Below are 68,952 nucleotides of genomic sequence, written 5' to 3' on the forward strand. Positions count from 1 at the left end.
GACAGCAGACTTGCACATCTGGCAGCCTGCCAGTGCAGCTGGAGGGGAGACACCCCAGACCTTCCTTCAACTGTGCACTGCCCCTTCCCTGCAGGTGTGACAGTGCCTGGAGCAGCACATCCCTGCGTGATGCCTGCTGCCCTTCCCATTGGCAGCATGGAAGGCTGGGAAGGAGAGTGCCTGGGATGGATACCAGCCTGCCCTGCCTTCTTCCTGCATCCCTGGTGGGGTCTGCGCTTTGCTGGGCAAAATTAAGCTGCCCTGCAAAGCTGATTAATTGGCTAATGTGGTGGTGCTGTTTTCCACATTGCAATCAGCCTGGTTGCATTGGTGTGGCATTACCCTGAAGTGAGGTGGGGACAGAGCCCTCCTGGGTTTAGGGTGGTGCTCAGGCTGTTTGCTCAGGGCTCAGTGCTGCGGTGAGACCCCTTTTCCCATCATGATATCTACACCACAGTCAGCCCCTTTCTGGGCTAATTCCAAGATCCTCTTTGAGTCCTGCAAACTCTGGCTCAGTTCAAATGAACCGCTAGTAGCAGGATGACAACAGACACATTGCTGCCTGCCTAGAAGCACTAGAGTCAAGCCCTGATCCCCTGAGCTGCCCGCATCCTCAGGATGCTGGAGGGCCTTGGCAGACCTTATACACCTCCCATGCCTCCAGTACGCTTTCTGCCCCTCTCCTTGGGGATGCTGAGATGGCCATGCATGCAGAGGGACCAGCCCTGCAATGCCAAGCCTTGGGGGGGACAGTCTTGCTTTACCACCCCAGTACACGTAGGGCTGCAGGACCCAGGCAGGCTGGGCTGGGATGCTCCCTTCCCAGGCAGCCCCACGTCCTGCTGTCCCCTCTTCTCTTCTTATCCCTGCCTGGGGAGGGCTGCTTACCCCTGAGACCTGCCGTGGAGGTGGGAGTTGTTGGGGGGCAGCAGCTCCTGGGGAACCCTGGGTGACTTCTGGCAGCCAGTCAGCAAGGGATGGGACAGGTAAGCATCGGTGTGGGGTTGTCACACCTCACAGGGCTGGGTGACACGTGGCAGCAGCTGATGCTGCTGTAGGGCTGGGGGGCAGCACTCTGGGCTGGCGGGACAGATGTGATGCTTTTGGGACAGAGGAAGAAGGTGATGGGAGAGAGGAGCATGGGAATGGATGGATGGATGGATGGATGGACAAACCATGGTACTATATAGGGTGACAGTGACCTGCAGTGGCTTCTGGCAGCTCAGCAGCTTCCCCCTGGGTGGGTGGCATCCTCAGTGCCCAGGCAACCCATCCCAGCACATGGGAGGGCCCAGTTGCCCATGCAGGAGGTGTCCAAAACCCTGACACTGCCCAGGGCGGGGAGCTCTGGTTCTGGGAAGGGTGCAGCCCTTGCTCCAAGCAAGGAATTATTAGCCAGGTCAGGGGCCAGGTGCCAGGAGCCTGTGATGACTGGTGTAATGCAGAGCAGGAGAGGAATAAATGTGAGGAAGTGGGGGAAAAAGATGGGGAATGAGTGGAGGAGGGGAGGGGGAAGTAGGAAAGGATGGTATTTAGTTCCCCACCACTGCCTTGAGGAGATAGCAGGGCAGGAGAGAACCATTGCCCCAGGGGAGCTGTGCCCCTCTCAGCAGACACACAGGAATGGGCACTGAGATGCTGTCAGATGTCAGCCCATGGCTACGGGAGGCTTGGGGCCAAAGACACCTACCACCTGACGTACAACCTGTTCCTATGGCAGTGGGAGAGCATGGAGAGGACCACAGACTGGAGCTGGGCGCGCTGGAGTAGGGATGAGATGGGAGGGACAGGGATGGCAGGGGCAGAGAGGAAAAGGAGAAGGAAAGTAACAAAAAAGGATGTCAGGAAGAAGGGGAGCTGAAGGGATGTCACAGACTTAAAATGTTCACCTTGATGGGCCATGACAGGTTTAATTTCCAGAGTACAACCATTAAAGTGATGAATGGCAGGCATTCGTCTCACACTTGGCACGCACAGGCTCACCGTGGCTGCAAGAGGGTTTGTGTTTCTTTTACTGTTATTTATGAGGTTGTTTCTGCAGGAGCCAGGCACTCATCCAGTACTGGGGGGACAGAGGAGGGGACACGATTGATGCCGGGGGAGTTGGGGTGCTGATTTATGGCTGCTTAGCTGGATGACTCATGTTGTAAACATCGACAAATGCCATTAAAGCTGCATCTCCTTGCCTCTGCCCTGGCACCCTCCCTGCACTGAGGGATGTGGCCAGCCTTGCTCCCCACCCTGCTGCTGCCTGCACACCATGGAGGGGCTGCCTAGTCCTCCCCAGCAGGGACACAAGGGTCCTCCCCTCCCCAAAGGACATTCAGGGCACTGGGAAGATGCAGGAGTGTCCTGTAGTGGTGGCGGTGTCCCGTGGGAATGATATCCAGGATACCTGATGGATTAACAGCCAGGGCTCCCCAGCCTCTGTCCCTCTGCCCCTTTGCCAGTCTTGGCCCCATAACTTCTTTTGGCAACAGCCGCAACTTATTATTTGTGTCACTGATGCTCCAAAGAGCTCAGGGTGACCTGGCCCTGTAAAGGTGTCACTCCACCCCTATGTCTGCAGTCTCCAGCCTGCTGCATCCCATGCCCCCTCTCTCCACCGGCTTCCCCACCTCTGAGCCCCGCAGCCTCCTCACCCACCCATCCCATGCACCCACGTACTTCATGGCACCACCTCTGCCCGCGCAGCCTTGTGCCTGTCTCCCTCCCCTGCACTCCTCCTCATCACCCCTCTTCCCTGAGCTCTCCCCTGCATCCCTCCATCTGCTACCTGCACCCCTGCATCTCGCTGCCCCTGAACTCTCCATCTCCCCCCGGTCCATATCTGCCCCTTCCTGCACTCCTTTCTCCCTCCCATCTGCCCCCTGCACACCTCCATCTGTCCCTGCACCCCTTAGAACTCCCCACCTGCCCCCTGTACCTGTCCACCTGCCCCGTGCCCCCCCATTCGCCCCGTGCACCCCTCCACCCGCCCCCCGGCCCCTCATCTGCCGCGTCTCCGAATTCCCCGCCCTGCGCGCCCGTCTGCTGCCCCCTGGCGGCCCGCACCGGCAGCCGTCGCCGCGCCCCGCGCGCGGATTGACCCGAGGCGGCCGCCGTCGTTGCTCCGGGAGATGCCGCGGGCGCCGCGTCCGGTCCCCATGGCAACACGGGCCGGGGCCTCGTGGCGCTGAGCGGCCGGGACGGGGCCGCGCTGGGGCCGGCCGGGACCCGAGGTGCGCCCCGTTGCTCGGGGGTCGGGCTGTGCTGTGCTATGGGGACCCGGGGGACCGGCAGCGGCGGCGGGCCCAGACCCTGCTCTGGAGCCCAGGCGGGGTTATAAAGAACTGGGCCCTGCCCCAGGGGGCTGGGTGGGCTCTTGCTGGAGGAAACAGGGCCGTGCCACAGTCATCTATACAGGGGTGTAGGGTGCCAGCCAAGGCTGTAGGGCAGGGCTTTGCTATACTGGGCTATAAAGGCCCAAGGAGAGCTCTGCCATCAGGGGCTTGAGTTGCAAGTGAGGTGGAGGTTGTGGCCTGTGCCAAGGGGACTAATGAGCACACAGCTGTGGCAGTCTGGGGACATCGTGGTCTGCAGAGAGGGCTGGACTCAGCTGGAAGATGGGGACGCTACTGGGGACCCTGGAGCCCCTGCAGGGACATGTGCCACCCTGAGCCTGAGGAGGGGCCGGTGGGTCTCTTGGGAGTGCTCAGGTCTCGGCAGCAAAGACAGTCTGAGTGCAGGAGCAGCGTGTGTGAAGGCTTTTTCCTCTTGTCTTTCAGATGCTTGCTCAGTTGCATGGCAAGCCCCAAAACTCTGGCTCTTTTCAGAAGCGGTGCTATGGCAGGAAGGTGAGTAGAGGAGCAAAGGGTGCTATTGGTGTGAGTGGATTTACTGGCAGGGAGAAGAGGAAACAAAAAATGCCTTTAGCCTTTGCTTCCCTCGTTCATAATATCCTCTAGTATCTGTTGTTTGGGCTGTGGCCAGGAGGTGTCCCCCCTGGACTCATGGAGCAGGGTTTTGGTGGCTCCTGAAGCTTTGCCGCAAGGTGGCTCCTCCCGTCCTTTGTCAGAGACTTTTAGCACAGAGAAACAGCTGTTTGAGTGATTTCTCCTCTCTCCCTCCCAAACTGCTAATGTCCTTGTTACAATTTCCTAAGCCGTCTGCAAGAAAGTCAAAGAAGAAGAAAGGTGTATTCTGGGGCATTGAGGTGACTGAAACACTCAGGTGGCATGGCTGGGAACTTGGAAAAGAGATGATCAAACATCTGATATTGAAAAATGTTCATGAGAAAACCCAGAGGCTGAGCTACAGGTGCGTGGGAAGTTTCTTTCTCCTCCATGCTCCTCGCATGTTCACTGCATCTTCATCCCTCCTGCTATATCAGTCACATTAGCACCTTTCCTCAGGTTCATCTGCGCCCTCTCTCCCTGGGCTGCGTGCTGGAGACAGCACATGTACACTTATGTAGCAGGACAGAAACCTGCTAATTCAGATATACAATCCTTGTTCCTGGCAGGAGTATTTAAAATGAAGTGCCTTTTTAAAATTCTGTTTTGCTGATACTTCTGTCTGTGAGGCATTTCCAGTCTAGTGAGATTTTAATTGTGGATGTATGCCAGCCAGTCACTAGTTCATCCTGAAACCATTGCTCCCGGGAGTCCCACTGAATGTTGAGCAACTCCAGCACTCCCTGTCACCCTCCCTGCTCTGAAACTCAAATGTTTCCACCCAGCGTGTTTAGCTCATGCCGCATGGCCTGGGAATATAAACTATTGTTCAAAGAAAGTGTATGTACTTACAGCTGGGAGTGGGTTTTCAGGACACCTGGGTTCTGCACCTGTTTCTGCTGATTTGCTACCAAGATACTCTTGGGGCCAGGTGTGTAAGGTGCTTCCAGTTGTGGGATCTAGAGGTTTTGATTCTTTATTCTCTCACCGTGTAACTTAACAACAGCTGTATGTACTCAGGCAAAAATCTCTTGTTTTGATTTCATTATCTAGATGTCCTTCCACGCGATTCTTCTTCACCATTTTTCCACAGCCGATCACTCTGAGCCCTGGTATGTCCTTAACTCTGCCCATCGTTTTCCGACCCACTGAAAAGGTAAAGTGGCAACATCAAAACTGTTCTCAGTGCTCAGGCTGGCTTCCAGGGGGGCAGAGAGCCTCTGCCTCTCTTGTCGTTTCTGATCTGTTTTCACTGGAATTAATCTGTCCTTAGGGAAGATTCTAGCATAGAAGCACTGGGCAGGTGACCTTTCCTGCCCTCCCTACTTCTTCAACAGCTGAGGGAGCCCCAGCCCCTGGCTTTGCAGAATTTGCCAGTAGTTGTGAGAGGGATGATCACAAAAAGTACTCCCAGTTTTTCACATGCCGCTTCTGGCCATGAAATCGGTAAGATAAGGTGCTCAAACTGTCCACACCTAGTGTGATCCCAGGGAGCCTCAGCTGAGTGGTTTTAGTGCAGAAACCTGGGTTGAGGAACTCACTTTCTGCTTTCTTACAGGAGATCCAAAAGCCTGTACATCGAAGGGCTACTGATTTTCTATAGGGGAAATGTCAAGGGCCTCCCTTCTTTTGGACGGGGTGGGTTTCTTTAAGCTTTATTTTTAACAGCAGTGATTCTTTTTAACCAGCCCCTTTTCTCGATTTTCAGCTTGTTCCTGTTGTCTGTCTTGGCAGTGAGTGTTGATCTCTGGCTCTTGTCCACAGCTATATGTCTTTGATGTGTATGTTGGCCCTAGCCATAGAGCATGAGCATTGGGCAGATTCTCAGTACCCTGCTCTCTTAGTATCATGATTTTCTAATGACTGTTTGGTGTTCCCTTTATGAAATAAGCCGCTGACCTTGTTCCATTTTCAGTGAATAGTTTGTCTGCACCACAACAATCACTAAAGCAGGAAGCTCCCTTTCTTAGAGAGAGCAAGGACTGTGTGTGCTGCAGTGTCCAAGGTCTCTCTGTACCTGTATAAGTGTTAATCAGGAGGGGTGACACCTGGGGAGTGTGGAAGACACGTATCTTGCAATTCCTTCTATCTTAGCTGGTTAGCAGTTGTCCTGGGACTATTTATACACAGTGCTGTCAACGCTGCATATTTAAGTTGCGTTATCCGCTTAGGCCTCTAGCTGACAAAGCATTTAATCAAAGACTAATATTTTTATGCTTGTGGAGCTCAAGGAGAGGCTGTACATGCTTCACTGGGATCTTGGAAACTCTGAAAAAAATCCATTTACGTAGAAATAAATCAGGTGGAACAAATGTTGTCTGCAACTGCTCTCTCTGAGGGTATTTCCTGACAGAGTCTGCCTGAGTACCTTACTCACTGCCTACCTTTTCTGAGTGCTTCGCATGTTCTCTGTCCTGCACAGAGGCCTTCCTTGGTGCCTCTGTCACTAATGGGTTTTTTTCCCAATGCTCTCACAGAGGTGAAGGTGATGGGTGTTCATGGGTCAAACTGTAGTACCTGCAAGATGGAGCCCACCTAACTGCTGTCTCCCCTTGCTTTTCTGTGCAGAGGGAGTATGAAGACAGCATCTGCTTTAAGAAAGCTGAAGGCGAGTTCTCTGTCACCCTGCGTGCTACACTGCCATGCTCTCATCTGTCCTTCCCAGCTGTTGTCCAATTGCCCATCTGTGCTGTCCACAATGTCACAGAGGCAACATTCCCTATGTGCAACATTGGGTGAGTGAGACATGGCTGTGCAGACCCTCTTTCTGTTTTGTCAGATATTTTGGCACCTTCTTGGACTCTCCAATGAATGCAGCTCATTTCAGTTGTTATTAGATCTGCTGGCTGCTTTCACAGGCAGCAGAACTCTGCCTCCTCTGAGGTCACAGCACCTTGGATTTGGTGGCAGGCAATACAGAAGTTGGAGAGTCTCTCCAGTGCCTACTCTTAGATTCATGGAGCTAACTAAATCAGTGGCAGGATTCTGTGGCTTAGATTCATCATTTAGGAACACAGATGCTCCCAGGTACCAAGGATTGTCTTATTTTAATAGGGGAAGGTCAGTAATTCAGGCAGTATTGTAAAAAGGAGTGCAGTGAAGAAGTCTCCAGGTAAGGAGGAGGTGTACTTCCAACTGTTGACAGTGAGAGCAAAATAGCCTTTACTAGTTGGAAAATGGCCTGTGCTCCCCAAATCAGTCAGCTGATGCAGTAGGAAGGTAGAAAGGACGGAGGGCACATATACCTTGAGCAGAGCATGGTGTCAGCCAGAAACCATTTAAAGTGATTCATTCTCCCCTTAGATAATCATTTGTACTGACTGAGAGGTCCAGGGCCGTGGAGGATATGGATGTTAAGTAACACACAGCTTGGAATCAATAAAATATAAAAAGCTGATCGTATGTCATGTTCTTTGCACAAATCAAACAAGTAAAGGGAGTTCTGGAGAGCTGAATGAGGTATTAGGAAAACAGCTCAGTCTTCTCCTCTCTCCTGGGCACATGACAGAGGAACAAGTGTTCATTTGGAATTAAGTAGCAGCAAATTTAGATACACAAAAAGCAAATTCTTCATTCTGGAGCTGATTTGTTTGCTGTCACATAATGAAGCCGGGAAATTTTATGGCCATTAATAAAATCCTTAGATGTAATAGCTAAGATTCATTAAAGTGTGAATAGAGCATTTGCAGGGACTAGAGACAAATTTCTTCCCAGCATTGCATATTTGGCCAGATGCATTAGGGATTCTGCCATTTGACATTGGTTGCTTCACATCCTAACTGAATAACCCCGTGGGCAAGGTCCATCCTATGCATGATTGCACAGGCAGCAAAGAATCAGTTTTTCTACTTAAAACGTATATCTGTTTTCTAGTGACCTCGTTACTGTGTTTGCCTGGGAGGTACCAAGCCCTTTCTACATGATTCCTGACTACGGCCTGCTGAGCCCAGGTGCTGAGTGCACGGTCAAGGTGGTCTTCCAAGCCAAGGTGGCTGCAGTATATGATGTGACAGCAACATGCTGGTTTGGAGGTGAAAATAAACAAAAGAGGACTATCCAGATAAAGGCCCTGGGTGAGTCTTTATTACATTTAACACTCAAAGAAATATGTGTCACCCCTAACTGTGGAACAGCATTCCACAGGAATACATGGAGGTGCTGTACTCTGAGCCACAGTTGGCTCAATGTACTGATGAGCAAGTGAAGCCCGTGGTTTGAAAGTGGCCCGTGAAATTTCATAATGTACTATTGTCAGTTTGGAAAGGTGATCTGAACAGACAGTAGAGACAGTAGGGTCTAACATGCCCTCGGGCATGGTTTGGCCAAACTGGCATCTCTGGAGCCTGCTTAAGTTGACAGAGAGGAAAAAATTAGATTAATTTGCACAATGCAAAAGACTCCAGAAACTCCTGGTCTTGTCTGCACTCAGTGTCTCATGTCTGCCACTGTTAGACCAAGAGCCAGAGGGGAATTTCTAAAGCTTTCTGGATGGAAGCTAGAATAAGCAATGATCTCATTAGCAAGTCCTTGCCTGAGGTGCCTTATATGGCCACTGACAAACAAAAGATGTGACTCTGAGTTTAGTAAACTAGGGCTGGAAGGGAGCTCATTTGGTCCAAAGCAGGGCTGACTTTGAAGGTAGATCCAACTTCAGAGGCTGTTCAGAGGCTTGTCCTGTTGGGCATTGAATATCCAAGGATGGAGATTCCACCTATCTTAACCCAGTATATTATTCCATTTAACAGCCAAATACCCCTACCTGCGGGTGAGTGTGACAGGGCAAGAGGATGAAGGTGTACAGCCTGGGAAGTTTCAGGATGTGCTGTGCTTTGGATCAGTGCCAGTGGGAACAACTGTGGAGCAATGCGTAGAAATCTTCAACTTGTCTGTGGTATGTGGAAAGAGAGTGTACATCTTGTGAGCAGCTGGCATGTTTCCCTGTGATCCCGAGTGCCTTAGTGCTGTGAAAATAACCCAAAAGAAAATCCCCGCACAAGGTGGAGCTATGGATGGAGGGAAATAAGTTATGTGCCTGCCTGTCCTCCTGATCACAACAGTCACTTAGGCTACTTTGGCCCTTGGGGTCACCTTGAACCATCCTCCCCATTGCCAGGAGGAGCTCCCCAACCCCAGAGATCAGCAGGACATTTTGCTGCAGCCTGCTGCCTTCTGAGCATATGGTGCCAGCAGTGCCTCAGCAGGACAGGGTTGTAGATGTTTGCACAGCATTTCTGTGCTGGTCTGCAGTAGCCTTGGTGTTCTTGGTGGTCAGCTCTGCTGAAAACTTCAGGTCTTTACTAATTAGTGTCCTGCATTCATGGCCATCCTGCATCCAGGACCTTCTGTCAGCTCCTTTGTTAACCTATTTATTTTCTGCTTGCAGGTTGATGCCCCATGTAGGATAGAAAGAGCAAAAGATCCTCTGCTTCGAGATCATGTTTTCTCCTGTGATGTGTCCCATGGTCTTGTCCCTGCCAAGGGGAAGCTGGTTTTGTGCGTACGATTTCAGCCTCAGATGGCTGGAGAGCACAGTACTGACTATTTCACTATCACATCTGCTGGCTGCCTCCTGCAAACTGTCCTGAAGGTGGTTGGCTTCTGTAAAGGTACCAGAGTGAAAGCCTTCCCTGTTTCTCTCTGTCGTCTTAGCACTGTAGGGGAAGGGCTAGTGCTTGGGCAAGGACTAAGGACTGTCACAGCCTTCAGTCATAACTTACCTTCTGCGGGGACCCAGACTGTTTCTGGTGCACTGTTTGGGGTATATACTTGCTTGATACAGATGTAAGGCTGTTGGAAGAGAATGTTCAGCTGTTTGCTAGGGCTGGTAAGTTTGCCAATGAGGTCATTCTGATTTGGTGAGATCAGTTAATTGCAGCAGTGACTTGTGACCTGTTGACAGAAACAGCTATGACAGGTCCAGGATCTGTCTTGCATGTTGTGCTAGGTCCCTTGGTATTCCTGCACCAACACTCTGTGGACTTTGACTGGATCAACCTTGGGGAAAGTTCGATGCAGACGCTGAAAATCAGCAACACCTCAGATGTCTCGGCCTATTACCAATTTGATATTGATGGCAGAGGGAGTGTCTTCTCCTTGGATCGCCCCTGTGGAGTCTTGGAGGGCGCAACAACACTAGTGCTGAAGGTGACCTTTCGACCTACTCACCCCATCAGCTATCACCGCAGAGTGGTGTGCCTTGTCCATCATCAGGTATGAGAGGCAAAGGGTGGTTTCATGGCTGTGACACCTCAGAGGGCTCTTCCAGTATAACCCACCAGGGCTGGCCTCTCTCATTTAGTAGCCTCCCAAATCTCTTCCCACTGCATTTCCATCGATACTTGTCCTGGGCCCTTGCTGAGCAGAATCACCGTGGTGCAGGTTCCTATCAGCAGTAGAGGGCTGATGTGGACAGACAGTCAGTAATGCCTATTGGTGGGGTGAGCTGCATCCTCAGTGGCTCCTGTCCATTTAGGTCTCTGAGTTAAATTTGTCTGCACAGCTGTGCATTGACTGCCTTCAACTTTCACTCCAGTTTCAATAAAGTTCTTGGGCCACATCAAGACATAAAGCAAATGGCATAACATTGCAGATAGTAAGCCTTTCCCAGGCATGGTTTTGGAAGTGAGGTACTAGGATGGTGTAACTCTCAAAGCAATCACATGAATGCGGTTTACTTATTTCTATCCTTTCTGGTGTTTTCCCAGGAACCTATGTATGTGGACTTTTTTGGTACCTGCCATTCAGACACAGCTAAGCCAGCCATCCTTCAGGCAAAACACCTCTCCTGGTACCGAACCAACATGGTGAGGGGACTGACCTTCTACCCCCCTGATATCCTGAGTGTGATGCTGAAGGATGGGAAGTTGCTGATGGATGAAAAGGGAGCCCTCATGCTGCTCCCTGAGGTATGAGCTGCCTTCCCTGGAGTTTAAGATACTCCTGAGCTGTTCTCTGCAGATGTTGAGATTCTGTTGCACAGGCCAGACAGATGTAGAAGGACTTGCAGGTGCCAGACTGACTACTTTAGCGTCTCTGTTAATGTTCCCAGCACACACCAAGCTCATCTACTAAGCCACTTCCTGGCTTTAACTCAACCACAGGGTCTTCTTTTGCTTCCTGTAGTTTCAGGTTGAGGACTGGCTTACAAACAGGAACCTCCGTGAAGCCGAGACTTTGAGCTGTCCTGAGAACTGTTACTGAAGTGCATCTTACGTGCCCTCTTGCTTGTGAAGGCAATCAGGACTGTAGTGCCTGATGTCTCCCACTTCCCCTGCTCACCCTGAGATGTTTTCATCCTGTAGATCCCTGAGGACAAGGCTCCCAAGGAATACTTTGAAGCCAGCCCCATGAATGAATATTTCTATGATGGTGTAAGCAGCGACCTGGCCTTGTTTCCTCCTCATGTTAGTGTCAACCCCAGGGAGTATGATTTTGGTTGCTGCGTGCCACTCCACAAGGTAGAACCACTTCCTCTCTGTGTGACCAACCACACCAAAGGAAAGATCACAGTTGCCTGGACTACAAGCCATGACAGTGCCTTCCAAGTGAGCCCCGAAATCTGTGACATACCACCTTTGAAGTCTTCAGCCTTCCGTGTCCTTTTCCAGCCCACTCGGCTCAACAGTCTCTATGCAGCAGAGCTGGAAGGTTTTGCCTTCTACAAGGTTAGTAGGAATTGCTAGGACCAGTTTCCAGAGAGGGCCTGACAAGAGACTGCAGGCTGAAGGCTTTGGGGAGAGTTAAAAGTCAAATGGAACCTTTCATTTTGAGTTTGGCAAACTGGCATCTTTACTAACTCCCTTAGCCATTGTTTTGATATGCTGGTGGGTTAAAATTTCTCCTTCACCTGTGTGCTCGCAAAGATAAATCAGCAAAGCAAGCCACAGCTCATGCATATGGACAGTTGCATGTGCTCTTACTCTCAGTAACTGTGAAGTAATGTACGCCTCACCGAAGAACGAACTACTGTGAGTTACTGCATTATTAGCACAGATGGGAACCTGCACAAGGATGGTTGTTGTGGCCTGGGTGATGGGCAGTAACTTGGGTTTTTTTTGTCTGGCCCTCCACAAGTAAAGTTGCTGAAGGTGCCATGTATCACTGCAGCCTCTCCTCCCATGTGGTATGGGATTCCTATCACACCAGGCTGCAATTGCAGGAGTTTTAGCACTCCGAAACTCCCTGGTAGATGAGAGAGATCTTCATTATGTTGTTGATTATTCTTGAATTTTTTTTCCCTCTAAGCCAGTGTGGAGGATACCTGGGAGTAACCTTAGAGTCAGGAGTTTCTTAGACTCAGGTAAAAAATGGAATATTATTTTCAGTGACTCTTTAAGTTCTAACTTTAGCATCTGCAAGTATCTCAAACAGCACTAGAGTGTCTGTAGATCCTTCTTCTCTAAGGCAACTCTTGTGGTATCACAGAATAGGGTGGATAGGTTCTTCTGCTTCAAAGTCACTCAGTGGTCTTTCGGGTCTGAAATGTAGCTATATGGGTAAGCGGGACTTATCTGTGTTCCTTATCTGGCACTGGTCTGTCCTTCTTCCCTGAAAAAGTCAATTCCTCAGCCGCAGAGATGCCGTTGAAACAAACTGCTGCTAGTGATGACCCATGCACTTGGAGGCACTCTGCCACATGGCCTTCCCCCATGAACTGTGTTCTGTCCCTTGTGTGCCTCCTGCAGGTGCTGAGACACTACAGCAACATTGAGGAGGATGCCACCATCTGTCCATCCTGGTGCCTGACTGTCAGGCTGAGAGCACACACGTATGAGGCAGGACGGGAGCATTTCATTCCACAGTACATACTGGATGTGCCCAAGGTGTGTAACTGGTTGAAGTTTGGATTTTTGCAGAGGCACTCAGTGTTTACCTCTGAAGTCTTTATCTGCTATTGCACCATCCTAAAATGTGGCTTAGGTGGTTTCTGATGGTGTGGAGACTCCTGCTTTGGTACAGAGGTAGAATGGTCTTTCTCCTGCATTAGCTTGCCAGCCTCCAGTGTGTCAGGTTGCACTGAGCATCTCCGTAGCTCTGAGAGGAAAACTGTTGGGACCTCCTTCCTTGGATGTAGGCAGTGACAGGAGTACTTAGTCCTCTCCTGGGAGCCTTGTACACTCTGTGTGCACTTAGGCAAATGGAGGGCAGCACACAGAATCCACACTTATAGAAATTAGGTGTTTGCAAGGTAGACTGGAAGGTTCCCTGACTGTCCCTGCTGTTTCTGTAGCACAAGAAAGTATTGTTCCTATGAGGTAAAGTGAAATCTGACCCTAGGAAGTAAGAATTGTCTTGAGAACCTCTTACAAAATCTCCTCAGTTAGTTCAGGACATGCAGCCTGTATGTGATATGCACAAACTGGAGCAAATTCCATCCTGCTGGAATTCTTAATCCAGGAGGTCACTGTCCATGCAGAGGCTACAGGTCCCAGCAAGCAGCTCACTTACTGGATGAACAGAAAGCACTGCATAAGTAAAGGCACTTCATTGGTCCCATGAGTCTACGAAAGGTGAGGGCCACCGTGGGAAGGTAAAAGAACACACTTTGTATACCCTGGGGTGATTTCCTTTCTTTCCTTGAAGAGATGCAGTTACAGAGTTCTCCATAGGCTCAGGATAGTTCTTGTTGGAATCTGGAATTCAACACAGTAAAAGCTTTTTCTTTGACCTGGTTTTCTTACACCCACTGCAACAACCCTTCTTGCTTGTCTCCACCAGACGTTTCCTCCTGTGGCTCCTGACACCGATACCTACTGCAGTATGCTGCTCTCGAATACAGGTGCCTCATTGATAACCTTCAGTGTGGATCAAGCTGCTTGTCCCTCTGTTTCAGTCAAGCCCCACTCAGGACACATCATTCCAGGAGGCCACCAGATTTTCTTTCTCTCCACTCACCCAGTTACCACAGTCTTGCAGCGGCATGTCCTGCCTTTGCAGCTGAACTCCTGTCCTGGATACACCCAGGTAGGGAGAGGCAATTAGAAGATGGTGGGAAAGGTTTGTTCCCTTGTAGTCTTCCATTTTTACAGTGACTTGCACTGTGACCCCTGTTATAACTCATAATGGTTAGTTTGGGTATTTCCCTTTGGAAATAAGAATTAAATAACATTTAAGATGGGGTCAACATTGTGGATAGAATGTGCATGTGGTGCCAGACATCCTGTATTCCTCGTTCCCTTGTGTTCCCATCTCCTGGAATGTACTATACTGTGCTCAGGGCCCTCCTTGACAGCACAACCTAGAGTCCTTCTCCTCCTCTTTCAGACCCAGTTTGTTCTTGCTTCTCTCTTGGAAGGAACAACATCTTTGTGAGGTCCCTCCAGAGGTAGCTGAGACTTATAGCTAATGTCTGTTATTTTTCCCTTAATTCCATAGGAAATTGATCTCCAGAGTTGTGGGGAGTCCCTTCTCTTGCTCTTAGAAGGTGATGGAAATCTGTACTTCAAGCCTGTCTACATAGGGACCTCCTCGACACGAACGTATACCATAAAAAACTGCACAAGGCTACCCATGGTTTTCACATGGAAGATCCGTCAGTCTGACAGCAAAATCCTGTCTGTCACCCCCACTGCAGGGATCCTCCATCCTTACGAAGCCATGGTAAGCTCAGGTTCTACCCAACTTGTATTTTGCTCTCTACAATACAGCTGTGGAGTGTTTAGAACAGAAATGTGAGGGCTGCCAGTCATTTGGTCATTAATGCCAAAGTTTCAGAATACCAGTCAGTGTCTTAGTATGGGTTGCTAGCCAGCATCTGCAGTCATGCTGGTTCCTACAATGTGGATTTGCCCAAACATGATCACATCTTTGGCTACAGGAACACAGGGGTCTTAAACAGGCAGTAGTTAATGATACCTGGTTGGGACCAGGCGTTAACACAGCAGCAACTTCGTTGTGCGCCAGGAGATGTTAGTAGATGGAGGTCAAATGGGAGTACAAGAGAGTTTACGATGATGTTCTTCTGTTCTTCCACATGTAAATTCAGGTTCTAAACTTCTACTGTATTCTCTGAGTGCTCTTCGAGAGCAGCAAGGACTAGCACACCTCTCTGGCTTTGAACATCCGAATGTGCATTCCCATGGTGAACCTTTGACACAGGCAGAGATGGTGGAGGCCTGAAGTGAGAGTGTCCCCAGAGCTGCCTGTAGAGGACTAGGTTAGCTGCAACGGAGGAGAGGACTGTGCATTTGCATGCAACTATTGTGGTTTATAGGTTTGGCTCTGGTCTGGAGCTCCTGTGAGCACTCTCCTTCCCTCTTGTGATTTCAGGCTCAGGCATGGACTTTCACTCCTGACAAGGAGACCAAGTATCTGCTGCAAGCTATGGTGTTTGTGAGGAGGAAAAGCCCAGACTCTGTGTCTCCCGAAAGTGTCCCTTATGCCTTACGGATTGTTGGAGAGGGGATGCTGAGCACTATCAGGGTAAGGAACTGGGGCCCACTGGATAGTAGGAGGGGTACTGCAGTGGGATGGGGGTCTTGGGCTTCTTTTTGCACAACGTGTACTGGAGACAACCAATAAGGATTTACAGTGAAATTCCCAGATGTTGTTTCAGTGGAGATGACAGAGCTGATTCTGGCAGCTTAATGACAACAGCATGAGGTAAATGTCCTGCCAGTTCAAATGTGACCTACCTGAATCCTCTGAGATCACTCTTGACTCCTCTGTTCCAGACTGAACTGAGCAAGCCATTTGGCTCCTTGGGACTCCCAGTTCTCTCCATTTGTTCTGTCTGCTCTCCTTCTCCATTTCTTCTGCTATCAGACTGATTGTCAGGTATAGTGGACCTAACAGTTAAAGTGGTGTGGCCAGCACACTTCCACTTGGCTTTCCTCCTATGAACTGCAGATCTGTGCATCCACCTTCCTTTTTCAGGCAGGTTTCCTAAGGAACCAGAGCTAAATAAAATAATACTTTTGTAAGTCATTGCCCAGTGTCAATCATGTTGGACGGATGGGTAGAAATGTCTTAGAGGTGTTTAGTCACTATTAATTGCATGCAAGTGGATGACTAGCCAAAAGAGAGGGGGACTTTTAATGCAGTCATGGAGAGACCAGCAGACTTGTCCCAGGTGCAGCTGGCCAGCTAGTGTCCTCACAGCCCCAAACGTGCTACATCCTACCCAGCCAACAGCCCAAATAACAGCAGGAGAGAGCCTTTGGAGGAGGGACTGAGTCCATTGCAGCCCTGTTCCAACATCTCTCAGGGAATGACAGGTCCTACGCAAAGTAGAGAGCCCTTTGCACTGCACTGTGTGTGCCAAGGGATCAGCACGTGGTGAGATAAGTGGTGGCTACGCTTGACTGCTACACTCAACGTGTGACAGTGATATTTGAACCATGGGTTTGAATTCCAGGCACAAAAGGAGCACCTGGACCTTGGGAATGTTCTGGTTGGTGACCTGCAAAGCTGCAGCCTTGCACTGCTAAATGATGGGAACTGTTCTCTGAAGTACATCCTAAGCGTGGAACAACAGATCACTGGGCCTTGTGACCCTGAGGAGGTCCGCAGGGATCCACTCGGTACTGTAAGGGAAATAGCATGGGATGGGGCCTTGACCTTCCCCTCTTTTCTGCAAAGTTGTTCTAGCATGAACTCAGAGGTTGGGCTGCTTGCTGGCTAGATTGCATTGATTCTCTTAAGTGCCTTAAGGTACCCATGGTTCATATGATAAAAGTATGCCTGAGAAGACATGAGACAATCTCCATGTGTTGGTACAGCAAAGTAGCTTGTTTTGTGCCATGCAAGTGGTAGAAACCTTTCATTGTCATGTTCATGATTAGGCACAGTGGAGAGGACAGTGGCTTGAGTGCAGGTAGGCTTGGGAAGCTGTGAGCTGAACATATGTGTGGTGTAAGAGAGATCAGTGATGCCAAGAGCTCATATCACCTCTTCTCTCCTACAGCTTTAGAACTGGAACACTCCAGAGGGACAATCCCTGCAAGGTCAAAAGCTCTTGTCCGAATAACAGTCAGGCCAGCCCGTCAGCTGCATTACACCTGGACAATCAAATATGCTATTCACAACCCTACAGGTGAGAGATGGGTATTTTGGGAAAATTATTCCCGCCCAGCAAAGTAGACTGTGCCTTTACAGGCTGAGCTGCACAGTTCCCAGTGTATGAGTCCTGCCTGAAGAAATCTCTGGGCTGAGCAATTCACCAGAGCTGGATCCTATGTGCTGTCTCCTTTTTGCTGCACCCTTTGGGATTAGATGTGATTAAGCCATGAGACAGTTGGTAAGAGCTCCAAGTTTTCTGCTGCTGTGGTCACAAGATTCCCTGCTCCTTTGCACGATCATGGCTTTCTACAATGTGTCCTGAAACATATTCTGAGAGCTTCATGCAACCAGTCCTATGCATGGGGTCCTTTTTGCAGATCTCGATTGGTGTCTGTATGAGAAAGAATGCAGTTGAACTAGAAAAGGCATGGAAAGGGGCAACAGGGATGATCAGAGGTGGGGAACAGCATTTTGTGACGGTGACACATTTGTACAAGAAAAGACTAGTTAGACAAGGAGTTTCCACCTTGAAAAGAAGAGAACAACAATGCCACATGAATGGTGTGGAAAAGACAAGATATGAACAACTGGTTATGATTTTTCAGTTTGAAAACTAGGGGCACTTCATAAAATGACAAGGCTGTAGGCTTAAATCAAAAAAGGGAGTTTTCACATAGTGCAGAACTGAACTGTGTAAATACACTGCTTAAAATCACATTCATAGTCTTTTGGTGATCTCCAAATACAGAAGTCATGGTACAACTAGAACTCAGTGGTTTAAAGGTTTTCAGAAGCTGCCAAAGAAGAGACTATGTACAAGTCCTGTTTGTTCTTTCTTTCTTTGGTCTGGGTAGAACATCTCTCCATTTAGCTGCCCCTTAATGGTGCCTGTTTTGGCAACTTTTTGGTGTTTCTTTCTCTCCCAATCTACAGATCTTGTGAGTACAAAAGAGGAGCAGCAGACCCTCTGCTGCATCGTAGCAACAGGCATCTACCCAACGTTCTGCATCACAGATGCCTGTTCAGCAGGGAGTGCCAGCGGTATCAGCAAGTCACACCTCTGGAGGCTCTTTTCCTTGGACACGCTGAATGAGTACTTGGAGCGAGACCCAGCTCCCAGTGAGCTCACCTACAGAGTTCCCACAAGGCACAGGTGAGACGAGGAGGTGGCTCAAAGAATCTTTCAGTACCTCGCACAAACCTGACAGATGCTGTGGCCATTGGCTTGCTTTGCAGCTCACTGCTGTGTGGCAGTGTTCTTCTATCCTAGCCTCTGCAGGCAGTTTCTCACCTCCGCTTCTCTGCTTACCCGCCCTAGAGAGGAGCCACAGAAACAAAGAATAATTTAATTGCAATGGACCTCTAAAAGTCTCTGGTCCAATCCCTTGCTCAAAGCGGGAATGACCAGATCAGGGCTCAGGTCCTTGTCCTGTTCAGTGCTGAATGTCTCCAAGGATGAAGAAACTGCAGCTTGTCTGGGCACCTGCTTACAGTGTTTGACCACTTCCATGGTAAAAACCTTTTTTTCTCATCGGAATGTCTTGTGTTGCAACTTATGCAGTTGCCTTCTTTGCTCCATAAGGCTGAACAAACACAGGTCTCTTAGTTGCTCCTTGTAAATAACATGCTTCAACCCTCAGTCACCTTGGTGGCCCTTCACTGGGTCTGCTTCAGTATGTCAGTGAGTTCCTTGTACTGGGAAGCTGAAAAGAGGCCTCAGCTAAGCAGGACTCTCAGAGCCTCCATGTGTGCCACTCACTCTCATTAGGCATATATAAAAAAATAGATGAAATCTGAGGATCTTCCTTACACCTGAAAGGGCCAAGAACATAACGTCAGAGAAGAATTATAAGGAAGAGAGCCAGCATAGAATGACCCTTTGTTCTGTTATGCCCTGCCAACCTTTCCTTCTGTCTCAATTTATCTCTTCTTTCTCTCGTGTGACCAGCACATGCTTGATCCCTCCAGTGTACACCCCTCTCCTGCTGGACTTCAACTTTGGGGCTGCCCCAATAGGCTCAGAGCCTGCCCTTGTGATGCTTCTGATGGTGAACAAGGGTGTGGTGCCTGTGGAGTGGTAAGTGGTGCTTGCTGGAGCCCAGCCTGCTTTCTGGAGTCTGCCTGGGGACATGGAAATGCTCACAGGGGCCAGGAGATGTTTGCAAATTAATAGGGTGGATTTTGTAGGTATGGCTTGCCTTGTGGAGCTGTGACTGTTGGTGGGTCTGAGTGGGGAGGCAAGCAAGGGATGCCAGACAGTTCTGCAGGTCAGGCCTGATGAAACATGATGTGTCCAGCAGCTGGGCAAAGCCTGGCTGAACTGAATATGCTGACCATAGCCCCGGGGAAGTTGTATGTCACTGCTGCTGACCAGCTGACTTGTTCCCCAGGGCCTTCTTGTTTCCTTCTGATCAGAAGATGGACATGGAGCACTGGGCAGAGGATGTTGAGTTTAGCCCCCATGAGCTGCACCAGATGAGAATTCAGGATAACCAGCTCTTCAGTGTTTCTCCAAAGTCAGGGAAACTTCTTCCAGGACAGGAGCAATCACTCCAGCTCTCACACAGGTGACAGCAACTCCCTGTACTTCAGGGCTTCATGCTGCATGCTGGGACGGCACCTGCCATCGGTCCCCCGTGTTTCCATGCCGGACACTTTCCCTTCACATGTCCGTTGCCCAGCAGGGATTGGACAACTAAAATGTCCCTGATTATGCCCAGTTTCTGGACTCCACAAAGCTTATCTTCCTCAGGGGTATGTTGTTAATGTGCTTTAACGCTGCAGTGCAAGAGGCATTTAGTGTGGCATGCTGGGGACACTGCTCTGCCTTGATCTGGCAGCTGGGGAGACAAACAAGATGCTGCACTTCCTGTGGTTTTGACCATACAGTGATATTCTTATTTTTGTCATCTACTGTAGTTGCTAGCCCTTGTGTGCCTGTGGAGCGTACAAAGAAAGCTGAACACCTCCCCTTTCACAGCAGACCTGGTATAACAAGTACTGGCATTTCAAATGGTGTTGGCCTAGGAACTTGGGTCCCTAAATTGGCGTTTAACTGAAAAATCAACATTGCATCACTTGTTCCCACCCAAACACAACTGTCCCCCTCCCTCTCTCAGTGGCCCTTATGCAACCATGACTCTTTAGCTGGGAAGTGGATTGTCTCTAATATACTGTGTGACCCTGATTCTACCAGCCTGGGCACAAGGTTGGTTTCTAATGTTTTTTCTCTCCTCCTGCACTGCTAGACATGATTTCATCGGCACTGATCACCTCCCTGTCTTGCTGAAGGTTTCCTATGGCCATGAGATTCTGGTAAGTTTGCAGGTAACTCTTCCTTTTGTTTGCAGAACAGCAGCAGGTAGGAAAGGAGTTACAAGGTGTTTTCCCCAGAAGCCGCATGGCATGCAGGGGGCTGTGGCCTTCCCGTGGAATCTGCACTGGCCAGGCAATAACACAGGGTCAAGCAGAGACATAAACCAAACATTCTGACAAACTTCGTGGTTCCAGCACAGTGTGATGTGGCAGTGCACTGGCTAAGTGGCCCTTGGATGCAGCCTCTGCTGGTTTCCCCACCAAGGGATTTTTTTTTTTAATGTTATTATTAACCTTTTGATTTTATTGGTGGTGTTAGTGTAGAATTGCTTCTTCCTCCAAGCCAACTGCAAGTCCAAAACAGCCCTCCTGGGTTTTACAGTCCCTGCATGCTTTCCACATCCAAGTATATCTCATGGTCAGGATTTCTGTGCTCGCTTCCCCACATTTCATCTGTCTCACCGTGAGTTCTTCCATGCAGTGACCCGGGAGTTCAGTTCTGCAGCCCATCTGACATCTTTCATATGCAGCTCTCCTGAATCTCTGCATCTCATCATCTCTCTACGCTCTTGAAAACCCCCTGGAATGTGCTTTTCTGCAGAAGTACCACCTGCACTGGCTGCAGTTTGGTGACATATATGCTGGCAAAGGGTTGGCAGAACATCCTCCAGGTATAGAGGCAGCTGCTTCCCCAGGCCCAGAATGTACTCTGTGCACTCCTGCTTGGCTGTTCCTGCTGCAGCCATCATGCCTTTGCCCACCCACTTATTTCTCCTTGCCAATGGTGGAGGAGCTTCCTACTTATTCTTCCTGCTTTGCTGCTTGCTAAAGCATCCCAGAGCAGATCTGTGGTGTGTTTTCCCTGAGCATTTCCTCAGGCCTGGAACTAATTTCTCTCTCTCTCTCCCTCCCTCAAACTGTCCGTTAGAGTCAAAGTCACCTTGTGCTCTGCCAGGCACAGCTCATGCCCGGCTGAGCCTTTCTGTCTCTGAAGTTTCCTATGAGACCATTGTGTTCACACATCTCTTTTATTTTTATTTTCTTTCAGGACTGTTGTCAGCTGAAAATCCAACCCTTTGACTAAGCTGTTCAAACAATGGCTTAACTGTGCCTTCCCCCAAAGCCCTTGGACAGGCTCCCTGTGCTCTGCCTGCCTGGCACAGTCCCGACAGTGGATGTGAGCATTTCACCAGCTGGCCAGTGAGGGAATAGGCTTTGGAGCACCAGCAGCCTGTAGGGCACACATCTTCTCTTGCTACATAGCCAGTGGCTTTGGTGGCTACTAGAGGCCACCACCCTCATGCTGTCATGTAGTAGGAGGCCAACCCAGAGACCTGGAGCAGTGCAGGTGGTCACAACCTGCAGGGATGCACAGTGCCAGTACTGAACTGCTAATATCAGAAAGCAGACACGGAAGAGGCTCCTCCTTCTGCAGAAGAGGGCAGCTGAGGGGCTGAACACAGTGTGTCTTCATTCCTTTCGGTCACAGCATGAAGAGCGCAGAGCCGCAAGCCCCCATAGCAGAGGCTGCTCTAAGTGCACTCACATGCCAGGGTTGAACAGATCCTCACCTGGGAATACGGTGAAATGTGCAGAATATATGTTACCCTTAAGGGAAGCAAAGGCCATAATGTCACCCCAAAAGTTAAGCTTTGGAAATTTGAGATAGCAACAATAAGCAGAGGTGGAAACCATAGAACTGGGGTATTGCTGGGTCGTTCTGTCAAATTCCAAATTGCCTGGCTTCAGAGTGGTAATGTTAGCCAGCTGCAAGCCAGTGCATGATTTTTTGGGGGGGTCCAAACTCACCTCTGTGATGGCTCTACCATTGTGGACAGATTTTGACCTCCTGCTCCTCTGCTTCCCCAACAGAGTCCATCTGCTTCATCTTGAGGATGAGCTCCCTCTCCTTTACTCCTTCCCCACTCAGTGGCCACCTTTCAGTCCTGACATGGCTGGATTTACAGGTCCTGAAGGTCCCAAACTGATGTCCTGCTGGCAATTTCTTCTGACCACAGGATAAAACTTCTGCAGACTTGGGGGAAATGGGGTCTCCTACTGCCTAATGCTCTCACAGGTTGTCCTTTGCCTCATTGCTGTAGCCTGCCTGTAAGAGTGCAGCTGTGACCTTGTTCTCAGAGCTCTGGGACAGTTTGGCCAGGCAGAATCTGCAGCCCTCAGCAGTTTTAGCAGGAACAGCCCAGCTGGCTGCAGGTGTTGCAGGATGAGGTAGGCTGCTTCCCAGAACTCGCTGGATAGAAGGGCTGGATCCCAGGGAGAATCCCTGAGCACACAGGTTCCATAAACTGGAAGTGTTTGCACTTTATTTCATAGCTGTTAATTAGGTATTGTGAGATGTTGTCACCTGCAGCTCTCCTCACTGGGGAATCTGGTGTCTCTGTCCCCTCATGCTCTAAGTCATTGCTGTGGAACGAAGTCTGTGCACTACGGAAGGAGAATGGATTGTAGCAGGTCTTCACTTTTCTCCGTTTTTCTCCTTTTAACTGATAGCCCTCTAACTGTCACATCCTGTTTCTATGAAAACTGATGACAGTTCTTCCTTGGCACTGGTGGAATTCAAGCTGGCTTTTAGACTCAAGTAATATAAATGGGTGTTTCACTCCCAAGGCTCAGGGAGGTTTCTGTCTCTTTTTCCCTTGCAGTTTGAAAGTGTCAGCTCATGTCCTTCTCCTATTTTGCATCACATCTGGCTTGCTGAGTCCCTCAGAAGGCTGAATGCTCATGTAGAGCTTTGAAAAGATCCCATGTGGGACTTTGTTAGTATTGTATTTCTAGTCTTCTCTCCATCCTCCCTTTCCTATGGAGCTGAACTGGAACCGGTTATTTTGGAGGAATCAGCATTCTCTGCTCTTGCTGAAGCAGCTGATACAGTGTCTCCTGCAGGTGTCTGTCCAAGGCATCCACCTGCCATGGCAAGCAAACTGTCTTCTCTTCAAACATCTTCTGCATATGCACTTGAAAGACAGGCATGCTTTGGGCTTAGCTTATTGTGAATTGGAGCACCTTAGCTCCCTTTGGCCCATACAGAGACATTACAAACTCTGCTTTACAGCCTCTGTCTCTAGGCAGACAGCTCAGGGGTGCTTTGGGGTTATCCTGCAGGAAATCGTGCATCATGACTCATTTCTAGCTTGAATGCAGTTTTCTCAAAATGCAGAATCCTGTGTCCCTACCTTCCATGAACTAGCTCTATAAATCTCTCCACTTTGCTTAAAGTGGCTGGTGGCTGCTTTGCTAACAGGATACTATTGGTCATTACTTGATCACTTAAAATTCAGCTGGGATCTTCTTGCAGCTTTTGCACTGTCAGACACATTCTTGGAGCAGGATGTCCTCCAGAATGAGAACATCCACATCATCCTTTCCAAGATGAAGCCATTACTCACGTAAAATCCTGTCTTTCCAAATGATTTGGCTGTCACAGCTGCACACTCTCCTATGTACAGTGCAGATACTTTCATTCATGGAGAATTTCTACCATATACTTGCAAAGAGAAGCACTGAGGCTGATGCTTGACACAGCAGGGAGAAAAGTACCTTCTCTCTGGACCAAGATGCAGACATTTCAGAGAAGAGCTAACAGATGAACAGGCTCTCCATCTCCTTACTTTTTTCTTAGGACACACTGTCCTGGTATTATCAACTTAAATCTATAACTGTGTTGTCCTCAGCTTGCGAAGTCTTTAAGAGTCCTTGTGCAGTTGTTAGTGATGTGGCCAAGGCCATGTGAGAAAGTGACTGTGTTTCTTTCTACTGTAGCTGAACTTCAGCGGCGTGACAGTGGAACAGGATCAACGGTACGTTCATTTTGCATCCACTAAGCACCTCTTCGAACCCATTGCCATTGGGACCTGCCACCCCCCGACACAGGTGAGCATCTTGGGGCCAAACCCAGCAGCAGCGGACGGAAGGAGCTAGTGGTACCATGTCTCAAGGACAGGCGGTGTCTGAGGCATTCGCCAGGAAACAGAATGGCTTCCACAGGAAAGCATCACAGCAGAAGTACGAGGCAGAGCCTGGAAATGGCTGCTGGGATGGCAGCAGGGACAGTACCTCTCACCAGCTCCAGTTTGACAAGATTTGGCATTTACTTTAGCCAGAATGCTTATGTGGTGTGCTGGGCTGTTCCGCTATTCTCTTGCATTGGATCCAAGTGGAGACTCGTGTGGCTGCTCCAGGCAGCCGGAAAATAAATCCTAATTAGAGTTTTAGTAAATTAATTAAACTTCCTGAAACACTTATTCAGCAAAAGGGGTGGCTTTGATTCTATTCTGCCTAATTTACTTGGGAAATGAAAAGGTTGAATTGAATTAACATCACTTTAATACAAGTGGGTTTGCATTTGAAGTAATCTGCTTTAGAGTGATTCCTTTAGCTAATTTGTATTAATTTGCTCCCACCGCTTGGAGAGGCACTCTAGTTATCAATGTACATATGTGGTGATAAACCCTCAGCACAGTCTCCTACCAAACCTCAGTGTTAAATCCTGACACTATGAGGTCTCCTCATTTGTAGGAGACAAGCTGACTAATTAATTATTAATGCTTATCAGACTTGTCTGGGGAAGTGTTAACTAGTTTAACTTGTGCATGGTATAATAAGCACTGCTCTCTCTGACTCACTTCAGATTTATGAACTCTACAATGGCGGCTCCATGCCTGTGATGTTTGAGGTTCAGCTGGACAACATTGTGAGGATCCAGGAGGAGAATTTTCGGCATCCTGTGTTTGTGTGCCTAACTCCTAGAGGAGAAATCCCCCCTGGCACCACAGGCCACATTGAGTGGATCTTCTCACCAGTGGAAGCCAGAATGTACTTGGTAAGACCCTCTCCTCATAACTGCCAGAAACAGGGCTTTTTTTCTGTTGTTGTGTGCCTAAAATTCTTTAGATCTCTTAATGATGGTTGATCCATGTAATGCTACAGCTGAATTGAGCTCTGTTCCTCCAGAAGCAGAGTCTTGAGAGCAAATGAGCGGCTGGTCTGGCCAGGAAATGGGGCAGATAAATTGTTATCTCATAAATTTATTCTTCCCAAAGAACACTTTTTTTTTTTTTTTCCCCCCACAACCAGAGTAATCCCAATATGTATTTCTCAAGAATCAGTGACCAGTGGTATAAACAGATTTTTTGATTCATTTTTGGCCTCCAATAACTCCCACCAGCAAGACTGAATTGTACACTGCTGTAGCCCTCTGGAAACAGCGTTCCCAAAGACCTCTGTCCTAGTCTGCAGCAGGCAGGGCCAGAGCTGGAGTACTGCTTATTGCCCCACTCTGTGGTAGGTGCACAGATAGATAAATAAATTGAATTGTAAAACTTAAACTTTTGTTCCAAAAGGGAGTCTCTGCCCATCTCATGCAGTAACTGGTTAATTGACTCCTTAACCAACTTTTCTGGGTTAGCAGGGAAAGTCAAAGCCTGGAAGAGCAAAAGAGACTGGATTTCTCCTCACTCGTGCATGTGGTGTATTTCCCAAATATAACTCTGGACTTAATACTATTATCTTGTCCAAGGCAGGTTGATGTTCCCATCCACATCCTTGGGGGTGAATCAGCCCTGATCACCTTCCAGGGAGTAGGCTACGATCCACATACCGTAGGAGATACTGTCACATCCAGCAAAGCTTTGTCTCCTTCAGTCTTTCCAGGCTCTACCAAGCTAACTGTGCCTGGGCAGGTAAGTCCAGATGTGCTGATATGAACAATATGTTTAGCCCAGAAACACATGAGAGACTAAAATACAGAAGTGGCCCCATCTGGCAGTAGCTGGTGTTGCAGGGGAGTTCATTGCCATGAGGTAGAGCAAAATATGTCCCTTCCAGCAGATCATCTGGAGCCCAACTCACAAAAGCAGTTGTTCTGAAAGGTGCCTTCCTTCCAGCTTGCTGTTTCCACTGCCATTAGAAACAAAAATGTTTTAGGGTTTGTTCATTTTCTGAATTTTCTGTTAAAAGGTACCCTCTATCCCAGATAAATTTATTATTTGCAGCTAAAACACCTTCTCTTTGGTAATTCATTCAGAAAAATTCTCCTGATATACCCTGTCAGGGCTTGGCTGCCTCCTTTTCACAGCCAAACTCAGGAGACACATAACCTGGCCTCAGACTGCAGAATGGTCACTAATTCAGGCACATCCCAAGAATTGCACTTGTTTGACCTGTCGCTGGCACAGCAGGAGCTAGTTTGGCCTGGCTAGAGCTGGACTGCCAGCCTGGACAGTCTGTTGTTAAACTTGGCCACAGATCCCAGTGTAGAGGGTCAGCATTAAGCAGCATCAGCAGAGGCATACTCCAGGCAGGTAAAGGATTCATCCTGTGTGACATTAGTATCCCTACCTTGGAGCTCAGCCACAGCTACATGTGCTCTTTAGCTTCCAGCTGGGCAATTGCATTCCTGGCTGAAGCAAAGAGAAGGTGATTAAAAATCTGTCTCAGGCTGCCAACCAACTTGCCATTCCACAAGGCTCTGTTGCCTGTAACTGAGAGTCATTAGCTTCTCTAATGATCAGTGTAATTCACTAGAGTTTGCACTGTGCCTAGAGAATGGGACAGATTGGTAGCATACCAGTACCAAGGTGCACTTTCCCCAAACTTGTATTCAGGTTAATGAGGATTTTGCACAAACATACACCTCACGTGTTTGCCACCTGAAGTAGGAAAAGGCCTGGATTGCAAGTGCTGCAGAGAATCTTGGTGCTACTGGTGCTCTGTTCTCCTGAGATCCTCTCCTGCCCCAGCAACCAGGATTACGTCCTAGTCATCTCTCACTCAATCCCACTGCAGCAGGGCTGTCTTCTTCCTGCTCATTGTAAGCAGAGCAAAAATTAGAGAAATATAACATTCCCTCAAGTTGTTATGGTAAAGGTAACTAGCTAATATTATCTGTGAATTGCTGGATAACCTGGGGGACTGTGCTTCTCCTATGGCCACATCCCATCATTCTTCACTGCTGTTCCTCCTGGTTTCACCTTGTTTCCGGCAGGCAGTTACCTTGTCACACCAGAAGATTTGCCTTGGAAATATCCCAGACTGCAGCAAAGCCAGTCGACTTGTCTTTCTCAACAGTATCTTGGAGAGTAAGGCTGTGGTGTTTGCCTGGCAGATAAGCACCTGTAAAGACAGGAGGGTGAGTCCTTCCTTCTCTTTACAGTCTTCTTGCCCATCTCTGTTGTGCCACAAAAGAACTTTCCACTCCATTTACAACCGGAGAATCAGAAACAATCCTAGGGACTTGGCTTTTGTAGTAGCTGATGAAAGAAAAGGGCAGAGAAAAGTGAAAGCAAAGGTTAGGATGGGGGGTGGGAAAGACAGGAATTCAGAAGGGGAATCTGAAGACTTCAGTGAGGATACATGAACCTGGAACTACAGGATGCAATAATGAACCTCAGGACACTGCCTACCAGCAAAGTCAGTGGTTGTTCTTTGAATATATCAGCTGCATCTCTCTCATGCCATATACCTCTGAGAAAGGGAGGGGAGGGAATTCCTGCAATCCTGTGTTTTCTGCAAAGAGAAGGCACATAGTAAGGTCCCAGGATGGCGAAACAGCTCCTCTGTGGCTTTTTCTTTCCCAGGTGTTGCAGATTACTCCAGAGTCGGGGATTGTGCCGCCTGGAGAGAGCATCCCCTGCTTCATCACCCTGCGACCTTCAGGGAGTGCTTCCTCCTACAGCATAGATGTGGTGTGTGAGGTGAGACCCAAGAGGTACCAGTGTATTGCCACCACCTGGGCATGTCCCTGCAGTTCCCAGATGGCTGGCCACAGTGGTCAGGTACCTGCCACTTCCAGCTGAAGAAATCCTTCTGTGCTCCATTATGCTGGCCAGCACTTCTCATTCCTGAGGACACTGAGCTTCACCTCTCCTGGTGCTTTAAGTGTCTGTCTGTGTGGCTCACTGGACAAGGTATAACTGTGCAACACATGGCTTCGTGAGTTGAACCCAGCTGCTAGAAGTCATGATTTGAATGGGAGTGGCTTTCAGTGGGTGTCAGAGACTTAAGTAGCTGTAAAAAGCAAGTCTTGCTTCTTTAATACTAGTCAGGACACAGACTTGCAGAAAATGTCCCTCTGGACATTTTCCAGGTGTCCTTTGGCAGGAGATTGTGTCTTCTCTCTATAAGTCATATACTAGCACTGTTCTCTCCCATTCCTGGCCCTGGAAGTTGTGGAGAGGGAGTGGACCCTGTGTTATTTGCAGCTCCTTTCTAGCCCTGCTCCCTCCAATCATGGTTTGCTTCATAGATATACATCCAGGAGTCCCTGGTGCAGTATGAGAGGGAACTGCAGGAGTGGGAAAGGGAGAAAGAACGGCAGGCTGTGGAATTCACCATCACAGAGAAGGACCTTGGGATTAAGAAAAAGCCAAAGTCACCCACAGTGGTAAGTGCTGCCAGAACTTTACACCAGCTTAGCTCAGAAAGAGCAGTAGGGTGTCAACAAAATATGTTCTTTAAGAAAATCTAGGCAAGTGATAAGAGGACATGAGCCTCTGATCTACTCAAGATCTCATAGCTGGTCTGTGGATAGTGGAAAATGAGATCTTGGTTTCTAGCCAAGAATCCTCTTGTACTGTCTTCAGTGCTGAGAAAGGGAATAGCAGGTGGGGAACATGGAATTAAAATTACTTTTCTGATCACCTTACAAACTGCGAATTTGCTAACAATCATCTGAAATTTGGAAGTGCTTGAGAAGCCTTATGAACAAAAAAAACACTGGCTCTGGAAACAGATGATTGTCTTTTTAACCATGAATAAACACTGGGGACAAATGTGTAACTAACATTAAGAATGTGGCTCAAGTGAAGAATGGGAGGATGAGATCATTGACTCTCAGCTAGGGCAAAGTGAAACAAAATCCTAGAGTCTTGTCCTGCTCTGTACTTTCCTACACTCTGTTTTCCTTCTTTTTAGACTTTTTTAGACTTTTTTCTCTTCCTTTTTTTTTTTTCCAGAGGTCATCAGTTTCTCCTGAGACAGAAAATCTCCTGGGATCCTCAGCTGTGATCAGGAAATACAAGGTAAGTCAAGCCTGTCTCACTCACAGTAGAATCAAACTGACTGCTTTAGAAGAGAGGCAGATGCTGGATATCACAGCGTGGGAGCCTGGACAGAGACCACAGCAGGATTTGTAGCTCCAAGGCTTTGGGAGACAGACTGTTTGGAGGAGCCAGAAGAATCAGACTGTCTGGCTGTGTCCCATGGGCAGTAACTTTCCAGAAGAGGTGAATGGGAAGCAAAATTTGAACCAAACATACACCCGTGACTGGGGAAAGGGGGAAAGGTTTTGAATAAGCAGAAAAGACGCATCTGGGCAGCGTAGTCGGTACCTGGACGGGTTTCATGCTGGGGCCACAATGGAACATGTGCCATGATGGAAAGTGGCAGGACCCTGGCGTGATGTGGTGCAGACTTCATCCTTCACAGAATCACAGAATGTTAGGGATTGGAAGGGACCTCAAAGGATCATCTAGTCCAATCCCCCTGCCGGAGCGGGAACACCTAGATGAGGCTACACAGGAATGTGTCCAGGCAGGTTTTGAATCTCTCCAGAGAAGGAGACTCCACAACCTCCTGGGCAGCCTGTTCCAGTGTTCTGTCACCCTCACTGAGAAGAAGTTTCTTCTCAGATTTAAGTGGAACCTCTTGTGTTCCAGCTTGAACCCATTACCGCTTGTCCTATCATTGGTTGTCACTGAGAAGAGCCTGGCTCCATCCTCATGACACTCACCCTTTACATATTTATAAACATTAATGAGGTCACCCCTCAGTCTCCTCTTCTCCAAGCTAAAGAGACCCAGCTCCCTCAGCCTTTCCTCATAAGGAAGATGCTCCACTCCCTTAATCATCTTCATTGCCCTACGCTGGACTCTCTCCAGCAGTTCCCTGTCCTTGAACTGAGGGGCCCAGAACTGGACACAATATTCCAGATGAGGTCTCACCAGGGCAGAGGGGAAGGAGAACCTCTCTCGACCTACTAACCACCCCCCTTCTAATACACCCCAGGATGCCATTGGCCTTCTTGGCCACAAGGGCACAGTGCTGGCTCACGGTCATCCTGCTGTCCACCAGGACCCCCAGGTCCCTTTCCCCTACACTGCTCTCTAATAGGTCATTCCCCAACTTATACTGGAACTTGGGGTTGTTCTTGCCCAGATGCAAGACTCTACATTCGCCCTTGTTATATTTCATTAAATTTTTCCCCGCCCAACTCTCCAGCCTGTCCAGATCTCGCTGGATGGCGGCACAGCCTTCTGGCGTGTCAGCCACCCCTCCCAGCTTGGTGTCATCAGCAAACTTGCTGATAGTACACTCAATTCCCTCATCCAAGTCACTGATGAATATATTGAACAATACTGGCCCCAGTACTGACCCCTGAGGCACTCCACTAGATACAGGCCTTGGCGCTAGAAGAGCTGTACTCTGTGCCTCAGCAGAAGCTGCAGGCAGTAACTGCCTTGATTTAAGCACACAGAAAGCTTTAAAGCTCAATTTGCTAGGTTAATCTCTGTTCCACCTCAAGTTTGGACATGTGCACTGCTGGAAAAGACAACTTTTCCACCAGTGGTGGCAAGTTGTGAGACAAGGTCCCAGCGAATGCTCTCCTGGGGAGACCCTGAAACCCTGCTGACACTTGGGACTGGCACATGAGTTAGTGTGGAGGGAGCAGACCCAATTTCCAGCATGGATGCTCATGCCTGATAGCAGCACTGCAGTGCCCAGATCATTTTGACGCTGTCTCCAGTCCAGGATCTGGTGGTTCTGGCTGCTGCATATTCCAGTTCTCATGCCTGTGCTCACACCTACACCAGCCAAAGGAGCGACTAAGTACCTGCCATTTCTTTCTCTCCAACAGACATTACCCCCTATTACAAACCACCCTATGCCCAATCTGCCAGCTGGACACCTTCAGAGGAGGCTGCTGTTGGATAAAGAAGCCAGCCGGGTGTGGATCAAACCAGAGGCTCCCAATCCCATCCTCTTACACCTTGGTGTGACAGCCAGGTCTTACTCCATTGAGGATTTCTTCAGCAACTTCACCTCAGAGTTCCCCAAATATTTCTTGTCCCGGTAAGAGATCTGGCTTTTTGGATTGGCATCTTCATCTGAGCCAGGACTGCCCACACTGTGATATGCGCTGAACTTGGAGCTTTGCTCTGTTCCTCTCCAGTGCCTCAGTCTTAGGCAAGAGATGCTTTGCTTTCCCCAGCATTAGCTGGCATGACCTGTTTCTCTTCCTCCCTCAAAAGGGGGATACTGTCAGAGCTCAGTGCTCCTCTCTTACAGTGTCCCTGCTGCTGTCACAAATGCAGCAGCTCCTACTCCTCTTCTGGTTCCCTGCACTGTTCCTGCTTCCCTGCAGTGCTGCTGCTCACCCAGGGGGATGCAGGTCTTTGGTAGTTCCATTCAGTAGTGCTGCCACTGATGGGACAACTTCTTTCCCAGCCCTTTCAGTGACCAGCCCTCGGAGAGCAGGTTTGTGGATGTGAGTTGGGACAGAGACAGGATGGACATGGACCCTGAATGGCTGTCCCTGGCTGCTGCTTCCAAACAGGAGCTGCAGATAGTGACTGACATACTCACAGGTGTCATCAGGTGCGTGTCCCTTCACTCTCACCCGGTTTGGAGCCCCTGTTCAGGGGAGTGTGTGCAGCATGGCCAGCCCTCTGCTCATCCCAGAGGAATCTGTACACTCCTGCTGCAACAGAATGTGGGATCCAGCCTGCTGAAGGCTGCCCTGGGGACTACGAGCTCAGGAGTCCCAGTGTGACAGTGAAAGGCAGGGTCTTGCTCCCCAGCTAGGGGCTGGGCCTGTCTGCATAGTGAATGGTGTCACTGCCCAGGGACCAGGGCACTCTGCCTGCCATCATATTGGGAACATGCTGCATTGGGATTCACCTATTTTATTTGTCAGCTGGAGAAATGTGAAGAAGGGGTGCTGGCGAGGCAAAGGTAGTTTCCTTAGCTCAAGCCATCTTGCTGCCTCCCTTAGGCCTAGAAAGCAAGAAGGGGCAGACTAAACACTGACATCAGTCAGAGTTTTCCTCTGATTCGTACTGTCTTGTAGAGATCCTCTGGGGTCAAACTGATATCTTATTTGCTGGGATTCATCCCTTATTTTCCTCCTTGCAGAGGCCTGTTGGAGAACACACAGTTCCATGATGCAGTGAGAAGAAGCCTGGATGAGCCCATTCCATATTTCTCCCAGTTCCGGTGTGCAGAATCAGCAGAGCTCCAGGACAGGAGGCAGTGCTCTATGGTCTTCTCCACGGCCTCTGCTTCACCAGATCTTTACCCTGACGAGGGTGGAGAGGGGAAACAAATGAGTCAGGAAGCCTCTCCCAGCAATGATTTGCTGGACTCTTGGGTCATTTTTCACCACGAGCAGTTGAGGGAGCAGAAGGAGCTGATGAGCAGGTAAGGAAGAGCTCACACATAAAAGGCAAGGGCTGCACAGGCAGGAGAGCCATAGCAGCACACTGCCTGGCCAGAAACTCATTTCTCCTTCAGCCCTGTGGCATTTCTGCTGGGGTGTTCTGTGTGCTGTAGGTGGAAATTGATGCTAGCCCACCTAGCCACCCTCTCCACAGCACAGTTTGTGAAGAGTTCAGGTTTGGTGTGTCTTAGGGTTGAACCATGGGCAGTGCCAGGATGCTGATAGTGAGTGAAGTTTGCTTTATGCTTGAGCATTCACGGCCATATTAGACATCAGAGTGCACGTGTGCTTACCTTACCTTTTATTTTCACTGCAGTATTTCATCACCTTGCACTTGCTGTGGCTACTCTGTTGTACACTGCTACAGGCCACAAGTGTATGCACAAACACTAACCACAGCACAGCTTGGAGGGAGAAACCAGTAACACCACAGTCACCCAGCTCTGTCCAAGGCCAGGGCCTGATGCCAGCTGGTGACAGTTCTGGGAGAAGGGTCAGCACCCCATTGCTCAAGTCTTTGGTTCATTGGCCTTGGTGTGTAGGAAACAATGTGTGCTCCACTGCTGTGCCTGATGTGTCCCAGGAGGAGTCACAGCAACCAGTCTGCTTTATCTGTGTTCTGATAGCTGTCCTCTGCCTGTACTTTTGCCCCTCCAGGCAGCCGGCCTTTGGGAACCTGGTGGAGTCGGTGCTGGAAAACACACTGCAGAATATCCTGATTGAAGCCAGCCATGGGGAGGTGGTGCTGACAGCCCGGCCCAGGGTCATTGCTCTACCCCACAGCCCTTCCCGAAGGTAGCAGAGTGTATCTGTGCTGTAGCGGGGGACAGGACCTGTCCTCAATATGTCAGGCTGAAGCACAGCCTGTTTTCTAAACTGTGTGGTTTAACTGGAACACTGCCTATCAATGCCGAGATTGCCTGTGCAATAGGGGAAACCTACTCCCAAAGCCTCTGCCCCTTCTTGGCTTGTCTTGAGCCACAGAGCACAGGTGGGAACACTACAGCCTTTCTGTGGACCCCAGACCACCACGCAGTGCTGGGGCAGGGCCCTGGGAGCGAGCAGCTGGTGAAGGGGCTGGCCTGAGGCACTGGAGAGCCCAGCACAGGGAGGGTCTCTTGGGAAAAGGGGTCAGGGAGCAGGCAGCACAGCCCCCGACAGCAGAAAGGAGGCAAACCTTTTATAGTCCAAGGCTAGTAGTGTGGGATCTAGTTAGATTGGGGAAATGGCCACTGGTGGGGAGGCAGATTTGGGACTGAGGGCAAAGCATGAGGATTTGCCCCAGCTTGGGCAGAAGTGCAGGGAGATGGGATTGAGGGAGGATGGGAGAAGGTTATTGTATAAAGATGTCATCTCCAGAGCTGCAGGAGTCTTGTCTAGGTAGACAATGGGTGCTCCTTGTGATCCCTCAGGAAGGGATGATTACCTGGAGGGAGGCGGCCACAGGCTGCACTCTCCCCACCCCAGAAGTAATCTCTTCTTCTTCAGAATCACCAGCCCAGCATGCCCACCCTCAAGACCATAGCTGCTGGGCACTGTGCTGCTTGAGCTCTTCAAGCACATAAACTCTCTCCACTTTTCATCACGTCCCTGTGATGTCCAGAGCAACTCTGATCCTCCCACACCATGATCTGAGCTCAGCATGCTGCCTGCCTCTGAGGGGATATGTCCTGATTATGTCTTCAGCTCCAATTTTAATCCTGTGGAAACTCCACAGCGGAGTCCATGAGATCTCTCTTCTCTGTGGCTGGTCACATCATCAGAGAACAACCTCCCTGTGCTACAGGGAGCACATGGACAACCTCTGTGGCTGTTTCCACTGCCCTCTGCCTGTACCAGCTGGGAGAGGAGTGGAATCTGCTTTGAAATGTAGCTGAGGAAGGACTGACAGCTGGGCACTGAGGTGCTGAGCCCCTGCTGACTGCAGTAGGACACAGGTACTGAACCCTCCTCCCCTCCTTGCTCTAGTGACCCAGCCGGAGAGCAGCTGCAGCGCTGTAGCACACTCAGCAGCCCAATAAAACCAGCTTGGCCTCTGGGCACACAGACAACCGCTGTGTAGTGTATGTAATCCATGCATGTGGGTTTGGGAGCACCCTGGACAGGCTCTCCTCTCTTCAAATAGCCCGGCTGTCACCCGGGGAAGGGGATGCCTTGGCCTGGCACAGGGGACCGGGAGGCTGTCACTGTGCAGGCGTGGGGTTTGTCACAGCCAGGAGGTGGCAGTGTCAGTTGTGAGAAGTGCCAGGTGCCAGCGCGGAGCTGTGGCTGGTGCTGGGCAGCAGCTGCCTGCGCCCTGGCAGAGCCTGCAGGCTGACCATGCCAGGAGCACGGCTGGCTTTGCAGCATCTCCCGTCTTCTGCAGCCCTGCCACAGGCTCTGCTATGCAGGAGTCACTCAGCCACCCTGCTCTGGTGGGAATGCGGCTGCTGTCCCCCTCCAAATCCTCTCGTCCTGTGTTCCCAGTGCCAGCTCCCAGCCAAGACCAGAGCTGCACCTTCTCCCCTTGCAGCCCCAGAGAAAACCATGCATGAGGAGCTGCAGAGGGCTTTTGTCCTGCTCAGCAAAGCGCAGATGCCTGCTGTGCCCGGGGGTGCTGCAGCTCAGCCAGCAACCCCCAGCACTCCACTCTGTGCAGGAGCCGTGCTTGTGTAACCATTACTAAGCCCCGGGGCTGAGCTGTTCTTGTTGTCAGAGATAGAGCAAAGGCACTGCCAGCTCCTGAGCTCAGCCTAGGTGCCTGGGGCCTTCATGTGTGTCCTGGATCCTTCTCATGAGAAGTACAGACCCTCTCCTCCCTCCCCAATGCTCCAAGTGCCAGGTCTCCTACATCACAGCAGCTTTTCTGTCTTTTTCTGGGCTTTGGCTGGTGCTGAACAGGCGATGGGGTACCACTGCCTTCCTGCTCAGCTCAAGGCAGCCGCAAGGCCTGGCTGTTCAGTCCAGTTGGGATGACTCTGCCTGGTCCTCACTAGGATTTTCTCACTACAGATGGTCTGTAGTCGTGTGACAGCCTTCCTGAATGGGTAACACAGGCAGGAGCAGGAGCCTCCACATTGTTCTAGAGCAAGTTGAATCCAGCTGCCTGCAAGAACTTGGGGCAGCTTGGAGCAGTAGAGACAGGGCCAGTGTGTTTGTCCATTCTCAGATCTGCTGCATGATTTGATGATCTCTGTACTGCATCACCTTGAACTCCTCTGCCTTATGGGACAGATGGGTCAACATGGGAACTGCTATATGTTGGTCTGGTGTGACACCCAAGAGCAAATGGATAGAGCCTGAGTGCAAACACATGTGCAGAGAATATTTTTGTTGCTAAAGCTCCTAACCTCCCCACTGTCCCATGCTGAACACAACCTGGATCTGGAGGAAATGGAGCTCACACTGTGCGTGCCTGTTGGAGCACTATCAGAGGTAAATTCAGTTTTCTGATTGACGTCTCTCTAGTAGGAGAAAGCCCTGAGACAGTGCCTCCAGCAATAGATAGGTCAGGAACAAGAGGTCTGAGAGCTACTTACACATCTGAAAGAGAAATCTTTCTTTCCTCACTTCTTTGTAAGGGGTGTGAGATGATGATGTCACCTCTGTTCTAGGTCTACGCTGGTGCCTGTCAACCAGAACCACTCAGCATGCACTAAGAAAAGCCACAAGCAGCTGTCACACACTTTTCTTCTTTTATCCTCATCCTAAGCCAAAAATATACCAGGGACAGCCCCTTTTCTATGTTGGGGAAATTCCTGCTTCCTCTTCTCAAACAGGAAATCAGACTCTGGCCCTGGTTTTGGAGAACGCTCGGATGTGTGACCAAGCCACGCTGCTGTCCCTTTGGCAAAGGGAGTGGGAGGCAGCAGCACCCCCAGGTACTGCTTGAAGTGAGCTCTGCAGAGCGGGGAGCCTACAGCAATGTACCCACAGGGGGTTCAGTGCTCCCCTGCTGCTACTCCCTGCACTCGGATCTTGGGGGCAAGAGTGAAGTGAAGGGTGGGCAGAGATGTGCAATGCTGACAGAGAGGACTTGTCCTTTAGCAAGAGACTTTGTTGCTACCTGCTGCCAAGGATGAAGGCAATGAACCATGGAACTATAGCAGAGCCAGACCCACAGCCCTGCTCCCAGAAGAGGGGAGAAGCCCTGTCACTGCTAACTGTGTTTGGAGCTCAAGCAGGAAGAAGTCTGAGGAGCTTTTTGTATTGGCCTCCAGGGCTGGATCTGGCCTCTGACCCAACACCAGCCACGTTTGTAATGCATACCTTTCTGATGGAGATATTGTAGATACAGGTCCTGCTCCTTCCCACTAGTGTTTGGGTGGTGAAGTGATGCTCCCATGGGGGTGGGCTTGGTGGCCAGGCCGGCCAGGACAGGTATACGGGCAACATGAGGATGACTGAGTGTGATCTTGGCAAGCGAATGGGGCTTCCCTCCTCCTTGTGCTGCTTATCACGACTGCTCAGTCATCAGGCAGTTAATGCAACACACAAGAGGCCTTCTCTTCTTGTCTGTTAGTCCTGCTCCTAGGGAAGGGTGAAATGGCCTTGGGGCTGGTGAGCAACAGAAGCTATCCTGAATCCCATTAAAACATTTAACACCTGCTGAATCGTGCCATTGTCTGGGAGATAAAGGGAAGGGAACAAAGCTGCTCTCGATCTTCGCTGCTGGGGTGTCTGCAAGGCTCTGCTGTACCATTGCATCTGGGGAACCTGCATCCCCTGCAGAGACCCATTGGTGTGGCCGTGTCCATATGGGAAGGTGACAGTGTTAGGGGACAGTCCCCTGGGTCCTCTGCTGCTGGTGTGCACAGTCCCTGGCTGGAATCAGCCCCTTCTTCTGCCCCCATATTAAGTATTAGGTAGGAACATAGAAAGGTCCTGCCCTGACTAGCCTGCAGTGTCTGCACAGGCAGGGCAAAGTCTGGAGAGCAAAAATGTGAAGGTGAACCTCCCCAAACCCTTGGCAGAGATGGGCAGAGACTTTTCACCCCTGGCCTCCCAGGTCTGAGATACCAGGCTTTGCTGGCTCAGCTATGTTGCTTTGGAATTTGGAATTTTTGGAATTTTTCAGTCCGTGCTCAGGTCAGGCCAGGGTACAAGGGTGGCTCCTGAGGGACAGGAGAGGTGCTCTGTTGTGAGGCAGCGCAACCCCTTGGCTGCTGCAAGAGGAGGCTGAGGCGGCCTCTGCCGGGGTCAGCCCTGTCGAGGGCATGTGCAGGGGCTTGGTCCCAGTGTGGCCTGCCTGCCAGGGAAGGGCAAACGCTGGTAGATGCTGCCCTGGAGATGCCATGGGCAGAACAGGTGGAAGATGTTCTTCAGGATGGCTGTCCGGTGCAGGGCACTCTGCAAGCTCAAAGGACCCGCTTTTCTCTTTGCTGTTGTTTGGTGCATGGTGGGGCCCTGCCCTTGCAGGTGAGAGGCTGGGATGAGGGAGCATTTCTGGCAGAGCACATAGTGCTGTCTTAGAGATGTCTACTACAGCTACAGCAGCAATGGTGTGGTGTCTGGGGGCTTTCTGGCTTCTCCAGGAAGGAGGGAGGCAGCCAGGCAGCCTATGCCAGGAGCTGCTGCTCCGCTCTGCTGGTGCGTGGCCTCACAGGGAGAGGTGAGAGTCCTGCCCAGCACAGTTCCCACACTGGGGAAGGAGAATTGGGCAAGCCCAAGCATCAGGGCCTGTGTAGTGCCAAAAGGAGAGCGAACATCACATGTCCTCTTAGCACCACCAACCCAGGGCACCAGTGGTTGTGCATTTCCTTTGTTGGCAAAACTGCTGGAGAAGAGGATCAGGGCAACTAAGGCCAGCAGTTTGCCATCACTCCAGCTCATTCCCGTGCCAGGCTGTGCCCCAGAGACAGCAGCAGGTAGGATGGATGGAGCCTGCCTTTCAAAATCCTGGCTCTGAGAGGGACAAGTCTCTGAGGAAGAATAATTGAGTGGCAATGGCGGACAAGTATCTGCAACTATCCACTTACATTTGGGAATCCACTGCAAGCACACTCCGGCTCTGGAAAGGACAACAGTGGCAGTTTCTAACGCACACCCAGGACCAGGATATCTGCAGGTGTCCGCTGTGGGGTTAAAGCAGCGTTACCCCCTTTCCCACCTGCAAACACACCCATCTACACAAACAAACACACCAGTGCACTTGCACAAAGGAGCTTCTCCTGTCACCACAGCTGCACTTCATGCTTTGTTATCCAGGGAGCTGTGGGTGCCAGAGTAACCCAGAGAGATAGCCCAGCTCCTGCTGGCTCGAGCTACAATCAGCTGAGGACTGTCAGGGCTGATTAGCATGGCTGGGTGCTACAGGAGTATGTCTCAATTTCTCCTGGCCCATATGGGCTCTGCACTCTGCCCCTCCAAGCCAGGATGGGGCTGTCTGCACCAGTTATCCTGCTGGAAAGTGACACAGCTGGGATGCGGGAGAGCGGTGTGACTCTGGGATGCAGTGACCCCACAGGGGGCACGTGCACATGGAGCGAAACACATCCTATTCTTACAGCTGCGTTGAGAGAGCTGACTCCTGGCCCATGCAGCCGTGCTGGAAATGCTCCCAAAGAGAGGGAGCAGAGGTGCTTTTGTGGACTTCTGCTTTGCTACCTGGCTCAGGTGTCTGTGCACTCCTGTCAATAAAGTGTGCGTTGGTCTGGTGTGCCCATGGGGTCTTCAGCATGAGGGGAGGGATTGGGTGGGGGCAAGGGGGTCCTTGCTATCACTGGCACTCAGTGTCAGGCTGCTCAGGATAGGCAGTAGCTTTGTTTTCCAGCCCTGGCACTTTACAGCTCCCTCATCTTTCAGCAGCACAAAGTGTTACAAGCAAGCAGCCCCCACCTCAGGGCTGCCCAGGTGGGCACCCCCACACCTGCCTCCCCTGGCCCCCCACTGTCCCCTCACCTCCGGCTGCAAAGTGAGCCAGGCAGGTGGGTGGAAAAGTGACAGCTGGTGTTGTTCCAGTGCAGGTTAATGAATGTCTCCTCCTCTCCCCCCACTCCCCCCCACCCCCCCGCCACCTCCTCCTCCACCCCACTGCCCGCCCTAGCACCCAGGCTCCTGGCTCCTATCAGCCCATCAGGCTCCCATTAACAAAGGCAGCCCTGGAGAGTTTGCATAGAGACCTGCTCTGCCTCTAATCTAGGTGGGCTAATCGCCTCCCTTGCCCAGCCTGCCTTCCCTGGGTCAATATTTGCTCTGAGCAAACACAGAGCTGTGACAGGTGTGCTGGGGAGAAGGCTCCCTGCCGCCAGCCCAGCCCTCTCGCCTGTCTCTGCTCAGTCACATCTCTCCGGCCCCCCGATCACCGGCCAGCCAGCGCTATTTTTATCAGAGCTATAAAAGCCCCATCCAGCCGGCGTCACCCTCATTTTCTGCTCGTGAGCCAGCGGGGGAAGGTAAAGCCGCTCACCTGCCAGCTGCCAGCGTGTCACCAGAGCCAGGTGAGGTGCCATAGCCCAGCACACCTGGGCTGGGGTCCTGCCCGCACCGGTGGGAGCTGGGTGCTGGGTGTGGGGGACACCCCAGGGGCTCCTGTGGGACAAGCACTTGGAGCCCGGTGGCACCTCCGGACTCCCGGGAGGGAAAGGGATGGGCTCAGGGGACACTGTCCTGTCTGTCCCCTTCCCTTAACTCTTCCTTTCTCTCTTACCTCCCTTTCTCACTTTTACAATCTTTTCTGTTCCCCTCCCCTTCTTCATTTACTTTCTTCCTTTCTTCCCCTTTCTTCCTTTCCTGTTTTCCCACTCTCCCTCCCCACCCTGCTGTGCCAGTTTAACCCGCCCCTGCTCTGTTTGGCTTTCCCAGGCAGCAGGTGTCAAGCATCCAGCCTTCCGGACTTTACCCCTGGAGGAGCTGGTTTGGAGCAGCGGGTGCAGGAAGGACATTGGCACCTGGCCTGAAGCGACCCAGCTGTGGAGGAAGGATGGGGAAGGGGCTGCCGGCAGCCCATGGCAGAGTAACCTTCCAGCCCACGCCATCCAAGCCTGGAGCAACTCTGCACTTGCCTGGCGTCGAGCCCCACGTGCAAGACCTGACCTGAACGTTTTGTTCGTTCGGCTCGCGTTAGGCAGGTCCAGCCCGTCTGCAAGCGTGCGGCTGGTGCACACACGTGCCACACCGCTCGCACACTGCTGCAGTGTGTCCCATGCGCCTGTGACCTGCAGCCGCACACGGAGTGTGCGCTTGCTTGCAACTCCCGCAGGACAGGCAAGCTGGTGTGCAGCAGGTGCGCCAGGATGAGCACACAGCCCGCGTGTGGAGCACACAAGGGATGCATGCACAACACACAGTCTTCACCCAAACACACACGTGCAGTGTATGACCCGTGCGTGGCACACACATGAAGCAATAGACAGGCAGTACGTACAGGCAATGCAATCCACACGCAGCATGCACCAACACCATGGGACCTGCACCCACACGGGACATTGGTACACATGTCATTTCTGACACTCAGCTTTGCAAGCTGTGACAGGCAGGACCCACGACTGTGTCCCCATGGCATGGCAGGCACATGTAACACACTAGGCACACACATCCCACCTGCATGGCTACCTGCAGCAGCCTGGTGGGGAAGGGCAACCCAGCTCTTGCACCCCAGCAGTGCTGCGGAACCAGGGCAGGCTGGCACAGTGCTGGCACAGCGCTGGCCCATGGTGGAGCTCACCAGCCTCTGCCAAACACCCAGGTAGGTCTCAATGCTCTGCTGGCACCAAGGGAGCTTTAGCTGCTGACACAGAGCAGGCAGTGGGGAGGACGGGCAGGAGCAGGCAGAGGGGAGCAGGGCAGAGGATGGGGAGATGTCGCATCTTTTTCCTCACATCTCTGCTCAGGTTCTCTCCCAGGAGCTGCACTTCCCAGCCCTTCCAGCGTCCATCTGCCTGTGCATTGGGCTGCCCAAGGCAGGTGTTGCCTGCTGCTCACCCTATGGGCCAGGTACCAGCACAGGCTGGAGGCAAACCCTCTGCCCATGCTTGCTGTGGAAGGGTTTGGGGTTAGGATCTGGAAAGCTGGGGGGACTCTTCCAGCTCAGACCTGCCCACTGCCTGCCCTGTTCTCAAAGTGCAGTGCAGTGCTTGACGTGGACTCTTGTCCTATTCTGTGTCCTGTCCCATCCCTGTCCCACTACAGCCAGTGCAGATACATTTAAAGCCCAGGGCTGCTCCTACTGCCATGGAGGCAACAGGGATTCCCAGAGAGCTGGGAGATGGGACAGTGATGGACCTGTTTTCCTCCCACCTCTGGGATGTTGTCTGTCTGAGTGCAAAATGCCCCACACCTCCGTGCCTGGCCACATCGGCAGTTTCTCTGACAGCCCTGAGCACACTCCTGTCCTGCCCTAGGGATGTCGCACCTGGGCACTCCCCAGCAGGCATGGGCACTGCAAGCACAAGATCCAGCTCCGGCTCTGCCGTGCTCGGGGATGTCCTGAGTTTGAAGGCGCGTCCAGAGCCCTGCCTGCAGCCTCCCTGCAAACACTGCAAAGGCTGAGTCCTGTCCCGCAGTGTGGATGGAGGAGAGGCTGGAGGCGAATGAGCCCAGGAGGGTGCCAAAGGACAGGGTGGTTCTTGCTGCTTTCCCTCACCCCCATCTGATCCATGTGCAGGACAAGGCTCAGCCACTCCTGCCTTAGATCAGGAGAGCCCTGCTCCCTCCCCGGGGTGCCCCTGCAAGGGATGGAGATAAGGCACCTCCTGGGCTCCCTGCCTGAGCAGAGGCTCAGGAAGTTTCCAAAACTTCCTGGTGTGGGAAAGCACCAAAATCTGGGAAAGCACCAAAATCAAAGACTATCTTCAGGGGTGCTGAGCTCCCTGCGTCTCTCCAGAGCCAAATGCCTGTCCTAGCCCGGGAACAGCCACCACACGGTGTGGTGACTGGCCATCATGGTGGCCACAGGCCCGTTTGGGTCATGTCTCTGGGCTCTGTCTCCTGCCACCAAGCCTGGCAAAGTCGAAAAGCCAACAAAGCACATCACCTCCCCCGATATGCATAACCCCCTGCAGCCGCTCTGCTCAGGCTGGGATCAGAGCGTGATCAATAATGCTGAGCAAAGCCAGACCCAGCTGCCCGTGCTGTTCCAGCTGCCGCACGTGCGTCCTCACAGGGGCAGAGCCCGGCGGAGATGGTATCTGGCAGAGCCGGGCTGTGGAGGTCCTGCCTGGCCGCTTTGCTCCCTCAGTGGCTCCATGCACTGCTAGGCTGCCTTGTGCCCTGGCATGACCCACATTGCACCCTGTAGATAGCCCAGATGCTCCAGAAAAGGCTTTTTTTGGTTTGTCAGGGTATCCAGGCAGTAGCTGGGGAGCCAGACCCTGCACTGGCATCAGCAGCAGGTCTGTGTGCAGGGCGGCATGTATGTCCCCAGCAGGAGATGGGGACAGCCACAAGTAGCAGCACTAGAAGTTGACACCCCTGCCATTTTCCCAGCCTGCTCTCCCTGTCCCAGCTCTGCCAGTCCAGTGGCACTGGGAAGCCGTGACACCTTTCAAAGCTGGGAGTGGCTCTGGGAAGCCACATGGCCCTATGGGCTGTGCTGGCTGGGGAATGGCCCTTTGGCAGGGTTAGCACCCAAGGGTGAGCTGATCCCCAAGCTGGGCAGAGCTGGGAACTTTAAACACCCATGTCAGAGGCAGCACCAGTGCCAGGGGCTGTGCCAGGCTGGCAGGGGATGAGGCACAGGGGATGCTGCTCCCTGTGCTCTGCAGCTCTGCCTCCCCACTCCAAGGCCCGGCGTGGCCACTTGCATGGTACTGGGGACCTGGGCTGGGGATTTGCATGGCGGAGCTCTGCAGGGGAAGGATTTGCACGGGGAGGGCAGGGTGGAGGAGGAGCTCTGGGGAGGCATCAGTGCCCGGGTCTGCATTTGCATATAGATGTAGTTGCATACAGATGTGTGTGAATATTTGTATGCTTGTGCATTTGCATATATGTGTTTATGTGTGTGAACCTGTGTGTGTGGCTGTGCACATGTGTATGTGCCCTCCTTGGGCTGGGCAGGCAGCGCAGAGCTGGTGCATCTTGCTGCTGCATTGGCTGCCCTGTGTGTGCATGTGTGCATGCATGCCTCTGTGTGTGCTCTTCTGAGCCAAACACGTGCGCTGGCCGTGTCGCTGCCATGCTTGCTGCTCCATGTCCTGGTGTGTGTGCACCGTATGAAGATGTGGGTGTGAGCAGAGGCGAGCACGGTTGCTGGCTGCCTGCAGGGTGTTGCCTGTGGGCCGCATGTCCTGCCCAGCCCGGACAGGGTGTGCTGTCCCAGGGCAGGCACAGCCTTGCCGCAGGACATGGCAAAGGGAGCTGGTTGCCCTCTGCACCCCAGCACCCAGAGGGAACCAGCCTAGGGAGCTGCTGCTGCACAGAGGGCTGTGTGGGCAGCCCAGGGGCTGAGCACCAGGGTTGTGTGGGCACCCCAAGACCCCAGCTGTCCCACACCCAGCCTGCTCGCCGTGGCTCTGTTGTGCCTGGAGGGGATGCCCAGGCTGAGCAGGGGCTCCCAGCACTGGTGCAGGTACCCAGCCAGCTTGCACAAGGAGACTGAGGCTGCTTGTATCCCTGGTGCTGCTGAGCACCCCTAGTTGTCTCCAGCCCCCCAGCCTGCTCCTGGCCAAGGCAAGAACCAGGGCAAGGAGCATAAGATACTGTCCCAGCTCTGTGCTGGCGTCCTGCATTCCCCATGCCAGGCTGTAGCTTCAGATATTGACCCCGGGTCCACCCCACACGTTCCCCCCAACTTGACACCATGGGGAGAAGCAGCCTTCAGCCTAGCTGGCTCTGGGACAAGCCTATTGCTATTTGGCAGGGTGGAGGGGAGAGGAGAGGTGGGTCCCAGGCATGGAGGTGCATCCTGCCATGGTGAAACAACCAGCAGCTCTGCCCACCCCTAGCCAATTCTTAGCTGTGGGGAGCATTGGACACAGGGTAGGTACAGCCTGGCACCCTCCCACCTGCACCCACAGGCCACTGGGGTGAGGGGATGGGTTTTCCCATTGCCCCAGGAAAGGCGTCTGAACCCCCATGAGTGAAGGGAATAAGGGAGGGGCACAGCTGAAGAACTCTAGGTGCTTGGGGGAAAAACCCAGAGCTCGCGTTAGTCCTGCATCTCAGAGTGTGTCAGCCCCATCATCCCATGTGGCCTCTGCGGAAGGGGTGGGTGATGGGGGTCCTTTCTCCTGGGCCAGCTGGTGGCCCTGGGAAGTGCGTAGGCAGCCTGCCCGTGGGATGGATGTTGAGCAGGGTGCCAGGGCCGTGGCTCCTGGCCCAGCTGTTGCTGGCTTCAGGAGCCCTGAGGCAGGATGTTCTGTTCTTGCTGCAGTGCCTGGCTCAGCCCCGACCTGTGCCGCCTCCCCAGAGCTGCAGGAGGAGGGGAGCTGCTGCTGCCAGGCTTTTCATGTGCCTGCTGGACAAGAGTCACCCTGGCTCAGGGCACTACAGATATTGCCAGCATGGGAGTGGGGGAGCAGTGGGATGGAGTGGGACCTTGGCAGCCCCTGGCTGAGGCTGAAGGAGCTGAGGAGGGGAGGTCCAAGGACCACCACTCCCCACCCCAGCCCTGTCCTTGCACCCTTCACCCCCCTGGCAACACCCTGGGTGCTCTAGGTAAAGCTGGGACCCGGGAAGCTGTGCTCACCCCATGGTGCCCCTCCAAACATGATATGACGTACTGAAGGAGATGCACCTGGAACTGCATCTAGGATGGGCTGGGTATGGGATTGGACACACTCCCCCTGTCTCCATCACCACTGCCCTTGGACTGGTATGCACCAGGCACTGTGAGGGGACCAGCATGTTTCTCCAGGACACTGTAGATATGGGGTGCCCTGAGGGTGCCAGCCTGGGGTCATCTGGGGCAACAAGCAGGAAGCCACAGTGTCTGACACCAGTGGGCTCCATTTCAGGTCAGGATCTGAACCCAAGATATTAGCTCTTCTGCCCTGGTGCCTGGCATCCCCATCTGGGCAGGGTATGACAGACAGGGGCAACAACCGAGGCTGTAAGGGACGTGTCACCCTGGCGTCCTTTTTGGAGCAGCCCGGCTGCGTTTTGTCCTGCTATCAGTCCCATCCCTGGGCTGAGCCAGCCTGGGGATACAGCAGTTGCCACCTGCTCACATGCAGGCTGTAATCCACAGGCAGGAGGTGAGCAGCTGGCAGAGCCTCCCTGACCTTCAGGTGGGATTAGTCCCCATGGGAACATTGGGGAACAGGCAGGGGAGGCCATGGTTCCCCTGGCAGCTCCTGGGGACGGAGCAAGTCTGGCGGAGCAAGCCTGGCAGAACCAGGGGGCTGAGCACACCTCCATACTGGGGACAGCCAGCGGACAGTGCCAGGCAGGGGCTGTGCGGGGCAGGTCTTGGAGGGGTGCCTGTGTCCCTGGGAGTATCCTTGTCTTTGTGGGTCTTTGTGGGTGCATCTCCAGAGCTGTGGGCATCACAGGGCCAAGTGGTGCATCCATGGTCCCACTAGGAGGGGGTGAGCAGCATGCCCGGGTCTGCCCAGTGTGGTGGGGGGCAGCGGGTGGGCAGGTCTGGAGAGCTGGTCCCAGTGGGGGTACTGGTGGCTGGCTGAGGGCCAGGGATGCGTGGGGAGAGCAGGGCTGGGGTGAGGGGTGCTGTGTGGAAGACCTCCTCAGCAGGCTGCTTGCAAGACCCAGCTGTGAGCGAGAACGTGTGGGTACCCCTCGCACTGCAAGTGGTTGTGCCCTCCACTATGTTCCTTCTTTTCTCCGGCCGTTGGTGACAGTACCCAGAGACCAGTCAGCATCTTGGTCCCCAGTTGCCATCGGGGTTTGTCTCCTGCTGCCTGCTCACCCTGAGGACCATCCTGTCCTGGATGCAGCAGGAGCTGGGGCAGGGACCAGCCAAGCTCTGCCCTGGGGGAGTCCGAGTGCCTGGGATGTCTGCGGGCACGGAAGGGCTGGCAGCTGCAGTGTGCGTGTGTGCCTGTGTGGGAGCTAATCCTGGCAACATCTGCCAGGCTGTTTGCGATCCCAGGAGGTTCCGGCTGCGGGGAGGGGACAGCTGGGTGTGCAGGGGACACGTGTGTGTGGGGTGGCTGATGTGTGCTGGGGCTCCCTGTGCAAGGCAGTGCCTGTGCAAGCAGGCTTGTGCAGCAGGTATGTGCCCGCACACGTGTGTCCTCTGTGGCCAGCATTGCCCCAGGAAGGGGCAAGTGGCACTGGGGACCTCAGTGAGTCTCTCAGCTCTGGGATTTGGGGACCCAGCAGGTGGAAGTGAAGGTTTTGGCTGAGGTTTACCAGTCCTGGTGTGGCCATGTTCAGAGCATCCCTGAAGGAGAGATGCTTGGGGAGGGAAGGGAGGTGTTTGCATCCTTGTGGAGGAGCATGATTTCCCAGGGAAATGAGGCTGGGGGAGAAAAAGGAGGAAAAATCAGCAGTGGGGCTGGGTGAGGGGAACAACACATTGCCCCTGATCTAATCAGCCAGACCCTGCAAATAAAAGCCACCTGTTTTGGCCCTAGCAGCAGGAAGCCATCCCCAGAACAAACAGAGCACCAGGCAACTGGGAGAAAGACAAACAGGGGCCGGCACCAGCTCCATCTGCTCCTGCTCAGCCCAGCCCAGCTCAGCCCCTGGATCTCCAGCCCCTTGGGGTGATGGTGCATCCCCCAGCAGGGTTGGAGGCAAGGAGAGAGGGGCTAGCAGAGCTCAAGGCTGGTCAGCTAGCCCAGACACTCATAACAGCAGTGGGAAAGACAGCATGCTGCCATGAGCCCCAGATGTGTTCCAGATGTGTCCCCAGCATCAGGATGCTGGGGCAGTACCTGCCTTTCAGCCTGCTCGACTGCCCAAGCCATGCACCGTCCCAGGCCCGGTGCCTGCACAAGGCACGGGGTATAACCCCATGGCCAGGGACTGCGGACAGCATGCTCTGAGCTTGGCATGGAGCACTTAGGTGACCCTGTCCTCCCACCGGGCCCCGGACTGCCTCTCGCCCTGCGCCCAGTGGCACGGAGAAACCTGATCTGTTTTGCTAGCGCAGAGAACAGGCTGAGCCCAGAGCGACGTGGGGCCCTTATTAAATTAGCCTATGCAGGAGGCCCTGGGCAAGCACTAAACAGCTCCCAGAGCCAATATTAGCAGCTGCCCTTGAGCAGAGTCCCTGCCTGCCCCCGCACCAGCCTCCTCCTGCCCATGTCCCCATCTGGACAAGTGTGGCTGCGGGCTGGCAGGTGACCCATCCACCAGGATGCTGGCTGGTGACAAGGACTGCTTGGAGGCACAGGGAGATGCCCCAGGGAGGCTACACCGCATCATCATCCTGGGGTGCAGTGGGGAAGGGCCCTTGACAGGACCCCTCATGGGTGACCCACTTGATCCGCTGTCCCTAGATATGGCTGTGGCTCCCATGTGACTGCCCCAAATGTGCCAAGCAGGGGGTGAGGCACATCCCAGTGTGTGGGACATGCTGAGAAGGAAGGAAGGGGCATAGCCTGTATCTGGGGGTGGGTTTCTCCTCTCTGCCCAGCACCTCCACAATGCTTTTATCCACAGGGTTGTGTGGAGGTGACTGAGCTGACTGCATGCCCCTCGGGACACACCACCAGTGCCCCACAGATCCTGTAGCACATTACACAGTGCCCCACACACCCCATAACAGCCCGCAGCATCCCACATATCCTGCAGTGCCCCACACCCTGGAGCTCTGTAATACACCCCACAGTGCCCTACACCCCATAACCCTAAACTGTCCTCATACCCCATAGCACTCCACGCTAACCAGTACCCCTATGCCCCTGCTCACACAGCCCTGGCGAGGGGCAGCAGCGGCAGGGGGGAACCCTGCAGTGCACTAACTCAGCATCTTGCACCACCTTCCCCAAGGTGTGCCCAAACCTGTCCCCCAGCTCTTTAAGGGATGTCCCCAGTCCACCGGGCTGCATCCTGGGAGTCTGCTTACCCCCATGTATCCCCTGCCCTGCCCGAGGAGCATCCCTTCCCTCCATCCTCTGCTACTCCAGGCATTTCCCAGCGGATCTCCCCCTCTACTATGAGCACCCAGGGCGTCGCAAGCTGAGGGTCGCCTCCCCACTGCCTGTCGCCGGCCAAGGGCCACAGACGCTCCGCTGCTGGAACCGGCTCCAACCGCTGCCGGGCTGCACCCTCTGCTGGGACCCGCAGGCATCGGCGCAGCCCCGCTCCGAGCCTCGGAGCCGAGCGCGGTGCTGCCCGGCGCCTTGTGGAGCAGCGGGGGAGACACGAAGAGGATCCATGAATCCCGATCCCAGCCCGCCCCTGCTGTCACCCCTCAGCCCCCAATTCTTGCTGAGAACTGGGCAGAGATGCCAGGTGTCCTAACACCACCCCCAGCTGCCAACACTGCACCCTCCATCACCGGCACTGCCGGGCTCTCTTGGGATGCTGACGCCATGCTCAGGACCCCCCAGGAGGGCAGGGGTTTTCCTGGGAAAATTTGGGGTGCTCTGGGCCAGCCCGTATGTGACTCCGGCCCAGCTAAATGTGGGGAGTGCCTGACCTCACCACAGGCTACACCGGGAGGCCAAAGAAAACACTGCTGCCAAGTGACCCGGAGTGTCACAACTCAGCAGGGCACTCTTCCTTTCCAGCCTGTGTTGGCCTCACCCAGCCCAGTCCCTGGTGGGAGGCACTGGGGATGTCTGCATGGCATGGTGCAGTCCTAGGCAAGGCTAGAACCACTGCCCAGGTGAACGACACAGCTTTGCCCCAAGCTGGTCCCCTCCCACTGCGCACAGTGTCCCCTGCCTGGGCAAGAGATGTGTGGGAAGCACAGGGAGCCCTTCACCAGGCCAAGGGACATGCCCAGAGCATTGCAAGGGAGGAGCAGGTAACTGGGTCCACCAGTGCCCAGTCTGGAGGCAACACAGGAACCTCTGCAGAGTGTTGCACATCCCCCAGAGCGTGGACAGACCAAGCTGTGCCTGTGCCAACCACTCTTCCACCCCTCTTGCTCACCCTAACCTTCTCTCACCCTACATGGAGCCCTGTCCGTGCAGACTGAGTCCCTGTTCTGCCAGCTCATGACATGCAAGGTAGAGCCTGGTCAGGGGAAGGACCCATGGTGGCAGAGGGGCAAATACAGCCCCAGGTGAGCCCCACATCCCAATCTCAGGACTTCAGTGTCCCGTAGCTCCCAGCTGGCAAATTTCTGCTTCCCCCTGGCACCTCCTTCCCACCAGCCTCAATCCTGGCAAAGGCTGTGGGTGTCCTGGGAAAGGCTGGCTCCCTAATCCCCAGGCCAAGCGGGGACATTGTCTGGGGGCAGAAAGGAAAGCGGTGTGTCAGGCCCTTTGCCCATTGTGCCCTGAGCCCCTGCACAAACACAGCCCAGCACTTTCATTGTCAGCCTCACAGGGTGCGGGGGGGCCGCTCTCGCCACACTGCCTAACTGGAATGGACAGCCGGAGTCTGGGGTGGGTGAGCACCCTGTACCCCCCCATGCCCTGCCTGCTGACACAGCACCCTGCCCGCTTGCACCATCGGCACTTCAGTGCCTGCCTATAAAGGGCGAGGGGAGAAGCCAGCGCCAGCACTGCTACCTTCGCTGCTGTGCCCTGCCGACCAAGTAAGTACCAGGCTGTGAGCCCCCAAGCCCTCCCACTGCACAGGCGCTGCCATGCTCCCTTCAGGCCCCGACACCAAGCCCCTGCACCCAACGCACACTCTGGGGAAGGGCAACCCATAGGGTGCTGCATGGAATGGCTGGGGTAACCTGCATGGGCAGGAGGGATGCTGGCACCCATCTTTGCAAGAGTTGGTCTGCTCTGCCCCAGGGCTGCACCCCACACCCATGTCTGAGTTGGGGCCGCTGTCACCCCCTTGCCCTGGGTACAGTGCCACCACACCTGGCTGACACCAGGAGTCATTGCAGGGGGCTTGGGAGGAGAGAAACTGAGGCAGCCCCGGGTACAACACATGGAGAGACGGGGCATTGCAAGTGCCCCCTGCAACTTGGGTGTCACCAGACAGAGATCCCACAGCACCGAGGGAAGGGCAATGGGAAGCATCCCCCATGCCAGCCTGTGAGGGCAAGAGGCCAGTGGCATGAGACTTGCAAAGGCAGCACTGCTGTCACCCCAGGCTCGGTGGCAGGCAGCGGGATGGCTGGGACTGATGGTGGGCACCTGCCTGGGGTGATGCGTGGGGCTCTGCCAGCAGCCGAGTGACCTGCATGACCAGCAGCGAAGCCATGGACACCCTGGGGCAGTACAAGATCACGGTGTGGGAGGAGGAGAGCTTCCAGGGCAAGCGCTGCGAGTTCCTCATGGAGTGCCCCAGCATCATGGAACGCAGCTTCCGCAAGATCCGCTCCATCAAGGTGGAGTCCGGCCCGTAAGTGCCCCACTGGCCCCACGAACCCGCTGCTCCCAGGGGACTATTGGGAGCTGCCCAGGAGACAGGACACTTGGGTCCTTCCTTGGCTCTGCCGCAGCCTTACCATGCCACCTCCCACCCTGTGCTCCTTGTGCGGTGACTCAGTTTCCCCATTTGCAAAGCAGGGAGACCCTGCCGAGCTGAGGTACGGGTCAGAGGCAATGGTGTGGCCTTGGGGAATGGGGTTCTGCTCTTGAAAGAGACATTTACTGCTATCAGGGATCCCGACCTCCGTGACAAACCCACACCCTACCAGGACGTCTCTGTCCCCTGCATGGAATGAGAAGCCAGCCCTGGGCTGAGCGCCGGGGCTGTGCTGCCCATCCCTGAGGGCTTTCCTCATTTCCCCTCCAGCTGGGTGGGCTTTGAGTACCCTGAGTACCAGGGGCAGCAGTTTATCCTGGAGAAGGGTGACTATCCCCGGTGGGAGGCCTGGAGTGGGAACAGCGGCTACCGGACCGAGCACCTTCTCTCCTTCCGGCCCATCAAGTGTGCGGTGAGTTATGGGGAACCTGCCTCGGTGTTCTCAGGGCGGGCAGAGCATCTCCCTGGCAGCCCAGCATGGAGGGAGATGAGGGGCAGACAGGAGGACAGGTTACGTGGGATGAGGGATGGAGGGGTGAGGTGCACACAGAGGTGCCATGGGGTGGAGAGGTGGCTGCACCCACTGGCTTGCTCCCGCCTCCCTGCAAAGATCCTGGGATGCTGTTTCAGGCTAAAATTTACCCCAAAATACCATCCTAGTTTCTTCTGCTTTGTGCCTTGGAGAGCCATCTCCCAGTCTGGCGTTCCCAGGTCTAGTCCCCCACCCCAGCCTGGCTGTCTGGAGATGGGGCGAGCAGAGATGAGCCGGCAGGACCACAGGGATGCTTGGGGTGCAGGGTCTGTCCCCCTCCTGCCTGGGGTACCCGAGCTGTGCCCAGGCAGATGCAGCCTCTATCGCTCCATCTGCAGAAACACTGGTCCTCGCAATAGCAGCACGTCTGTGCCTCCAAGCGGGGGGGTCCCCCCCAACTTTTAATAATCACCAGGCAGATATGCTTGAGCTTTAATAAAGGGAATGCGATAAGATCACTCCTTACTGGCAGGACTGCTCTTCGGTGCAGATAGATGCATATGGGGGCTGGGCACGAGAGGACAGTGCCTCATCTCTCAGTGTCCCAGCAATTAACCCCTCGGTGCCCAGCATCCAGAAAAGCCCCACGGAACTGGAGGGGACCGCTCTCAGCAGCCTGCCTTGTCCTGCAACCTTCCTGCAACCTCGGGGAGCACAAGAATGCTGAGGGCAGGAGCCCATGTGGGTGCAGAGGATGTGGCCACTGTCACCCTCCTTGCAGTTGTGCATGGAGATCACACGGACTTGGGAGCAGCATCCTCTGGGCAGCCCTGGGATGTGCCAGTGAGAGGCTGTCAGGCTGAATATCTCCATGCTTTGCACCAAAGCTGGGCATGGTCCCAGGCCACCCGCGGTGCCTTGGTGCCTGTCACCCTGATGACACATCCTCTATCCCTGCTGACACCCATCCCTCTCTTTCTGCAGAACCACAATGACAGCAAAGTCACCCTCTACGAGGCGGAGAACTTCCAGGGGCACAAGTTTGAGCTGAGCGATGACTACCCCTCCCTGCAGGCCATGGGTTGGGGCAACAAGGAGGTGGCATCCATCAAAGTGAACGCTGGAGCGTGAGTCCCACTGGCAGGGAGTGAGGCAGTGAGGGCTGAGAGCAGGAGCTCAGTGAGCACTTCCCTCCTGCATAGCCCCAGCGATGAGGAAAGGGAACCCTCAAAAGTAGGAGTGCCTTCCTGCTCCCCTTCCCTTGAAAATTTAAGCTGTGGAGTGTTTTCTGTCTCTCTCCTCCCAGGGCAAGCAGAGGGATGGGATGGGATGGGATGGGATGGGATGAGACGGGATGGGATGGGAGGGGAGGGGGGGATTTGGCTCAGGGCTCTGAGACAGGGGTCTACCTGCAGGTGGGTGGCCTACCAGTACCCAGGATACAGGGGCTACCAGTACGTGCTGGAGCGGGACAGACAGAACGGTGAGTTCAAGAAGTACAACGAATACAGCAGCCAGGCCCACACCAACCAGATCCAATCCATCCGCCGCGTCCAGCACTGAGCAGGGGCAGCGCCACACGCCCTGCAGCCTCCAGGCTGCTGTGCAATAGACCTCTATCTGGTAGCAAATAAAGGCATTTGTCAAAAAAAAAAAGGGTGTTCCTGCCTCTGATCTTCTCCTTCGGGGGGCTGACAGGTGCGGGAGACCCCCTATGGGGTGGAAGGCAGGTTGCCTGCCTAGCCCTGCTGCCCCCCAGGTCTCAGCAGCTGGAAAGGGTTTTGGACCCATGGCCACCTCCACCCTGAGCTGAGCTGTCTGCACCCCACCTCTGGTCCATGCACAGCAAGCAGAGGGGATGCAGAACAGTTCCCACTCCCATGATGCTCCTGATGGAGAAAGGAGAACTTACTGGGAACTTATTGGCTTTACTGGGCAAAAAAAGGGCTGCAGCTGGGACAGGGCATCCAGGGGGGTTGCGCCCTGGGTCCTTCTCCCAGGCCCCATGCCAGGGAAGGTGATTGCTACAAAGTCTATGAACATGAGGTCCTCTCTCTCTGCACCCCAATTTGGAGAGAGAGAGGCGTCCCTGCCTGCCTGCCTGCGGGGGGAGGAAGAGCATTGGGGTCCTCTGGGGACGGCACTTCCACAAATGGGATGGCCACAGTTGGAGGCACTGGCTTACAGAGGGGGTGTACAAGGGTTGTGTGGGGGTTCGGAGGACAGGCGCAGGGGTCCTCGGGGCAGCGTTCTGAAGCTGGCAGTGGGCTCAGCTCAGTTCTCCCTTAGGGTCCGGGTCCCCCCACCCCCAGCCTGGCCATGCCGCCACGCCAGCACATCCGTGCCAGCGTCCGGCTCCGGCTCTGCCCGGGCACACCAACAGCCCCACCCAGCCTCCTCCAGCACCCTTTCCCAGCCTCCTCCTCCTCTTCCATCCTGCTCTGGCACCCCAAGCCCTCCTGAGGCACAGGGCTCTGGTCCTGGGGTTCTCCTCATATCCAGGACATTCCCTGTAAAGCCACACGACAGTGGAACAGCACTGGGTGGCTGGGACATCTGCGTCCCTGGCTGCCCGCCCTGCTACAAGCACACGTGGCCTTGGAGCTATGGGTGCCCCAGAAGGGCGCTGGGACACTGGGAAGGACTGGGCTGGGGGTCGGTGTGAGCACAGCTGGCACCCAGGGCTGCACAGAGACCCCAGTCCTGGCATGCGTGTGAGTGTGTGCGCTGCACACATCAGTTTGCACACAAGGGTGCACACAAGCGTGCCCACGCACGCTTTGCAAATCCCCACTCCCTCGTCCTCTGCACCCCAACTTGTGCCATGAAAAAGCCCTCATACCTTGTGCATCCCTATCCTGCAGGGTGTCACTGCTGTGGGGTGCGCCCTCCAGCCCTGTCTCCTCCGTGTCCCAGCTGGCCCCACCCCGCCACAGCCCCACAGCAGCCGGCCTCTCCCCCTGCACAAACACATTCCTGCGCACCCGGCCGGGCTGCAGCCAGCACAAGGCCACGTCAGCTCAGCTCTGCTCCACACCACCGGCACACAGGTGAAGTTGTCCCGGGCACCTGCACATAGGCCTGCCATGGGGGGGCCAGGAGGGGTGGCTGTGGGGGTCACAGAAAAATGTGGGGTCCTTATTGCTCCATCCTGGGGCGGGGGGAGAGCACTGGGTTGGGAGTGGGGGGTCAAACTGCCTGCTTGGAACCAGAGGGACCTTCTGCTGCTGCCAGCTCACTGCTCCACATGTCCGGGCTCTGTCCCCTGGAGCCCCACAGACCTGAACTCTCATCTCCCAGATCCCCCAGGGATCCAAAGCCCCATCACCTGGCTCCCGCATGGACCTGGGCTCCTCTTCCCTGGATTCCTTGTGTACCCTGCCTCCCCCATCCTGTGGGTTTGCCCCAGCTCCCCCACGTCCCACCTCCCCCATGAAACTGGGGTCACATCACTCAGGTCTCCAAAGCTCCCCACTGGCACAGGGCTCCCCAGCCCGTGGGACCCTACACTCCCTGCCCCTCTGCATCCGTCAGCCCCCAGTCCCCTCACACCCCACTGTAAGCACCCCCTCAGAAGTCCCCATCCCTAGTGCCCCCCACAGACCCTCCATCTCCAGATCCCACAGCCCTAACCTGCTTCTCAAGCTGACCCCAAACTGCTCTCCCCACTCCCAGCCGATGCGGTGTCCCTCGGCCCAGACTGCCCCCCCATCCGTGCCTTTGACCATGCAGGTTTGTTGGAGAAGGATCCTGATCACCGGGACTGCCAGGGGGCCAGAGGGTCTCAGCGGGTCTGTCCCCCTCCACACCTAACCACGCTGTCTCCGGGGCTTGTTTTCCGTTGCCTGCGGTTTGTTTCAGTGACTCAGGCAGCGAAAGCAAGTCTGGGAGGCTGCGGAGCCGCTGCTGGAAGAGAGCGATGGGGGAAGCAGCAAGCGCTGTTGGGCTCTGCGGAGCAGGGACACCCCACTGTGGGGTTCAGGGGAGCTCAGGAGACAAGCTGGGGGAAGAGAAACTTTTTAAGGGCTGTTATGTTCAAACAGGATTGGTGAGGAATTGGTGGGGGAGTACTGTGGGCTCTGCTCATGTCTCCCCCTGCCAGCATCTGCTCTCAGTTCCTGATGGAGATGTGCGGCAGGGCTGGAGCACCCGCAGCCCAGCTCAGCACTCATGGGACCTTCCGTTTCCTAAAAACTTTGGACACCCCCACTTAGGAAGAGCCACCACCCCCGTCGGGATGTGGCACCCTGAGGCACCCTGGCTGAGTGTTGCTTCATGTGGGCTGTGGCTTCTTCTTATGCAGGGCACATTTTGTCTGCAGTATAAATAATATTGATGGGTTTGGCGTGATCGCATCCTGGTTTCCATTGGATTGACATCTCGGCGATGACTGCTTTCAAGAAATTCAGCTAAGTCCAGCATGAGAGGTCATCCTTTTATTAGACATCAATGAAACACTGCAGGAGAGGTTATGGACTAATGGGTGGCTTGTCTGTATGGCATTGGAATCATGGAACAGAGCTGGTGTCTGCTCCTGGCACACTGCCTGGCTGCCTCAAGCTGTGGGCTCCCGGCCGAGGGTTCACTCTTGGCCGAGGGGACAAAGCCATCAAAGATGAACCCTCTGTCGGCACTCCACAGCTGCATGTAGCAGCTGGAGCCATGGGTGATGGGGAAAAACCTGGCCAGATGTGTCTTTTGGGAGGTGAGATGACCTCAGACCCTTTCCCTATTACAAGTTTCTCCCTGAATTGCCCTCTTCACAACACCCAGGGCTGCCCAGGACAAGCTGGTGGAGATGGGGTTATGCAGGTTTGGGTGGGTGTTAGGGGTCACCCAGCTTCTACAGGTCTTAATAAAGATAGACAAGAGATCGGGACAGGGCTGTGGGCCCCAGGATGGTCACATGTGTAACCCTCCCCAAGGCAGGGACAGCCCAGAAGGGCATGGAGAGAACAGGGAGGCGGCAGAGTTGTGGTACATCCTGGTGCCACCAGTCACCGGAGGTGCACTTACCCAGCCCAGAGCTCTGGGTGCTGGAAAGGGACCTCAGCTTCAGGGTCCTGGAGCTGCAGGGATGTGGCAGGGACACAGCTGACCCACTCCAAGGATCTGGGAGATGTAAGGGGACCCCAGGACTGTGCTGAGGACCCTGGAGCTGGGAAGGGGCCGGCAGGGAGCCCCACAGGTGGCAACATGGGTGGCTCAGAAGGACGGAAGCAGGCAGGATGATGCCATGCAGTGAGATGCAGAGGGCTCAGGAGATGCAGGGACCACCGTGCCCACCGACCAGCCACGGAGCAGGATGCTGGTGGTAGTGATGGGAGGCCGGGCCGGGTGGTCTCCAGGCAGTGTCCAAGCCCTGCTCCCAGCTGGGATGGCAGAGCCATGTTTGCGAAGAGTTAAGGAGGCGGAAGAAGCAGGAAGCGGCCCGAGCTGCTCTCCATAGAAACCCGGCGGCCGTGATTAAAGTCTGATGCGGGCCGATAGCGGGGGGGGGGCAGCGCCCGCTTTAATTACAGCGGAGGAAATTGCTGGAGCAGGGGCCCGGAGCCCCTGCGAGTTGCCTGGAAACTACCCCCCCCCACCTCCCCCGGCCCCTGCCCGTCCCCTGCCCATCCCGCTGCCATTTATTCGCCATCAGCTGCTCCCTGATAAAGTGGAATAATAATAATAATAATAGGGGCAGGAATATTAAAACATGCAGCCCGCGGGCCGCCCCCACAGCTGCCATGAGACACGGCACCGGAGCGGTGCCACTGCTGCTCAACATGTACCTGCCAGGTACGGGCGGACCCTCCCGGCTGCTGCCCTACTGCAGCGCTGTGCACTGCACAGCACCCGACCCCCCCGCCCTGCACCGCCACTGCCCTGGGGGCCTTTCTCTGCCCCGTCTCCCTCCAGCACCCACCCTGCCTTTCCCTCTCCCTCTGTCCATCTTCTCTTCATGCCTTTCACCCCCACAACCATCCCTTCCTCCTTCCTTCCAGCTGCCTTTGCAGCCTTCCATGCCTGCACACCCATCCTCCCATCTTTCATCTGCCCACTGTCCCCTGTCCTTCCATCCGTCCATCCATCCATCCATCATCCATCCATCCATCCATCCTTCTGTCCTTCCAACCCATCCTTCCACCCACCCACCCTTCCTCTGTGCTTCCATCCATCCTTCCACCCCACCCACTTGTCCCTCCATCCCTCTTTCTGTCCCCACTACCAGCCATCCACTCCATTTACCCTCCATTCCTTCCAACAGCCTATTCTTCCACTGTCTTACCTGCCATTCCTTCCACCTGTTCACCTTTCACCCTTCGTTCTCTCCTTCTTCTTATCCTTCCCTCCATCTGTCCATCCATCCATCCTTTTGTCCTTCCATTCATCCACTCATCTCTTCTTCCTTCCACCCGCCTCTCCATCTATCTTTCCTTTCCTCAGCCTCCCGCTCCCCAAACACCGACACTTGCCCTTCCTTCCATCTGCTGCTTCTGCCACCCATCCTTCCACCCCACCCGCCTGCTCTCCCTCTCCACCTGCCCCGCAGCTCTCTCCCTCTCTCCCTCTCTCCTCTCTACCCCAGACTGTGGGATTTTCTATTCCTATTTAAAAGCTTCCCCGGCTCGGTCGGAAATCGGATTTCCTTTTTCCTGGACGCGTTTCCTGGCTTTGCCGCAGCGGCGGGGCAGGCAAGGGGGAGCGGCTGGGGGCTGCGGGGAGGCTGCCCGCGGGTGGGCGCCGAGGGGTTGCGGTCCTCATGGACCTGGCCTCCCTCCTCCACACCCATCCGCGCCCCTTTTTCCCTCCCAGATCCAGTCGGGGAAACTTTGTTCAAAGACGGGAAGAGCCAGGCGTGGGGGTCTCTCAGCCCCGGCGTGCAGAAAGGTAAGAGCACAGATGCCTCTTTCCCAGGACTGGCCCCGGTTCCCCCGGGACTCCCGGAGCGGAGACATCTCGGGGCACAGGCATCCTCTGCCGCCCCTCAGCCACCGGGGACCCCTTCCCGTCTGTGTGCCGGGCACTGCCCACGCAGGACACAGCCGCGGCGGAGCCCCGCTCCCTGCTGCTGCGGGCAGCTTGGGCTGGGAGCATCCCACCGCCAAAACCCACCGGGAAAGCAGCCGAGCCCCGACGGCCGGGAGCTGCCATCCCATTGCAGCAAAGGGCAGCACGGTGCTCAGAGCCCCTGGTTCCACCGGAGCCCTGCAGCGGGGCAGGGTGGGTGCCGTGTCCCGGCTCGGCTCCCTCTGGTGCTCCAGGGACATCCGACGAGGAGGGAGCTGCGAGCCCGCCCAGGAGCTGGGGGAGATAATCCGGGCTTGGGGAACCTGTGTCTGGGAGCGGGGGAGTGAGTGAGATACCAGCCAGGAGGGAGCTGCCGGTTCAGGGCTGGAGCTCAGGCAGGTCATGGGTCGGCTGGGAGATGCTGGAACCACGGGAGCCAGAGCCATCCGTCCGGGAAAAACCATCCAGGGGTGCTGGGGATTGGCCAAGGGCTGGCCAGGGAGCAGCCTGGAGCCTGCTGGGGAGCACAGCAGGGCTGGTCATCGGACAGCCATGGGGCCGGTATTGCGGTGTTTGGGCCGTTTAGCTTGGCTATCTCGCAAGGACACAGGGGCCAGTAGGTGCTCTGAGCAGGAAAAGGAGACCCCTGGTTTAAGGGTGGGAGGGGGGTCCTTTTGCCTCTGCACTGCGGACTCTGCCCTGCGGACTCTGCCCCAGCCATCCCCTGTGCACCGCATTGTGTTGAGTAGGACCTTTCTGGGTTCCTGGTGGTTTCCTCAGGGAGCTGCCGGGTCCTGCAGCACAGCATCCTGCAGCACACAGGGTTGAGCCTTGCCACTCCACCCAGCTGCACCCCCAAAACCTTCCTGCCCTCCTTGCATGGGTTGGGGCACCCTGTGGGTAGGGAATCGCAGGAGCCCAAGATGGGGGCTGAAGGGATGGAGAAGAGGTGAGGGCTGCGGATGTACTCTAGAGAGGAGAGATGGGGGATTTGGAAATACAATACCTTGGAAAGACAATACCTTGGAAAGACCTGGGCTCAACTGTCTGGATCGGGATATCTAAACAGGTTTTGATGGAATGGGGTTGGATGGGGAATGGCTGTTCCCTGTATCTTTCAGAGTGAGAATTGGAGGGCACCAGATTAAATAGGTGGGTGTGAAGCAAGCAGGACAAGGTGGCTCTTTGTGGCAAATGTGAGCTGTAGAACTGCCTGCTGCAAGGATTATGGATACTAAACTTCTACATGGGATCCAACCACCTTTAGATAAAATAGTGGCAGAAAAGCACAGGGAAGAGGATGAAATGCAAACACACTTCCTCTTCTGTGGGAAAAGCCTGTGCTGCAAGGGCTGGGCCTGGGAGCAGGGATGTGCAGTGGGTGCTGCTTGTTAGGGAGTGGGGGGTGAGGGGTCTGGGTAAGTGCAGGGCTGCTCTGCAAGGTGCCTGCGTCCCAGAGGTGGGACTGCTTGTCACCCTGAGCTCCAGGGACCCTCTGCTCTCCTGACCTCTGGCCAGACTCAGTGGAGCATGTCCTTGTGCCTCACAATGGGCATGTCCAGGTGTGCCAGGCTCCTGTGTGTGCACAGCCTGGCACAGGGGCATCTCGGGCACCCATCATTCTACTCAGTGCAACCTGAGAGTGCAATGGCCATAGCTCAGAGGGGAGAGTTTTCCCCTGGAAATAAGGAACATTGGTGCCTGATTCAAAGCCACAGCAGGTCCCTCCCTCTCCTGGTCTCTCCTTCCCCTATACCTGCCTGTGCTTGCCAGGGGTGCAGGTCAGAGCAGTGTTGCACCCCGACTTCAGCTCACGATGGAGACATCCTTGCAGGGCACAGCGCCCCTAGAGATGGGCAGGGGCAGTGCTGTGGCACCAGCCCAGTTTCAAGCAGAGGTGGCAGTGAAGAATATTGGTGCTGTGATAGATCTGGGTACTGCCAAGATACCTCCTTATTGGGGCTGCAGATGAAAGAACCAGGCCAGATCCTCACACCAAAGTAAATGAGCAGGTATTAATCTTCAGTGGGGTGTGAATGAGGGTGGGAGGGATGTGGGGGCCCTGGATCCAGACCCACTGTAGCCTGTGTTGATGTCTGAGCATTCCTACCCCTGTTCCGAGGTGCAGGGGTGTCCTTCTCTCCTCTTGCCTGTGGGGCAAGGTGGGGTAGGGAGGCTGCAAAGGAGACACAACCTCATTGCCATCTTCTGTGTCTCTAGAGCGAGGAAGATGCAATGAGGTGCATCCGAAACCTGGGTCTGGTGGGGGGCAACATAGCAGGGGGTCAAGGAGACTGGGGCACATCCTGCCCCTCTCCTGGTACCCTGAGAGGGAGCTTTAACGTGTCCGGGGCCTGGCCTTGCAGGCAGCGGGCAGATCCAGCTGTGGCAGTTCCTGCTGGAGCTGCTCTCGGACCGGGCCAACCTGAACTGCATCGCCTGGGAAGGCACAAATGGGGAGTTCAAGCTGATCGACCCCGACGAGGTGGCTCGGCGCTGGGGTGAACGGAAGAGCAAACCCAACATGAATTATGACAAGCTGAGCCGGGCACTGCGCTACTACTACGACAAGAACATCATGACCAAGGTCCACGGCAAGCGCTACGCCTACAAGTTCGACTTCCACGGGCTGGCACAGGTGTGCCAGCCGGCCGCCCCCGATCACACCCTCTACAAATTTCAGGGCAACCTGGCTCCCCTGCCCTTTTCGGGCATCTCCAAACTCAACCTCATGACCTCGGGGGTGACACCAGCTGGCTTCTCCTACTGGCCTGGGTCCAGCCCATCCCTTTACCCCGGGCATGGGCTCCAGCCCTCTGCCCCATTCAGCGCCATGGCAGCCTCCCACCTCAACAACATGAACAACCATTACCATTAGAGGCTCGGCCACACCAAGCAGACCTCCCGGTGGTGTGGGGCTATGGAGCTGGGGAGCTCAGCAGGGAGGGATGGGAGGGTGGGATCATGCCTTACTCTCAGCTGACCCCTTTTAGATTTGGGAGTGGTGAGGGGGACAAGGAGTGCTTGCAGGGTAGCTGGGTTGGTTGCCTGATGTGAGTGGCTGGAGGGTAAGGTGGGATCCGTGATCCTGGCAACAGATGTGGATACCCAAAGCAGGGTGTGAATGGAAGGGAAAACCATGGACTCTTCTCCTGGCAGGAGCCATGCCCCCCACCTTTCCTTTGCAACATGCTGCACACCCCATGAATGTCCTTAGCTCTGTCCCCAGCCTGTGCCTGCCCTCCCCTCCCTGCAGAGAGGAGTGAGGAGCTGGACGCCCAGGGCAGCTCTGTCCAGTGGAGAAGGTCCCACTGAGCAGGGAAAGAGGACCCTCCTTGCCACTCCTTGTTCCCTCACCTTTATCTCCAAAGCCTTCCTTTCCTCCACTCCTCCTACACCTCCTGCTGATGGTGGCCTCCTCCAGCCCTCAGGAGAAGCCTTGGTCTGGAGAGCAGGTGCCCTGCATGAGTTAACTCCTGCCCAGGGCAGGGCTCTTAGGTTGGAGGTGCCAGGGGCAGGCATGGGGGGCACTGCCAGCCCTCAGGGCCAGGCCAGAGCCTGGAGGGAGCAGAGCCTGGCCCCTGTGACTGTCCTCTTCCCAGTGTCCGAGGACCACACCACAGAGGAGGACAGTCCCCTGACACCCTGCACAAGAGCCCATGTCCTGTAGGTCACTTCCAAGTTTCATGCTCCAGTTTTACTGCGGCCTTAGCTTCTCACACACAAGGCTCGGTGGGACACCCTCCACGGGTGGGGACATCCCCAGGGACAAGGCTGGGTGGGAGGTGGAGCAGTAGAAGGGATGACAACACAGCTGGGAACCCCAAGCACTGAGGGGCAGCCCTGGGTCTCTCCCCCCAGGTCCAAGGAGGTACCCTCATCCTCCGGAGCAGGACTTTGGCCTAGTAGATGCAGAAGAGCTGGCCATACTGTGCTCTGTGCTGGCTGGGGGGAGGGATTGGTCTTCAATAAAACACAGAGGTGCTGTGATCTGTGTCCTCTTGCGTCTGCAGGAAGCTGGTGAGAGGGGAAACCACCCAGCAAACCCCCCCGATCTGAGCCAGAGCACCTGCAGGTCGGGGATGGGGAGGATGTGGCCAACCTGCCTTGTCCCACACACCGTCTTTTCTCTGAGCATCATCTCTGGCACCAAGAGGCCCCACAAGAGATAGGGCAGAGCTGGAAATCTCTGTGCTTCTTGAGATACCTTTCCAGGGAAGCTACATACCTGGTTCCCAGGCTGGAAAGGGGATGTAGCAGCTGGAATCCAAGAGAGGATGCAGTTGGCCTGGTGGGACATCTGCCACTCTGCCCTCATCCAGGGGAATTTTGGGTGCCAGGTTGCCTGTGCAACCAGCTCAGGGCCATGCACTGGGCACAGTATGGCCTGATCCTGCAGCGGGTGTCCCTGCTGGGCTACGCTGTGCCAGGAGCAAGGAGGTCCTGAGCCATGGGGCGGGCTCGCGTGTGACTGATGCTGGGGTGAGCAGAGAAGCACTGCTTGCCCAGCTCTAGGAGCGCACCCACAGATCCAGTGGTGCCCATAATGGCTGGTGTGGGCTCAGGGGCTGCCCTCTGCCTGCTCCCCTCCCCTGGGCTGTGCTGCCAATCCCACTCACATCAGGGGTCCAGGGTGCCAGGGCCACGAGCCAGGCTTATGGCAGGGATCCAGCTGGCTGTGTAGGGGGGTGCCATGCAACTACCCAGCCCCTGGAGGGGGTGGTCAGCCCCCCGCTCCTCTCTCTGTGCCCACCAAATCAGAGCAGATCTGGGAGTTACATGCTGCCCCCTCTGTGTCCCTTCAGAGCCTAGTGACTCTTGTGGCCTTGGTGGTATCTGCTCAGACAAGTCCTCATTGCTCTAATCAGCTTAAGGGAGGGGGATCTGATGTCAGTATCTATCCTGGGGAGGGTGCAGGCTGTGGGTTGGAGAGGCCTGATGCTGCCAGTGGGGAGCTCATGTATGGGAAAAGAGCTGCAGGGACTGGAGAGGGTCCCTCCTGGGGTGGTGGGGTGGTGTCCCTTCCTTTAGGGTCCCTGAGCCTTGCACAGCCTGGTCCCCAAGGACAGCAGGAGGTGAAGCTGAGGGGAAAGGAGCAGTGATCTCCATGAAACCAACGCTCAGGCTGGAGGCATCCCCCCCTTGAGTTTGGCCTTGCAAGGGCAAAATGTGGGGCTGGCCACAGCTGGCTCCCTCAGAGCCAGGGCAGGGGACCGCGGCCCCATTGGAGGAGTCTGCTTTGTGGCTTAGGCAGCTGCATGACACAGGGCAAGTCTCAGATTAAGGGATGTGGGTCACTAGTAGCTCCCCCCACCCCGCCATCCCACTCCTATCCCTCCTGTCCCTCTGCCAGTGCCTGTACCAGGGAAGCCCAGGTGAGCCCAGTTCTGTGCTCATTCCTGGCTCTGCAGGCCTGGTCCATGCTAAATTGTAGGCTGGACATGCTGGGGAAACGGGAGAGAGAGGACCACTTCACACCCCTGGAGTAACAGGCTGCAACTTCACCCTGCTCTGAGCTCACGTAACACAATCCCCCTGTTCTGTCCCCTGAGTGTCACCCCAAAAGCCAGGAACCAGCCCTGCACTCCCTGGGGACAGCAGCCAGGAGGGAAGGTGGGGGACACCCATGCAGGACCGCACCAGTGATGCTCTCACCTGCCTGAAGATGCAGCCGGTGTCACCATGGCAACTCAGGATGCTCTCGTCCCCAGACCCCACTGGGAGCAGCACCCCAACCCCATGTTGTGTTTACCGGCAAGGGGGCAGAGCACTTTCTCCCCCTGACAACCCAGCCTGCTCCCTCCTCAGAGCCCTGTCTGACCCAGCCCGCCAGCAGCATCACTTTCTTTAGTCCCCAAAACCACTGGCTCTGAACAGACTGCAGCAAAATCCTGCCAATGGGCAAGCGGGCCCAGCCCGGCACAGCATTCAGAGGAGCATTGTCCCCAGATAAGGGCACTCAGCCGGAGGGTGCCCAGCCCGGGGGGCTGGTGAGGAAGCACCACCGTCCTTGGCAGTGGGGTGCACTGGCTGGGTGGAGACCCTGTCCCAGGAGGCTGGCAGTGGGGTGTATGGGCTCGGTGCATCCGTGGGCTCCAAACCTACCTGTGGGGAGTCCTCAGGTGCTCTGCCCAGGGTGAGGTGGGAGAACACAGTCCCAAAGGGGCTCAGCCTGCACTGGAAAGAGTGAGGGAGCAGAGCACCTGGCATGGCAGCTTCTTCTGCTGCATTGTGATTAAAGGCAGAAGGTTTATTTTCCTACTTATATATGTATTTATACCTTTGTTTCTGGCTTTGCTTAGCCAGCAAGAAGGCAGGACTGAACTCTGCCCTGACCTCAGCCTCATGCCAGGATAGTGGGGGGAGCCCTCCAACTCCCCCAAAGCCTCCCAGTCCCACAGAAAGGGATCAGAGAGGGGACAGAGTAGCTCCTCTCCTGTTTTAGCAGAGCCAGGTCACCACTTGCTTCATTTCTCATTCTGGGAAGAGCCTACACAGCCCAGTCAGGTCACACCTGCCCCGGGTTACAAGGACTGCCTCCCTGCCCACCCCTGCTCCCCTTCCAGCTCTCCCAGTTCCCACCTATTTCCTCCTCTCTGCATCCCTGCTGCGCTGGCTGCTCGCCGCGCCCCCCCTCCCGCCCCCAAGCTGCTGACTCACATCCTCTCTCCAGACACCATGTTCCCTTGGCCTGGCTCCCTGCAAAGCACTTCATGACTTAGTACGGCTCAGCTGAAGCCCACAGGTGCAGGGGCTCCGAAACCCTTCGTGAAGCCTTTCCAAGGAACCAACCATGATGCTTCCAAAAGATGCTGTTTTCTCCCTTGCCAACATGCTCAGGACTGGGGCTGTATTGCCACCACAAATGTTCCTGACCTAGACTTCTCTTTCCTCATGTCCTGGATGAACCTGAGGTGAGATTTATGCACTTTGAGTTTCTTCCCTGCTCACTGCCCTCCCCAGACACACGGGTGTTCTCCATGGAGTCCCCAAACCTGCCCCTGCTGCTGCAGCTCCCTGGTACTGCTCCTGCCCAGCTGAACACTGAGACCTTGGGCCAGACTCTGCTGAGGGCATGGGCTGGGCAGCCAGGAGGACTGCATTAATGCGCTAATGCCAGATTATGCTCTAATGCAGGACTTCTGATGAGGGAGCAGCACCCAGTCCAGCCTGGGGGTCACTCACTCCCTGGGGTAGGCACCCCATGACTGCCCTGGGCTACAGCTTGGTGCTCCCTGGCTGTCCCCCAAGGACCTCAGTCCTCAGGAGTGACATGGGGCCATGGGGCAGGCAGGGGACACAGCACAGGGTAACCTCCATGCTCAGCTCTGAGTGGGCTGGAAGTAATGGCCCAGCCTAGGCAATCCTGGCCCTCTGCTCTCCCAGGCTCCATGGCAGAAGGATTGGCCATCACAGCAGGGCTCCAAGGCATCTGGTTTCCCCTCTCCACCTGCTCCAGCTTCTTGGCACAGGGCTGTCCCCAGTCTGTGCTCCTCAGTCCCATACCCACCAGCCAGGCAATGCCACAGACCATGTTTTGGCTACAGCGGGGACAAAACTGGCTGCTGTCCCGCCTCCCTCAGTCTCATGGCTGACACTGAGCTTCTTTGGGACACAGAAAGAGCTCAAAGCCTCCTGCAGGTTCCTGCCCCAGCTTGGATGCATCCTCCAACAGCTGAGAGCCAGTGCAAGCTCTCCTGGCCCTCACTGGTTACAAATACTCATCAGCCAATGTAGTGTAGTGCCCCTCATGGTCTTTCTGCCATTTTCTGCCATCTACCTGGGTCACTTTTTCCAGGTCTCCCCCCAGACATCCCATCTGCTGCTGTGACCGAAGTACCATGGAGCAGGGAAGGGAGCAGAAACCTGCAGCCACAAATCATCCCAAATTCAGCAGAGCAGCAACATCCTGAAGCTGCAATGGAGCCAGTGTCCAGGCAGCTCCCACAGAGACATAAGAGAGACCTCCCACTTCCATCTGCCTGGAAGAACATGTTATCCATCATCCTCATAACTGAACAGAGGAGAAGGGCTTGTGCAGAAAGCTGGTCTGAAGCAGGTCCTTCGCCAGTCACGTGGGCACCAGGTCTGCGTCATCCAGAGCAGCTTCCTCCTCATGGAGCAGCTCTGAATCACTCTGGGAGATGCTGCCAACTCTTAATAGCAAGAGCACAGCTTCCCCGCTGTTTGTCAGGCAGGAGGAGGCACAGTTTGCCAGGCTGGCTGCTCCAGCCACGCATTGCTCCTCCACGCCCCAGTGCCATGGCCAGCACATCCAACACATGGAGTTTGCACTACAGATGGAGCAACAGGGCAAGGGGAGTCCCACAGAGCTGTTGCTCCATGAGCTCTGGGCAGAAAACCCACCTTTCATGGATGACTATGAATCCTGGAGACCCACGCCACCCAGGGTGCCTCCAGCAGCCCAGTGCACTCTTGGGGAGCAAAATACAGATGCTACAGCCTACAAAGTGACCTCCCTGGGGCAGGAGGGGCTGAACCCACTGCAGGCTGCACCATGCAGCTTGTGCTCACCTCCCCTGCTGCAATGCGCAGTGGAGCAGATGGGCCATCCACTGTGAGGCATAGAGAGATGTGTTGCTGCTGGAGGAATTTCAAACTAGGAAAGAATTGGGATGCTTCACCAAGGCCCTGTGGTGATGGATCCCTGACTTGGCCTTGCTGCTCTACCTCTGAGCCCCAAACACTATGTAAATTCCCCCATCCCTGCAATGCCAGACACTGCAGAGCCCTGTGGCTTGCAGTGGTGGGGGGGGTGGTCCCAGCCCATCCTCAGAGGTCTCAGCCCCTCACTGCTCCTCAGGGAGCAGCAGGTGGCTGCAGGGAACACAAGTTTGGGGGCAAGCTCTATCCATCCCCTACTGCTGCTCCACAGCTGGCTCCTGAGCCCAGACCCCCATGGCATCACGCAGCAGCACAGGGGTCCAGCAGATGAAAGCACACAGCTTTTGAATAGGGACACCACCAAGCTCCCAAACCTGACTGAGGATTCCCACCCTCAGTATCCTCCCTTGCTTGTGTCCCCCCTACCTCGCCTTTGCCTTGGGGGAGCAGAAGGCTCCCATGCAAGGTAAGATTAGTGCTCCCCCTGCACTGCTCCCCCCAGCAGCTGTACAAGGTCCTCTGGGGGAGGGAAAACCAGACATCTTTCACCTCAGTAAGGCTCTGACTGAGCAGATGATGCATATTTAAATGCACAGGAGCATCTAAGCTCATCTCTCATTCCTTGACATTTCCAGAGACTCCAAGCTGTCTTCAATTACCAGTCTGCAATTAGCTCTTCCTAAATCCCCCAATGAGGCCTAGTACTCTTAATCAATGAAACACAAGGGAGGAGGGGAAGGATATGGCCTCACTGCAGCTGGAAGCATTTTAAAAAGCTGGGGCTTAAGGCTGGAAGGACCCTCAGATTGTCTCTAAAGGGATCTGTGGGGTAGGAAACCTCCAATACTGGCAGGTTGTTCAGCTCTGGAGAGGATACTCTACAAAGCCCCACAGCCAGGGCTAGGGGGCCACTGGACAGGCTCGGGGTGGAGACAGCCAGAACTAACAGCTTGGGTGTTATCCTGTGATGCTGCAGACCCTTCTTGCTGGATTGTAGCATGCTGCTTCATCTCCCTCTGCCCCAGTTTCTCTCTCTGAAAAATGCCTATAGAGGTGAGTCAGAGCTTCCCCAGCATCCCTACAGGAGCCCTAATGGTCCATTTCTACCCCTGTGTAAACCACAGTAAGTCAGAGCTGCTACCTCCCCAGCACAAGACATGGATATGGCCAAATTTGGGGTGGGTCATGAGTACATTTTGCTCCAGACAGCTCACCACAAGGTCACACAAATGTCAAACTAAAGGCTCGGAGAAGAGCACCCATTAGGGACAAGGAAAAGGGGAGCAGCACAGGTCTCAGTGGGTTTATGCAGCCACAGAAGTGCCTTGCACAGCACCCTGCCAGGTCAGCCCTCGTCACAGGGACATCTGTGCTGTCTTCCTGGCTGCACAGCTTTGCCTGAATGAGCCAGATTGGGCCTAATTAGCAGCTCTGCTGATGCACACAGAGGTAGAGAGAATCCAGCTTACCCTCCATGACCTGCAGAGCCAGCACAGCTCTTCCTGGCTGAGGAGAGCACAAGCATCTGGCTCAGAGGAGCTGGGGAAGCATTGGATGCAGACTCCAATGGGAGAGCATGCGCTCTGGATCTTGCTAAAGAAGCCCCAGCAAATTCAGTAGCCTGAAGTGTAGCAACCAGCTGCAAAGGCAAAGCCTTCCCCTTCTCCACCCCTCTCCCTGGGGGTCTGCAGAAGTACAGTGCTGGTAACAAAGCTAGCAACACAGCT

The 68,952-nt window shown here is 54.3% G+C and overlaps 3 protein-coding genes across 3 annotated transcripts; all 3 read left to right on the forward strand.

Moving 5' to 3' along the window:
• Window positions 1-3,767: 3,767 nt before the first annotated feature.
• CFAP65 (cilia and flagella associated protein 65) lies at window positions 3,768-34,228 on the forward strand. The gene is made up of 32 exons (XM_065637986.1): window positions 3,768-3,836; window positions 4,145-4,299; window positions 4,989-5,091; window positions 6,504-6,670; window positions 7,809-8,008; window positions 8,681-8,826; window positions 9,319-9,541; window positions 9,880-10,145; window positions 10,640-10,840; window positions 11,237-11,599; window positions 12,620-12,757; window positions 13,653-13,898; window positions 14,310-14,534; window positions 15,204-15,356; window positions 16,291-16,456; window positions 16,840-16,968; window positions 17,868-18,087; window positions 18,883-19,011; window positions 19,325-19,501; window positions 20,183-20,249; window positions 24,030-24,140; window positions 24,898-25,089; window positions 25,790-25,948; window positions 27,253-27,396; window positions 27,845-27,961; window positions 28,513-28,650; window positions 29,222-29,287; window positions 31,123-31,337; window positions 31,713-31,862; window positions 32,400-32,684; window positions 33,361-33,498; window positions 34,192-34,228. Exons 1-32 carry the CDS (start codon window positions 3,768-3,770, stop codon window positions 34,226-34,228), a joined length of 5,295 nt encoding a protein of 1,764 aa, XP_065494058.1.
• Window positions 34,229-50,845: 16,617 nt separating this feature from the next.
• On the forward strand, window positions 50,846-53,167 carry CRYBA2 (crystallin beta A2). The gene is made up of 4 exons (XM_065638000.1): window positions 50,846-51,006; window positions 51,403-51,544; window positions 52,589-52,731; window positions 53,020-53,167. The coding sequence occupies exons 1-4, from the start codon at window positions 50,846-50,848 to the stop codon at window positions 53,165-53,167; spliced, it is 594 nt and encodes a 197-aa protein (XP_065494072.1).
• Window positions 53,168-60,835: 7,668 nt separating this feature from the next.
• On the forward strand, window positions 60,836-61,488 carry FEV (FEV transcription factor, ETS family member). The gene is given in 2 exon segments (XM_065638160.1): window positions 60,836-60,955; window positions 60,957-61,488. Coding segments are annotated over 2 exon segments (642 nt in total). The 3' UTR covers window positions 61,479-61,488.
• Window positions 61,489-68,952: the final 7,464 nt, after the last annotated feature.

Source organism: Caloenas nicobarica, chromosome 6, assembly GCF_036013445.1.
Source record: "Caloenas nicobarica isolate bCalNic1 chromosome 6, bCalNic1.hap1, whole genome shotgun sequence".
Classification (NCBI taxonomy): domain Eukaryota; kingdom Metazoa; phylum Chordata; class Aves; order Columbiformes; family Columbidae; genus Caloenas; species Caloenas nicobarica.

What these genes read in the sequence shown, in the direction of transcription:
- CFAP65 (XM_065637986.1), top strand. Translation starts at nt 3,768, where the DNA reads ATGCTTGCTCAGTTGCATGGCAAGCCCCAAAACTCTGGCTCTTTTCAG. An exon ending in TGGAAGCCAGAATGTACTTG is followed by an intron (nt 25,090 to 25,789) that starts GTAAGACCCTCT and finishes TGTCCAAGGCAG; the next exon opens with GTTGATGTTCCCATCCACAT. An exon ending in CCCCACAGCCCTTCCCGAAG is followed by an intron (nt 33,499 to 34,191) that starts GTAGCAGAGTGT and finishes CTTCTTCTTCAG; the next exon opens with AATCACCAGCCCAGCATGCC.
- CRYBA2 (XM_065638000.1), top strand. Translation starts at nt 50,846, where the DNA reads ATGACCAGCAGCGAAGCCATGGACACCCTGGGGCAGTACAAGATCACG. An exon ending in ATCAAGGTGGAGTCCGGCCC is followed by an intron (nt 51,007 to 51,402) that starts GTAAGTGCCCCA and finishes TTTCCCCTCCAG; the next exon opens with CTGGGTGGGCTTTGAGTACC. An exon ending in TCCGGCCCATCAAGTGTGCG is followed by an intron (nt 51,545 to 52,588) that starts GTGAGTTATGGG and finishes CTCTTTCTGCAG; the next exon opens with AACCACAATGACAGCAAAGT.